Source organism: Delphinus delphis, chromosome 14, assembly GCF_949987515.2.
Source record: "Delphinus delphis chromosome 14, mDelDel1.2, whole genome shotgun sequence".
In the NCBI taxonomy this organism is placed as follows: domain Eukaryota; kingdom Metazoa; phylum Chordata; class Mammalia; order Artiodactyla; family Delphinidae; genus Delphinus; species Delphinus delphis.
In genome coordinates, this window is record NC_082696.1 from 73171452 (window position 1) to 73243540 (window position 72089).

Below are 72089 nucleotides of genomic sequence, written 5' to 3' on the forward strand. Positions count from 1 at the left end.
AAATCCAGTTTGATAAAGAAAAAAATAAAACGAATAAAAAGGCCAGAATATGAGGTGATTAGGAAAATGTAAGAAAAAGAAGACTGTGAAAAAAAATCAAATGCTACAGCAGTGTTCAAACTTTATTTGAAGGTTTAAATATAATAAATATAATAAGAAATGCAAAGGAGAAATTCAAGTTTTGTATGGTATTTATAGAAAATGGGCAAAAAATGTAATAATGTGGGATGCAAAAATTTAGAGAACAGGGAATGGAGAGCCAAAAAAATTATTAAGAAAAAAATAAGCAAAATTTTACAGTTTTAGCCCTTACATTTAAGTCTTTAATACATTTTCAGTTGATTTTTGTGTATGTTGTATGATAGAGGCCCAGTTTCATTCTTTTGCATGTGAATATCCAGTTCTCCCACATTTCTCCAGGGCAGACATACAAATGACCAACAGGTATAGGAAAAGATGCTTGACATTGCTAATCATGAGGGAATGCAAATCTAAATCACAGTGAGATATCACCTCACACCTGTTAGGATGGTAATTATCTAAAAACCAAAAAGATAACAAGTGTGGCAGCATATGGAGAAGTTGGAACAGTTGTACAATGTTGATGGGAATGTAAAATGGTGCACCACTATGGATAACACTATGGAAGATCCTCAAAAATTAAAAATAGAACCACCATATAATCTGGCAACCTTACTCCTGGATATATATCCAAAAGAATTAAAATATGGATCTCCAAGAGGTATCTGTTCTCCCCTGTTCACTGTAGCATTATTCACAATAACCTATATGTGGAAACACTCCAAAATCTATCAACAGATGAATCGATTAAGAAAATGTGGTGTATACATACAACGGAATATTATTCAACCTTAAAAAAAAAGAAGGAAATTCTACCATTTGCAACCATATGGATGTTCCTTGAAGACATTATGCTAAGCGAAATAAGTCAGGCACAGAACACTTACTGCGTGATTCCATCCATATGAGAAATCTAAAAGGGTTAAACTTATCAAAAAGTAGAATGATGGTCTCCAGAGGCTGGGAGGAGGGGGAAATGGGGATTTGATGTTCAGTACATTATACAAGGTGAATTATTTCTAGATATCTGCTGCAAAGCATAGATCCTATAGTTAATACAGTGCTGTGCATCTAAAAATTTAAGAGGATAGATCTCATGTTAAGTGTTTTTAACACACATATACACACAAAACAAAGGGACACAAGAAAACTTTTGGAGGTGATATGTTTATTACCTTGATTGTGGTGATGGTATCATGGGTGTGTATATATGTCCAAACTGTATAATATATGTGGAGTTTTTTTGTATATCAATTATACCTCAATAAAACCAAAAAAGTAAAAAATAAAGGCACCCCATAACCCTTAGCAAACATCATACTTAATGGTGAAATATTGAATACTTTCCCTTTGCTGTAGTGAAAAGATAAGAATGCTCACCTTTAGTACCTTTATTTAATATTTTATCAAAAACCCTACTGAGTTCAGTAAGTCAAGAAAAAGAAATGATAGTGTATGTATTGGAAAATAATTATTAAACACAAAAATATAGTATTATACATTATAATATACATTATACAGAGTGAAGCAGAATATACTGATAAAGTATTAGAATAAGAGACTTTTTAGCACGTTGCTGGTTACAAAACAAACATGACAGCTATTTTTGTTTCATGTCCAATTCCCATGTTTCTCTGCCTTCCTCTTTCTAGAAGGGAATAGCATTTCCCAGATTTCCTTGCTTTCCACTTCCAAATAGCTTTAGTCTACACAGGTATATAAGAAGACTGCAAGGCAGGAAGGAAAGGAAAAGGCAGGATATCCCCACTCACCTGCTTTAAACAGCATCAACAAAAGCAGTTACATTCCTTAACACCACCGCCGTTGGTCCATCAACTGCTGAACAACGCTGAGCTCCATAATCTCAGGTCTTGAAAGACAGACTCACTGTAGTTCCTGCTTCTGTGTGATGGACCTGCTCCTGAGCTCATCTTTTCCTTTTATCTTTATAGTCATAGAGGTGTGAGGGAATTCCTGCTACTGCTTGTTTTTGATTTCCTTGTTTCTGGGTTATTTCTATGTTCTTCCATTACACAGGTAAATAGCTTCTTATATTAAATTACCTCTGCTTGAAATACATGTGATGCTTTCCATTTTCTGACTAGATTCTGACTGATATAGTTTCTAGTATCAAGACTCTCAATATGAGATCGAAGTGTTCTGTTTTTTGAGTATTAATAACTTTGATAATATATTTTCTAGTACAAATGGGATACTGGTAATGTGTGATTTTATGAAATTATGATCTATAAATGCTTGGGTGAAGTGTTGGTTGCCTGCAAGGCTTAGGAGGCCAAGTAGTTGTTCTACTTGACAGTAGAGATATCATAATGACTACGAAGTCTGAGAAGTAAGATGACTACTTATGAAAGTGCTGGAGTGTACAGAAAAGGCACTGGATTTATAATGCTTACATTAAGGCAGTGTCAGCGGAAACCCCAGGCCTTCTGCATAACCTTAAAATAATCACTTTATTTTTTTTCTTGTTCAAGGTTCAGCAACTTATTTTCTATAAAGGGTCAGATAGTAAAAATTTCAGGACTTGTGGGACAGTCTATGTTACATAATCTTTTTCCTATTAACCCTGTAAACCATTCTCAGCATGGGCTCTGGGCTATACTTTTCAGTTTTCAGATTCCTGCTTTAGTAACCTCAGAGAATACGTGGTTTAGGATTATATCAAAAAATAAATATGCGTATTTCACAATCAAAACTCAAGTTGAAAACACAACCTAAACAAGTCATTTTTTTGTTTAATTTAGGACATTATTTGGAATGAGTGAGATTCTGATCTTTTTTATTGGATTGTTTTAGATAAGCTCTGATGAAACTTGAACCTCTAAATATTTCTAAGCTCCCTTTGCAGGCAGAAATAGCCTCTCTTCTCCTGTCTAAATAGATTAGTCTGGGACTTCCCTGGTGGTCCACTGGTTAAGAATCCATGCTCCCAGTGCAGGGGGCCTGGGTTTAATCCCTGGTCAGGGAACTAGATCCCACGTGCTGCAACTAAAGATCATGCATGCTGCAACTAAGACCCGGCACAGCCAAATAAATAAATATTTAAAATAATAAATAAATAGATTAGTCCTTCCATTCTTAAAGCTCCTGTGAGGCTTGCTTCACAAGGGGCATCCTATTCTTTTAATAATTCACCCAAATGCCCTTCATTACTCTCAAGTCCATAAGTAGGTAAATATCAATATGCCCAAGGAGGAAACCTACAAGAATCACCTCTATAAACAGATAGCTTACAAACCAAAGAATTGCAATATATTGCTAATATATATCAGCTGGAACATAGGGAGTATGTCTGGGATTGGATTTTAAGAATGTTACACCAGAGAGAATAAATTTATTAACATGGGTGTATTTAATCAAGATTCTTTTTTTTTTAACATCTTTCTTGGAGTATAATTGCTTTACAATGGTGTGTTAGTTTCTGCTTCACAACAAAATGAATCAGTTATATATATACATATGTTCCCATATCTCTTCCCGCTTGCCTCTCCCTCCCTCCCACCCTCCCTATCCCACCCCTCCAGGCGGTCACAAAGCACCAAGCTTATCTCCCTCTGGTATGCGGCTGCTTCCCACTAGCTATCTACCTTACCTTTGGAAGTGTATATATGTCCATGCCTCTCTCACACTTTGTCACAGCTTACCCTTCCCCCTCCCCATATCCTCAAGTCCATTCTCTAGCAGGTCTGTGTCTTTATTCCCGTCTTACCCCTAGGTTCTTCATGACATTTTTTTCCCTTAAATTCCATATATATGTGTTAGCATACAGTATTTGTTTTTCTCTTTCTGACTTACTTCACTCTGTATGACAGACTCTAGGTCCATCCACCTCACAACAAATAACTCAGTTTCGTTTCTTTTTATGACTAATATTCCATTGTATATACGTGCCACATCTTCTTTATCCATTCATCCGATGATGGGCACTTAGGTTGTTTCCATCTCCGGGCTATTGTAAATAGAGCTGCAATGAACATTTTGGTACATGACTCTTTTTGAATTTTGGTTTTCTCAGAGTATATGCCCAGTAGTCGGATTGCTGGGTCATATGGTAGTTCTATTTGTAGTTTTTTAAGGAACCTCCATACTGTTCTCCATCGTGGCTGAACCAATTCACATTCCCACCAGCAGTGCAAGAGTGTTTCCTTTTCTCCACACCCTCTCCAGCATTTATTGTTTCTAGATTTTTTGATGATGGCCATTCTGACTGGTGTGAGATGATATCTCATTGTAGTTTTGATTTGCATTTCTCTAATGATTAATAATGTTGAGCATTCTTTCATGTGTTAGTTGGCAGTCTGTATATCTTCTTTGGAGAAATGTCTATTTAGGTCTTCTGCCAATTTTTGGATTGGGTTGTTTGTTTTTTTGTTATTGAGCTGCATGAGCTGCTTGTAAACCTTGGAAATTAATCCTTTGTCAGTTGCTTCATTTGCAATTATTTTCTCCCATTCTGAGGGTTGTCATTTGGTCTTGTTTATGGTTTCCTTTGCTGTGCAAAAGCTTTGAACTTTCATTAGGTTCCATTTGTTTATTTTTGTTTTTATTTCCATTTCTCTAGGAGGTGGGTCAAAAAGGATCTTGCTGTGATTTACGTTATAGAGTGTTCTATGTTTTCCTCTAAGAGTTTGATAGTTTCTGGCCTTACATTTAGGACTTTAATCCATTATGAGCTTATTTTTGTGTATGGAGTTAGGGAGTGATCTAATCTCATACTTTTACATGTATCTGTCCAGTTTTCCCAGCACCACTTATTGAAGAGGCTGTCCTTTCTCCACTGTACATTCGTTTATCTCTGGGCTTTCTATCCTGTTCCATTGATCTATATTTCTGTTTTTGTGCCAGTACCATACTGTCTTGATTACTGTTATTTTGTAGTATTTTCTGAAGTCAGGGAGCCTGATTCCTCCAGCTCCGTTTTTCGTTCTCAAGATTGCTTGGCTATTCGGAGTCTTTGTGTTCCCATACAAATTGTGAATTTTTTTGTTCTAGTTCTGTGAAAAATGCCAGTGGTAATTTGATAGCGATTGCATTGACTCTGTAGATTGCTTTGGGTAGTACAGTCATTTTCACAATGTTGACTCTTCCAATCCAAGAACATGGTATATCTCTCCATCTATTTGGATCATCTTTAATTTCTTTCATCAGTGTCTTATAATTTTCTGCATACAGGTCTTTTGTCTCCTTAGGTAGGTTTATTCCTAGATATTTTATTCTTTTTGTTGCAATGGTAAATGGGAATGTTTTCTTGATTTCACTTTCAGATTTTTCATCATTAGTGTATAGGAATGCCAGAGATTTCTGTGCCTTAATTTTGTATCCTGCTACTTTACCAGATTCATTGATTAGCTCTAGTAGTTTTCTGGTAGCATCTTTAGGATTCTCTATGTATAGTATCATGTCATCTGCAAACAGTGACAGCTTAACTTCTTTGCTGATTTGGATTCCTTTTATTTCCTTTTCTTCTGATTGCTGTGGCTAAAACTTCCCAAACTATGTTGAATAAGAGTGGTGAGAGTGGGCAACCTTGTCTTGTTCCTGATCTTAGTGGAAATGCTTTCAGTTTTTCACCATTGAAGACGATGTTGGCTGTGGGCTTGACATATATGGCCTTTATTATGTTGAGGAAAGTTCTGTCTATGCCTACTTTCTGCAGGTTTTTATCATAAATGGGTGTTGAATTTTGTCAAAAGCTTTCTCTGCATCTATTGAGATGATCATATGGTTTTTCTCCTTCAATTTGTTAATATGGTTTATCACATTGATACATTTCCGTATATTGAAGAATCCTTGCATTCCTGGAATAAACCCCATTTCATCATGGAGTTGATACTTTTCATGTGCTGTTGGAATCTGTTTGCTAGTATTTTGTTGAAGATTTTTGCATCTATGTTCATCAGTGATATTGGCCTGTAGTCTTCTTTCTTTGTGACATCCTTGTCTGGTTTTGGTATCAAAGTGATGGTGGCCTCCTAGAATGAGTTTGGAAGTGTTCCTCCCTCTGCTATATTTTGGAAGTGTTTGAGAAGGATAGGTGTTAGCTCTTCTCTAAATGTTTGATAGAATTCGCCTGTGAAGCCATCTGGTCCTGGGCTTTTGTTTGTTGGAAGATTTTTAATCGCAGTTTCAATTTCAGTGCTTGTGATTGGTCTGTTCATATTTTCTATTTCTTCCTGATTCAGTCTTGGCAGGTTGTGCATTTCTAAGACTTTGTCCATTTCTTCCAGGTTGTCCATTTTATTGGCATAGAGTTGCTTGTAGTAATCTCTCATGATCTTTTGTATTTCTGCAGTGTCAGTTGTTAGTTCTCCTGTTTCATTTCTAATTCTATTGATTTGAGTCTTCTCCCTTTTTTTTCTTGATGAATCTGGCTAATGGTTTATCTATTTTGTTTATCTTCTCAAAGAACCAGCTTTTAGTTTTATTGATCTTTGGTATTGTTCATTTTTTTTTCATTTATTTCTTACTGATTTTTATGATTTCTTTCCTTCTGCTAACTTTGGGTTTTTTTTGTTCTTCTTTCTCTAATTGCTTTAGGTGTAAGGTTAGGTTGTTTATTCGAGATGTTTCCTGTTTCTTAAGGTAGGATTGTATTGTTATAAACTCCCCTCTTAGAACTGCTTTTGATGCATCCCATAGGTTTTGGGTCATCGTGTCTCCATTGTAATTTGTTTCTAGGTATTTTTTGATTTCCTCTTTGATTACTTCAGTGATCACTTCGTTATTAATTAGTGTATTGTTTAGCCTCCATGTGTTTGTATTTTTTACAGATCTTTTCCTGTAATTGATATCTAGTCTCATGGTGTTGTGGTAGGAAAAGATACTCGATACAATTTCAATTTTCTTAAATTTACCAAGGCTTGATTTGTGACCCAAGATATGACCTATCGTGGAGAATGTTCCATGAGCACATGAGAAAAATGTGTATTCTGTTGTTTTGGGGTGGAATGTCCTATAAATATCAATTAAGTCCATCTTGTTTAATGTATCATTTAAAGCTTGTGTTTCTTTCATTTTGGTTGATCTGTCCATTGGTGAAAGTGGGGTTTGAAAGTCCCCTACTATGAATGTGTTACTGTCCATTTCCCCTTTTATGACTGTTAGTATTTGCCTTATGTATTGAGGTGCTCCTATGTTGGGTGCATAAATATTTACAATTGTTATATCTTCTTCTTGGATTGATCCCTTGATCATTATGTAATGTCCTTCTTTGTCTCTTCTAATAGTCTTTATTTTAAAGTCTATTTTGTCTGATATGAGAATTGCTACTCCAGCTTTCTTTTTTTTCCATTTGCGTGAAAAATCTTTTTCCATCCCCTTACTTTCAGTCTGTATGTGTCCCTAGGTCTGAAGTGGGTCTCTTGTGGACAGCATATATATGAGTCTTGTTTTTGTATCCATTCAGCCTGTCTGTGTCTTTTGGTGGGAGCATTTAGTCCATTTACATTTAAGGTAATTACCGATATGTATGTTCCTATTACCATTTCTAAATTGTTTTGGGTTCGTTATTATAGGTCTTTTCCTTCTCTTGTGTTTCTTGGCTAGAGAAGTTCCTTTAGCATTTCTTGTAAAGCTGGTTTGGTGGTGCTGAACTGTCTCAGCTTTTACTTGTCTGTAAAGGTTTTAATTTCTCCATCAAATCTGAATGAGATCCTTGCTGGGTAGAGTAATCTTGGTTGCAGGTTTTTATCCTTCATCACTTTCAGTATGTCCTGCCAGTCCCTTCTGGTTTGCAGAGTTTCTGCTGAGAGATTAGCTGTTAACCTTATGGGGATTCCCTTGTGTGTTATTTGTTGTTTTCCCCTTGCTGCTTTTAATTTTTGACAGTTTGATTAGTATGTGTCTTGGCGTATTTCTCCTTGGATTTATCCTGTATGGGGCTCTCTGTGCTTCCTAGACTTGATTAACTATTTCCTTTTCCATATTAGGGAAGTTTTCAACTATAATCTCTTCAAATATTTTCTCAGTCCCTTTCTTTTCCTCTTCTTCTTCTGGAACCCCTATAATTCGAATGTTGGTGTGTTTCATGTTGTCCCAGAGGTCTCTGAGAGTGTCCTCAGTTCTTTTCATTCTTTCTTCTTTATTCTGGTCTGCAGTAGTTATTTCCACTATTTTATCTTCCAGGTCACTTATCCGTTCTTCTGTCTCAGTTATTCTGCTATTGATCCCATCTAGGGTATTTTTCATTTCATTTATTGTGTTGTTCATTATTGTTTGTTTCATCTTTAGTTCTTCTAGGTCCTTGTTAAATGTTTCTTTCATTTTGTCTATTCTATTTCCAAGATTTTGGATCATCTTTACTATCATTATTCTGAATTCTTTTTCAGGTAGACTGCCTATTTCCTCTTCATTTGTTAGGTCTGGTGGGTTTTTATCTTGCTCCTTCATCTGCTGTGTGTTTTTCTGTCTTCTCATTTTGCTTATCTTACTGTGTTTGGGGTCTCCTTTTTGCAGGCTGCAGGTTCGTAGTTCCCATTGTTTTTGGTGTCTGTCCCCAGTGGCTAAGGTTGGTTCAGTGGGTTGTGTAGGCTTCCTGGTGGAGGGGTCTAGTGCCTGTGTTCTGGTGGATGAGGCTGGATCTTGTCTCTCTTGTGGGCAGGTCCACGCCTGATGGTGTGTTTTGGGGTGTCTGTGGCCTTATTATGATTTTAGGCAGCCTCTCTGCTAATGGGTGGGGTTGTGTTCCTGTGTTGCTAGTTGTTTGGCATAGGGTGTCCAGCAGTGTAACTTGCTTGTCATTGAGTGAAGCTGGGTGCTGGTGTTGAGTTGGAGATCTCTGGGAGATTTTTGCCGTTTGATATTATACGGAGGTCTCTTGTGGACCAGTGTCCTGACGTTGGCTCTCCCACCTCAGAGGTACAGCAATGACTCCTGGCTGTAGCACCAAGAGCCTTTCATCCACACGGCTCAGAATAAAAGGGAGAAAAAGTAGAGAGAAAGGATTAGTAGAAGTAGGAAGAAAGAAAAGAAAGAAAGAAAGATAGGAAGGAAGAAAGATGGGAGGGAGGGATGTAGGGAGGAAGGAAGGAGAAAAAGAAAGAAGATACAGTAAAATAAAATAAAGATAAAATATTAAGAAGGAAAAAAAACAAAAAAAAAAAACGGATGGATAAAACCCTGGGATAAATGGTGGAAGCGAAGCTATACAGACAAAATCTCACACAGAAGCATACCCACACACAAAAAGAGGAAAAGGGGAAAAAATATATCTTGCACTCAAAGTCCACCTCCTCAATTTGGGATGATTGGTTGTCTATTCAGGTATTCCACAGATGCAGGTACATCAAGTTGATTGTGGAGCTTTAATCCGCTGCTTCTGCGGCTGCTGGGAGAGATTTCCCTTTCTCTTCTTTGTTCTCACAGCTCTTGGGGTTCAGTTTGGATTTGGCCCTGCCTTTGCGTGTAGGTCCCCGGAGGGCGTCTGTTCTTCCCTCAGACAGGACGGGGTTGAAGGAGCCACTGATTCGGGGGCTCTGGCTCACTCAGGCCGGGGGGGTGGGGAGGGGCACGGAGTGTGGGGCGAGCCCGTGTCAGCAGAGGCTGGCGTGACATTGCACCAGCCTGAGGCGCGCCATGCGTTCTCCCAGGGGAGTTGTCCCTGGATCCCGGGACCCTGGCAGTGGTGGGCTGCACAGGCTCCCCGGAAGGGGGGTGTGGATAGTGACCTGTGCTCGCACACAGGCTTCTTGGTGGCGGCAGCAGCAGCCTTAGTGTCTCATGCCCGTCTCTGGGGTCCGCGCTTTTAGCCGCGGCTCGCGCCCGTCTCTGGAGCTCCTTTAAGCAGCGTTCTTAATCCCCTCTCTTCGCGCACCAGGAAACAAAGAGGGAAGAAAAAGTCTCTTCCCTCTTCGCCAGGTCCAGACTTTTCCCCGGACTCCCTCCCGGCTAGCCGTGGCGCAGTAACCCCCTGCAGGCCGTGTTCACGCCGCCAACCCCAGTCCTGTCCCGGCGCTCCAACCGAAGCCCGAGCCTCAGCTCCCAGCCCCGCCCGCCCCAGCGGGGGAGCAGACAAGGTTCTTGGGCTGGTGAGTGCTGGTCGGCACCGATCCTCTGTGCGGGAATCTCTCCGCTTTGCCCTCCACACCCCCATTGCTGTGCTCTCCTCTGCGGCTTCGAAGCTCCCCCCCTCTGCCACCCGCAGTCTCCGGCCGCGAAGGGGCTTCCTAGTGTGTGGAACCCTTTCCTCCTTCACAGCTCCCTCCCACTGGTGCAGGTACCGTCCCTATCCTTTTGTCTCTGTTTATTCTTTTTTCTTTTGCCCTACCCAGGTACATGGGGGATTTCTTGCCTTTCGGGAGGTCTGAGGTCTTCTGCCAGCGTTCAGTAGGTGTTCTGTACGAGTTGTTCCAGGAGTCAATGTATTTCTGGTGTATCTGTGGGGAGGAAGGGGATCTCCGTGTCTTAGTCTTCTGCCATCTTCCCGGAAGTCCCCAAGATTCTTGATTTAATGTGTTACTGCAAACAGCTGTAAGTGACCCAGCAGGTTATTAGTTTGATTGACCGAATCATGGTTTTAATGATGACTTCAATTCAGTAAAATTTCAATGACAGAATTTCCCTGGCATAATTTGTAGGAAGCAATCAAGACAGAGATGCAAGTAGTGGACTGAGGTTAGTATGTAGAAATAGAACACCGTTTCCTTGACTCTAACCACCAGGAGGACCCAGTGGACACTCCACTCTTTAAACATTACAAAATTAATAACAAGAGAGACGGCATCCCTAAAATCTCCATGATGGCTGTCTCTTAGGCTAGGACTGATAGTGCTAAATGCTGCCTTTAAAATGAACTTCCTGAATTCAAAAGAGATGATGGAATTCTGGAGCAAGGAGTCCAGGTAAGAGTAAGTAGCCATGAGAAACAATGAGGTCACCAACACTGTGATAGGCATCATGGATAAGGTGGAGATAAGAGTATTTTGACGTAAAGGAATCTATGAGAGTGGTTTATGATTTACGGTGAGCCAAGGAATCAAACAGATGGTCAGTTTAGTAAAGTGCTACTTCATCTACAGGTGTGGTTTTATTGCCCTTTGCAGTACTGAGCTTCCCAGATATTGTGTTTTTTACAAGTTGACTTTTGTGGAAACCCTACATGGAGAAGATCTATCAGCACCATTTTTCGAGCAGCAATTGCTCACCTCATGTCTCTGTGTCACATTTTTGCAGTTCTCAAAATATTTCAAACTTTTCGTTATTATTATGTTTGTTATGGTGACCGGGTGACCTTTGATGTGACTACCATATTGTCATTGCTTTGGGGAAACATGAACTGCACCCTCATAAGATGGCTGTGAACTTAACTGATAAATATTGTGTGTATTCTGACTGCTCCACCAACCAGCCATTTCCCTCTCTCTCCCATCTCTCTCCCTCTCCTCAAGCCTCTCTATTCCCTGAGACACAGCAATATTGAAATTAGGCCAATTAATAGCCCTACAATGGTCTCTAAGTGTTCAAATGAAAGTAAGGGTTGTACAGCTCTCACTTTAACTAAAAAGATAGAAATAAATTAGCTTAGTGAGGAGGGCATGTACAAAGCTGAGATAGGGCAAAAACTAGGCTTCCTGTGCCAAACTGCCAAGTAAATGCAAAGGAAAAGTTCTTGAAGGAAATTAAAAGTGCTCGTCTGGTGAATACATGATAATAAGAAAGTGAAAGGGCCTTATTGCTGATAAGAAAGTTTCAGTGGTCTGGTTAGGAGATCAAACCAGCTACAACATTCTCTTATGCCAAAGCCTAACCCAGAGCAAGGTCCTAACTCTCTTCAATCCTATGAAAGCTGAGAGAGGTAAAGAAGCTGCAGAGAAAAGTTTGAAGTTAGCTGAGGTTGATTCATGAGGTTTAAGGAAAGAAGCTGTCTCCATAACATTAAGGCAGAAGTGCTGGTGTAGAAGCTGCAGCAAGTTATTCTGAAGATCCAGCTGCGATAGTTAATGAAGGTGGCTACTCTAAACAGTAGATTCCAATGCAGACAAAACCACCTTCTATTGGAAGAGCATGCCATCTAAGACTTTCATAGCCAAAGAGAAGTCAATGCCTGGCTTCGAAGTTTCAAAGGACAGGCTGACTCTCTTGTTAGGGGCTAATGCAGCTGGTGACTTGAAGTTGAAGCCAGTGCTGATTTACCATTCCCCACATCCCAGGGTCCTGAAGAGTTACGCTAAATCTACTCTGCCTGTTCTCAATAAATGGAGCAACAAAGTCTCAAAGAGAGTACATCTGTTGACAACATGGTTAACTGAATACTTTAAGCCCACTGTTGAGACATACTGCTTAGAAAAAAAGATTCCTCACAAAATATTACTACTCACTGACAATGCACCTGGTCAGCCAAGAGCTCTGATAGAGATGTACGATGAGATTCATGTTGTTTTCATGCCTGCTAACACAACATCCACTCTGCAGCCTGTAGATAAAGGAGACATTTTGACTCTCAAATTTTATTATTTACGAAATACATCCCATAAGGCTATAGCTGACATAGATAGTGGATCTGATGGATCTGGGCAAAGTCAATTGACAACTCTATGGAAAGGAGTCACCATTCTAGATGCCATGTGAAGCATATTAGTGATTCATGGGAAGAGGTCCCAATAACAACATTAAGAGGAGTTTGGAAGAAGTTGATACCAACCCTCATGGATGATTTTGGAGAAAATAACTGCAAATGTGGTGGAAATAGCTTTGCAACCACCTAGAGGGGTGGGGTAAGGAGAGTGGGAGGGAGATCCAAGAGGGAGGGGATATGGGGATATACATACACATAGAGCTGATTCACTTTGTTATACAGCAGAAACTAACACTACACTGTAAAGCAATTATAGTCCAATAAAGATGTTAAAAAAAAAGTGGAGCCTGAACATGTGACTGAGTTGCTGCAATCTCATGATAAAACTTGAACAGGTGAGAGGGTGCTTCTTATGGATGAGCACAGAAAGTGGTTTCTTGACATGGAATCTACTTCTGGTGAAGATACTACAAATATTTTTGAAATGAAAATAAAGGATTTAGAGTATTATGTATGTAACTTTGATAGAGTAGGGGCAGGGTTTGAGAGGACTGCTGCCATTTTGAAAGTTCTGTGAGTAAAATGCTATGAAAGGGCGTTGAAAGTGACAAAGATATCGTTAGTGAGAGGAAGGGTCAACTAATGTGGCAACTTCACTGTTGTCTTATTTTAAGAAACTGCCACAGCAACCCCAGCCTTCAGCAGCCACCGCCCTGATCATCAGTCAGCAGCCATCAGCACTGGCGCAAGACCCTCCACCAGCAAAAAGATTATGACTCACTAAAGGATCAGGTGATGGTTAGTATTTTAAAATTAAGGTATGTACATTGTCTTTTAGATATAATGCTATTGTACACTTCATAGACTACAGTAAAAAGTGTAAACGTAACTTTTATATGTACTGGGAAACTAAAAGAATTATGTCCCTCACTTTATTGTGGTATTCGCTTTATTGCATTGATCTGGATCTGAACCTGCGATATCTCCAAGGTATGCCTGTGTATAAACAAATATTCCCTAGGCATGGTGAGCAGTCAGCTTATTTGAACTGTCAACAGTCATGGCTTCTCACCCAATTAGCAGTCCCTTATAGAAGGGGAGTCTGATATCTTTGAGGAAGTACTCTGCAATAAGATTATAGTATTGTGGTAGGCAGAATAATGAACCCCCAAAGATGTCTTTGTCCTAATCCAGGAAAACTGTCACTATGTTAGAGTATATGGACTATGTTAGCTTATATGGCAAAATAGAATTAAGATTGATATGGAATTAAGATTTCCAGTCAATCAGCTGACATTTAAAAGGGTGATTTTTCTGCCTTATCCAGATTAATTCAATGTAACTAAAAGAGTCCTTAAATTGGAAGGGGAGGCTAAAAAGAGATCAGAGAGTCAAAGGGAAATGTTACAAGGAAGAATGGCCAGAGAGATGAAACGTTGCTGCCTTTGAAGATGGAGGAAGGGAGCCAGGAATGTGGGCAACCTCTAGAGCTGGAAAATGCAAGGAAATATTTTCTCTTAAAGGTGCTGTAAGGCCAACTGGCCCGAGGCAGGGGAACGCAATCAGACTCACAGGTTGCATCAGACCGAAACTCTCCGGACCACCCAGTTCCAGAAACTGACCTGGAGACTTTCTGGACCACCCACTTCCAGGAACTGACCTGGGGACTTTCCACCCGGCCCAGCCTTCCCGCCTTTCGAGGGGCAGGACTAACGGTCCCAAGACTGATGCAACCGGCACCAGATATTGCCACGATACCCGAAGAGACCACCAAATAAGGATTATCCTGCGCCCTCCCAGATTCACCACACCCCTTTCCCTTCTTCCCCTATAAAATCTTGGCCAAGCCTCGCCCGGGTGCGACTTCTCTGGCCCCTTTCTCTCGGACCAGTGAACCTCGCCCGGGAGCGCTCCCTAATAAAGCTCACTTGAAGCTTTCCTCTGTTTCGCGGTGCCGTTTGTTAAGATCCGACCTTACATTTGGTGCCGAAACCCGGGAGGGGTACCAAGCCCCGTGGGTTACCGCGCGGGCCGCTCCTCCCCTCCCCCAGGAGACAACCAGGGAACCTCTACTCATCCACCCGATCCGGAAGAAAACGGGGTAAGTCCCCCTCCCTTGTTCCCTCCGACCCCCAGAGTCCCGGCCCACCGGACTCCCTGTCCCTAATCGCGGCCGCGTCAGGGACTCCTCCGTTCTCTCTCCGGGCCTCGGGCAACTGTGGAGACGTCCCAATCGCCTGACCACCCTCTGACCTGCCGTGAATTGGAGACTGAGACCAGGGACGCGTCTCTCCCTCTCCATTCACTCAGGGACAGACTAGAGGTCATGGGAACCTCACAATCGAAACCAGATCCTAAGACGCCCCTGGGGTGTCTCCTAGCCAATTTTACAGCCCTCAGTTTCTCCCAAGATCTCCGTCGCCGACGGCTTATCCTCGAGACAATCAATCCAAATGGCCTCCTGAAGGGACTTTCGATTTTAACATCCTCCGTGATCTAGATAATTACTGCCGCAGGACGGGCAAATGGTCTGAGGTCCCCTATGTCCAGGTTTTTTGGTATTTGCGCTCTCGCCCCTCCCTTTACATCAATTGTTCTACCTCTCAAATCCTCCTTGCCAAACAAACATCTCTTCCTTCCAAAACCTCAATCCCCTTGGAGGATGATTCCTCCCCACTAACCGACCCACCCGAATCTCTCGCCTCTCCCCCCTCCAGAGCTCCTCTCCAACCTCCACCCTACCCTGAAGCGGTCCCTCCTCCTCCTGAACCCTGCTCCGGCCCCTCCAACCGCTCCCCCGCCTCCCTCAACGGTTTCTCCTCCCACGCCCCTTGCTTCGCCAATTAGTGCACATACACGCTCTCACGACTCCCAAGATCCAAATCTCCTCTGCCCTCTGAGGGAGGTAGCAGGAGCGGAAGGACTGGTCAGAGTCCCTGTCCCTTTCTCTCCCCAGGACCTCTCTCAAATTGAAAAACGATTAGGCTCCTTCTCTGCCGACTCCTCCCACTACATCAAAGAATTTCGCTACCTATCTCAAGCTTACGATCTAACCTGGCACGATATCTTTGTGGTTCTGTCCTCTACCTTAACCCCTGACGAAAGGGAAAGAATTCAAACGGCTGCCCGAAACCATGCAGATCAGGTTCACCTTACCAACAACTCCATGCCTGTCGGAGCGACTGCCGTACCTGGCACCGATCCAGGCTGGACTTATCTGGGTGGCCAAGATGGCCGCCGTAAACGCCACCTCATGATCCAATGCCTCCTGGCTGGCATGCAGGCTGCCGCTCATAAGGTAGTCAATTTTGAAAAACTAAAAGAGATAACCCAAGAACCTAACGAAAATCCAGCTATCTTTCTCAATCGCCTTACAGAGGCCTTAACTCTCTACACCCGGCTGGATCCTGACACCCCGGCAGGGGCAGCGGTCCTGGCCACCCATTTTATCACCCAATCAGCCACGGACGTCCGAAAGAAATTAAAACGGGCAGAAGACGGCCCTCAAACCCCTATTCGAGGTCTGGTAAAGATGGCCTTTAAACTCTACAATGGCCGTGAGGATTTGGCAGAATCCAGCCGACAGGCTCGGGTGCACCAGAAGGTGGCCCTCCAAACCCAAGCTCTTGTAGCCGCCCTAAGGCCGGCCACCTCCCATGGATCACAGCATCCACGAGGTCCGCAAAAGGCAACCCCACCGGGGGCCTGCTTCAAATGCGGAAAAGGCGGCCACTGGGCTCGCCAATGTCCCAATCCCCGACCTCCTTCTAAGCCCTGTCCCAGCTGCGGGCTAATGGGCCACTGGAAGAGTGACTGCCCTACGACTGGCCCTCCCTCAGCATCTCCACGCAGGGGGCAGGCCGACCCAACAGCATTACCACTCGAACTGCTGGGATTGGCTGACGACTGACGGTGCCCGGACTCGAAGACCCCCATCACCCTCGCCGAGCCCAGGGTAACACTACAGGTAGCAGGTAAGTCCATCTCATTTCTGGTGGACATGGGGGCTACCTATTCGGTCCTGCCTACTTATTCCAGGCCAGTTTCTCCTTCCCAGATCTCGGTCATGGGTATTGATGGCAAACCATCCTTCCCACTCCAGACCGGTCCACTCCCATGTCATATCGAAGGACTCCCTTTTACTCATTCCTTCTTAGTCATACCATGCTGCCCAGTTCCCTTGCTAGGCCGAGATGTCCTTTTCCACTTAGGAGCCTCCCTCCAGCTGGTTAGACTTGACCCTAAGGTCCCCTCCTCCCAACTCCTGCTTCCTCTTCTCGGCCTGTCTCTAGAACCCTCCCCCTCCTATCCCCCTCTTCCAATCACACCGAACCCAATCAATGCCCAAGTCTGGGATACTAGCAACACACCATTCCCCCGTCCTCATCTGCCTAAAGGACCCCTCCAAATTTCCATCAAGACCCCAATTTCCCATCTCTTAGACTCACCTTAGGGGCCTACAACCTATTATCACCAGACTCCTAAACCAGGGACTCCTTATCCCCACTGGCTCTCCCTGCAACACCCCCATCCTGCCTGTCCGCAAGTCCTCTGGGGATTATCACCTGGTCCAGGACCTCCGACTAATCAATGAGGCCATAATTCCTCTCCACCCAGTAGAACCAAACCCATACACCTTGCTCTCCCATATCCCCCCATCCACAGCCCACTTTACGGTTCTGGATCTCAAAGATGCCTTTTTCACTATCCCCCACATCCCGACTCCTATTTCCTCTTCGCCTTTACCTGGACGGATCTGGATACTCATACTTCCAGTCAGCTCACCTGGACAGTTCTTCCCCAGGGCTTCCACGACAGTCCTCACCTCTTCGGTCAGGCGCTGGCACGGGACCTCACTTCCTGCTCCCTTACCCCCAGCACACTCCTTCAATATGTAGATGACCTCCTCCTTTGTAGCCCATCTCTCAGCCTCTCAAGACAACACACTGCAGATCTCCTCAATTACCTTGGCTCTCGTGGTTATCGGGTCTCCCCAGCCAAGGCTCAGTTATCTGTATCTTCTGTAACCTACCTGGGGCTCCACCTTACCCCTACCACAAAAGGTCTAACAGCCGATCGCACCTGGATTATCCATGAACTCCAGCCTTCGGAAACAGCGGAACAAATTCTCTCCTTTCTGGGCCTCGTAGGATTTTTCCGACACTGGATCCCTAACTTTGCTCTCCTCGCTAAACCCTTATATCTAGCCGCTAAAGAAACCCCTCAAGGACCCCTCACCTCTTCCGCCATTCGACAGGCCTTTCTCACCCTCCGTAACGCTCTGATATCTTCTCCTTCCCTTTCTCTGCTCAACCCAAACGACCTTTTCACCTTCTTGTGGATGAACGGGCCGGAATAGCCACTGGACTCCTTGCCCAGCCTGTAGGGCCTTCCTACCGCCCCGTGGCTTACCTCTCCAACCAGCTAGACCCAACCATTCGGGGATGGCAACCATGCCTTCGGGCCCTAGCAGCGGCAGCCGAACTGACCAGACACTCAAACTGACTCTGGCCCACCCACTAAGCGTGTTTTCCTCCCACCGGCTGGTCGACCTCCTAGGTCACAAGTCTCTCTCCCTCCTGGGCCCCTCCCGCATCCAGGAGTTCCACCTACTGTTCAGTGAAAAGCCTGCTATCTCCCTCGACTCCCCCCCCCCCCCGCCCCAAACCCGGCCTCCCTCTTGCCTATCTCTGATACCGGGACCTCCCCTTCCCACTCCTGCCCCCAAGTCGTAGAGGCCCTCAGCCCGCCTAGGGAGGGACGCTTTGATACTCCACTGTTAAACCCGGACCGCACCCTCTTCGTAGATGGCAGCTCAATACTCGGCCCCGACGGACGCTGCCGGGCGGCCTATGCAGTAGTAACCATCTCAGCCATTATCGAGGCCAACCGCCTCCCAGAAGGGACAACCTCTCAAAGGGCTGAACTGATAGCACTCGGGCCCTCGACCACTCTAAGGGCCAAAGGGCCATCTTTCTCCCTATGGTCGCAGGCATTTCCCTAGCCTCCTCTCTCGTTGCTGCGGGCACTGGGGAAGGAGCCCTAACACACAGTGTCTCAACATCCCGTGACCTAGAACAGAAACTCCAGCTAGCCATCGAGGCTTCTGCCACCTCCATCACCTCCCTCCAGCGCCAGATCACCTCAGTAGCCCGAGTTGCCCTCCAAAATCGACGCGCCCTGGACCTTCTGACAGCCGACAAAGGAGGTACCTGCCTCTTCCTACAGGAAGAGCGCTGCTACTACATCAACGAGACAGCGGTCGTTGAGGACAATGTAGATGCTCTCCGGCGCTTAAACGAAGAACTCCAATGCAGGCAGCGACAGTCCACCTCCCCCAGTTCCCGATTGGTGGCGATCCACCCTCTATACCTGGCTGACACCAGTCCTAGGCCCCTTAATTCTCATCTGTATCTTGCTCATGTTTGCTCCCTGTTTTCTTAGGTTCCTTCGCAGGCGCATGGAGGAAGCCTCTCGGGTGGCCACAAACCAAATGCTCCTCGGCCCTTACACCTTGCTTCCTACAGAATCATCCACTGGTCTCCCCTAAGCCTCGGACCTCTGGTCGCCCGACTCCCCTTTCGACGCCTCCATTCAGCAATAAGTAGCCAGAGATCAGAACGCCGCCCCATTACACCAAAGATGTAGGGATGTAAGGCCAACTGGCCCGAGGCAGGGGAACGCAATCAGATTCACAGGTTGCATCAAACCAAAACTCTCCGGACCACCCAGTTCCAGAAACTGACCTGGGGACCTTCCACCCGGCCCAGCCTTCCCGCCTTTCGAGGGGCAGGACTAACGGTCCCAAGACTGATGCAACCGGCACCAGATATTGCCACGATACCCGAAGAGACCACCAAATAAGGAATACCCTGCGCCCTCCCAGATTCACCACACCCCTTTCCCTTCTTCCCCTATAAAATCTTGGCCAAGCCTCGCCCGGGTGCGACTTCTCTGGCCCCTTTCTCTCGGACCAGTGAACCTCGCCCGGGAGCGCTCCCTAATAAAGCTCACTTGAAGCTTTCCTCTGTTTCGCGGTGCCATTTGTTAAGATCCGACCTTACAGGTGCCAGAAAGGAACATAGCCTTACCTTGATTTCAGCCTAGTGGGAACTGTATCAGACTTCTAACCTATGGAAATACAAGATGATAAATTTGTGTTGTTTTAATGCCACTGAATTTTTGGTAATTTGTTACATCAACGAGAGAATACTAATACAAATATATACTGCAAATATTTCTGCAAGATGTTTCCAAGGGTCTGTGAAGCTATTTACATAGAATGACTACGAACTTGGAAGGAGTAGCAATCAGACTTTAGGGACACTGGCTCTGAATTAATGCAAATGTGGAGGAATAAAATAGTACTGTGGTCCATGTGGAAGTTAGGTCAATAATAAATGGACCTTCAGCCTGAGTCCATCTTGTGTTCGTCCTAGTTAATCAAGTAAAACATCCTGTGGTGTTCCCACATGTTAATTTTATATTTGCAGTTGAAATAGCTATACTCAGCAAATGGAAAAAAATCCATAAGCTGGTTTTCTGACTCATGGAATGAGGGCTAATATGGTAGAAAGACCAAGTGGACATCCCTAAATTTACTCCTTCTTACCAAAATACTAAACCAAGTGCAGTACCACATTTCTGAGTGAATTATAGAGATTACCTGAACCATCAGCAACTTGAAAGATGCAGGGGTGATGATTCACAGCCTATCCTTGTTTAAATTGCCTGTTTGGCCAATGCAAAAGCTGGATGGGTCTATGACTGGGTTATTGTTAATGTCATCAAAGAGTGATTCTCACTGCAGCTTTCCTCCAGATGTGTATCTTTACCGGAGCAAATCAACACAGCCAGTGACATGTGGCATGCAGCTATTAATGTGGCAAATAAACTTTTCTCCATTGGCAAGGCATATCTGAAGTAATTGGATTTTACCTGGCAGGGACATCAATACACCTTTATTGTCTTACCTCAGGGCCTGTCCACAGGGACTTGAACTAATATCCCAAAGAATATCATGTTGGTCCACAACACTGATGACATTATGATTGCACCTGTGAATAGGAAGTACCAGACACTAGCTGTCAAGATGTTTTATGTCAGAGGGTGGAAGATAAACTCCCTGAAAATTTAGTCTCTAGTATATCAGTGAAATTTCTAGAGATTCAGTGGTCCATGTTATCTATGGGTATCTAAAGAAAAAGCAGGTTGCTGCACCCTGTAATTTCTACCAGTTGTTGAAAAGTGCAACCTATGATGGACCTCTATACTTAGAAAGCAACATAAACCACATGTGGGTGTGGTGCTCTTACATTTTACTTAACACATAAGTCAGCTAGTTGTGAGTGGGACCCAGAGCACGACACTACTCTGCAGCAGATTCAAGCTGTGGTGCAATTAATTTTTCCACTTAAGCCTTGTAACACAGTAGAAGCAACAGTAGTCAAAGTATCTCTGGCAAATTAAGATGCTCTAATGGAGGCCCTAGTTGGCCCCAAGAGGAGAATCAGTATAAACATCAAAATTTTCAGATAAAAACGACTTTCTTGTGTGGATAACTATTCTCGTTGGAGAAGCAATTATTTTATTTCTACTCAACTCTGGTAGAGACTGAAAGCCTGACTAAAGGAAACAAAGTGACTATTATAAATCGGATTTTTGGGCTTCCCTGGTGGCGCAGTGGTTGAGAGTCCGCCTGACGATGCAAGGGACACGGGTTCGTGCCCTGGTCCAGGAAGATCCCACATGCTGCAGAGTGGCTGGGCCCGTGAGCCATGGCCACTGAGCCTGCACATCTGGAGCCTGTGCTCCGCAACGGGAGAGGCCACAACAGTGAGAGGCACATGTACCGCAAAAAAAAAAAAAAATTTATATATATATATATATATATATATATATATATATATATATATAAAAATTGGCTTTTTTATAACAAAGTAGGTACAGTATTAGTTGACACAACAAGCCATGAGTTTAAGAAGATGCAGTATCAGTATCTTTAAGTGGAAAGGACATATACAATATCATGTCTTAACAGATCAGAAAACACAAGTATGTTGCTTGAGCAGATAGATCAGTTTCTCCTGATCCCTACTTCTGTGTGTTGCCCACCCTTCCTCAGGCTCCAGTTATGGAATCATGTGAGGTTCCCTATAATCAGGTGACAGAGAAAGAAAAAATCAGCCTTGTTTTTACAGGTGGATTTGCATTATATGTGGGCAGTGGAACTAATGAGATACTACTGTATTACAGCCCATCTCATGGGTGACTCTGAAGAAAAGTGAAGAAAAATCCTTTCACTTTTTCATCTGCCTGTTGGTCATCTGTAAGTCTTCTTTGGAGAAGTGCCTATTTAGATCTTCTACCCATTTTCTGATTGGGTTGGGGTGTTTTTTGATACGGAGCAGTATGGACCGTTTGTATGTTCTGGAGATTAATCCCTTGTTGGTTGCATCATCTGTAAATATTTTCTCCCATTCTGTACATTGTCTTTTCATTTTGTTTATAGTTTCCTTTGCTGTGCAAAAGATTTTAAGTTTAATTAGGTCCCCTTTTTTTATCTTTGCTCTTATTTCCATTATTCTAGAAGACGGATCCAAAAAGATATTGCTATAATTTATGTCAAAGGGTGTTCTGCCTATGTTTTCCTCTAGGAGTTTTATAGTATCTGGTCTTACATTTAGGTCTTTAATACATTTTGAGTTTGTTTTTGTGCATGGTGTGACAGTTGTTCTAATTTCATTCTTTTACATGTAGCTGTCCAGTTTTCCCAGCACCACTTATTGAAGAGACTGTCTTTCATCCATTGTATATTCTCTTACCTCCTTTGTTGTAGATTAATTGACCATAGATGTGTGGGTTTATTTCTGGGCTTTCTATCCTGTTCCATCGATCTATATTTCTGTTTTTGTGACAGTACCATACTGTTTTGATGACTGTAGCTTTATAGTATAGTCTGAAGTCAGGGATCCTGATTCCTCAGCTCTGCTTTTCTTTCTCAAGATTGCTTTGGCTATTTAGGGTCTTTCATTGTTCCATAAAATATTTTAAATTATGTGTTCTAGTTCTGTGGAAAATGCCATTCATAATTTGATAGGGATTGCACTGAATCTGTAGATTGCCTTGGGTAGTATAGTCATTTTAGGGAAATGCAAATCAAAACTACAATGAGGTATCACTTCACACCGGTCAGAATGGCCATCATCAAAAAGTCTACAAATAATAAGTGCTGGAGAGGATGTGAAGAAAAAGGAAGACTCCTACACTGTTGGTGGGAATGTAAATTGATACAGCCACTATAGTGAACAGTATGGAGGTTCCTTGAAAACCTGAAAATAGAGCTATCATATGATCCTGCAATCTCACTCCTAGACATATATCTGGGGAAAACCATAATTCAAAAAGATACATGTACCCCAATGTTCACTGAAATGCTATTTACAATAGCGAAGACATGGAAGCAACCTAAATGTCCATCAACAGATGAATGGATAAAGAAGATGTGAGATATATTTACAATGGAGTATTATTCAGCCATAAAAAAGAATGAAATAATGCCATTTGCAGCAACATGGTTGGACCTGGAGATTATCATACTAAGTGAAGTAAGCCAAACATAGAAAGACAAACATCATATGGTATCACTTATATGTGGAACCTTAAAAAATGATACAAATGAACTTATTTACAAAAGAGAAAGCGATTCAGAGCTCTTTACTGAGCTCTGCCCACCAGAGCATCACCCAGCTCTACCCAACACCAGTCCCTCCCATCAGGAAACTTGCACAAGCCTCTTAGAGAGCCTCATCCACCAGAGGGCAGACAGCAGAAGCAAGAACTAGAATCCTGCAGCCTGTGGAACAAAAACCACATTCACAGAAAGATAGACAAGATGAAAACGCAGAGGACTATGTGCCAGATGAAGGAACAAGATACAACCCCAGGAAACCAACTAAATGAAGTGGAGATAGGCAACCTTCCAGAAAAAGAATTCAGAATAATGATAGTGAAGATGAGCCAGGACCTAGGAAAAAGAATGGAGGCAAAGATCAAGAAGATGCAAGAAATGTTTAACAAAGACTTAGAAGAATTAAAGAACAAACAAACAGAGATGAACAATACAATAACTGAAATGAAAACTACACTAGAAGGAAACAATAGCAGAAGAACTGAGACAGAAGAACGGATAACTGACCTGGAAGAAAGAATGGTGGAATTCACTGCTGCAGAACAGAATAAAGAGAAAAGAATGAAAAGAAATGAAGACATCCTAAGAGACCTCTGGGACAACATTAAACACAACACATTCACATTATAGGGGTCCCAGAAGGAGAAGAGACAGAGAAAGGACCAGAGAAAATATCTGAAGAGATTATAATCGAAAATTTCCATAACATGGGAAAGGAAATAGCCACCGAAGTCCAGGAAGCGCAGAGAGTCCCATACAGGACAAACCCAAGGAGAAACACGCCGAGATACATAGTAATCAAATTGGCAAAAAATAAGACAAAGAAAAATTATTGAAAGCAGCAAGGGAAAAATGACAACATATAAGGGAACTCCCATAAGGTTAACAGCTGATTTCTCAGCAGAAACTCTACAAGCCAGAAGGGAGTGGCATGATATACTTAAAGTGATGAAAGGGAAGAAACTACAACCAAGATTGCTCTACCCAGCAAGGATCTCATTCAGATTCGATGGAGAAATCAAAAGATTTACAGACAAGCAAAAGCTAAGAGAATTCAGCACCACCTAAACTACAACAAATGCTAAAGGAAATTCTCTAAGTGAGAAACACAAGAGAAGAAAAGGACCTACAAAAACAAAACCAAAACAATTAAGAAAATGGTCATAGGAGCATACATACCAATAATTACCTTAAACATGAATGGATTAAATGCTCCAACCAAAAGACACAGGCTCACAGAATGGATATAAAAACAAAACTCATATATATGATGTCTACAAGAGACCCACTTCAGACCTAGGGACACATAGAGACTGAAAGTGAGGGGATGAGAAACATATTCCATGCAAATGGAAATCAAAAGAAAGCCGCAGTAGCAATACTCATATCAGATAAAATAGACTTTAAAGAATGTTACAAGAGACAAGGAAGCACACTACATAATGATCAAGGGATCAATCCAAGAAGAAGATACAAAAATTATAAATATATATGCATCTAACATAGGAAAAAATACATAAGGCAACTGCTAACAGCTATAAAAGAGGAAACAGTAACACAACAATAGTGGGGGACTTTAATCCTCACTTACACCAATTGACAGATTATCCAAACAGAAAATTGATTAGGAAACACAAGCTTTAAATGAAACAATAGACCAGATAGATTTAATTGATATTTATAGCACATTCCATCCAAAAACAGAAGATTAAACTTTCTTCTCAAGTGCACATGGAACATTCTCCAGGATAGATCACATCTTGGGTCACAAATCAAGCCTCAGTAAATTTAAGAAAATTGAAATCATATCAAGCATCCTTTCTGATCACAATGCTATGAGATTAGAAATGAATTACAGGGGGAAAAACGTAAAAAACACGAACACATATGTTACTAAATAACCAAGAGATCACTGAAGAAATTAAAGAGGAAATCAAAAAATACCTAGAGACAAATGACAATGAAAACACGACAGTCCAAAACCTATGGGATGCAGCAAAAGCAGTTCTAAGAGGGAAGTTTATAGCTATACAAGCCTACCTCAGGAAGCAAGAAAAACCTCAAATAAACAATCTAACCTTACATCTAAAGGAACTAGAGAAGGAAGAACAAACAAAACCCAAAGTTAGCCGAAGGAAAGAAATCATAAAGATCAGAGCAGAAATAAATTAAATACAAACAAAGAAAACAATAGCAAAGATCAATAAAACTAAAAGCTGGTTATTTGAGAAGATATAACTGATAAACCATTAACCAGACTCACCAAGAAAAAGAGGGAGAGGACTCAAATCAATAAATTTAGAAATGAAAAAGAAGTTGCAACAGACACCGCAGAAATACAAAGCATACTAACAGATTTCTACAAGCAAATCTATGCCAATAAAATGGACAACCTGGAAGAAATGGACAAATTCTTAGAAAGGTATAACCTTCCAAGACTGACGCAGGAAGAAATAGAATATATGAACAGACCAATCACAAGTAATGAAATTGAAACTGTGATTAAAAATCTCCCAACAAACAAAAGTCCAGGACCAGATGGCTTCACATATGAATTCCATCAAACATTTAGAGAAGAGCTAACACCCATCCTTCTCAAACTCTTCCAAAAAATTGCAGAGGAAGGAACACTCCAAAACCCATTCTATGAGGCCACCATCTCCCTGATACCAAAACCAGACAAAGATACTACAAAGAAGAAAATTACAGACCAATATCACTGAGGAATATAGATGCAAAAATCCTCAACAAAATACTAGCAAACAGAATCCAACAACATATTAAAAGGATCATACACCATGATTAAGTGGGATTTATCCCAGAGATTCATGGATTCTTCAATAAATGCAAATCAATCAATGTGATACACCATATTAACAAATTGAAGAATAAAAATCATATGATCATCTCAGTAGATACAGAAAAGGATTTTGACAAAATTCAACACTGATATATGATAAAAACACTCCAGAAAGTGGGCATAGAGGGAACCTACCTCACCATAATAAAGGCCATATACGACAAACCCACAGCAAACATCATTCTCAATGGTGAAAAACGGAAAGCATTTCCTCTAAGATCAGGAACAAGACAAGGATGTCCACTCTCAACTCTATTATTCAATATAGTTTTGGAAGTCCTAGCCACGGCAATCACAGAAGAAAAAGAAATACAAGGAATACAAATTGGAAAAGAATATGTAAAACTGTCACTTTGCAGATGACATGATACTATACATAGAGAATCCTAAAGATGCTACTGGAAAACTACTAGAGTTAATGAATTTGGTAAAGTTGCAAGATAAAAAATTAATGCACAGAATTCTCTTGCATTCCTATATACTAATGATAAAAAATCTGAAAGAGAAATTAAGGAAACACTTCCATTTACCATTGCAACAAAAAGAATAAAATACCTAGGAATAAACCTACCTAGGGAGACAAAAGACCTGTAAGCAGAAAACTATGACACTGATGAAACTAATTAAAGATGATACCAACAGACAGAGAGATATACAATGTTCTTAGGTTGGAAGAATCAATATTGTGAAAATGACTATACAAAATCTACAAAAATACAAAAATCTACAGATTCAATACAATCCCTATCAAATTACCTATGGCATTTTTTACAGAACTAGAACAAAAAATCTTAAAGTTTCTATGGAGACACAGAAGACCCTGAATAGTCAAAGCAGTCTTGAGAGAAAAAAGTGGAGCTGGAGGAATCAGACTCCCTGACTTCAGACTATACTACAAAGCTACAGTCATCAAGACAATATGGTACTGGCACAAAAACAGAAATATAGATCACTGGAACAAGATAGAAAGCCCAGAGACAAACCCATGCGCCTATAGTCAACTAATCTATGACAAAGGAGGCAAGGATATACAATGGAGAAAAGATAGTCTCTTCAATAAGTGGTGCTGGGAAAACTGGACAGCTCCATGTAAAAGAATGAAATTAGAACCCTCCCTAACACCATACACAAAAATAAACTCAAAATGGATTAGAGACCTAAATGTGAGCCCAGACACTATAAAACTCCTAGAGGAAAACAGGAAAAACACTCTTTGACATAAATCACAGCAAGATCTCTTTTGATCCACCTCCTAGAGTAATGGAAATAAAAACAAAAATAAACAAATGGGACCTAATGAAACTTAGAAGCTTTTGCACAGCAAAGGAAACCATAAAAAAAAAAAAAAAGAGAACCCTCAGAATGGGAGAAAATATTTGCAAACAAATCAATGGACAAAGGATTGATCTTCAAAATATATTAACAGTTCATGCAGCTCAATATTAAAAAAACAACGCAATCCAAAAATGGGCAGAGGACCTAAATAGACATTTCTCCGAAGAAGACATACAAATGGCCAAGAAGCACATGAAAAGCTGCTCAACATCACTAATTATTAGAGAAATGCAAGTCAAAACTACAATGAGGTATCACCTCATACCAGGTAGAATGGGCATCATCAGGAAATCTACAAACAACAAGTGCTGGAGAGGGTGTGGAGAAAAGGGAACCTTCTTGCACTGTTGGTGGGAATGTAAGTTGATACAGCCACTATGGAGAACAGTGTGGAGGTTCCTTAAAAAACTAAAAATAGAACTAGCATACGATCCAGCAATCCTACTACTGGGCATATACGCAGAGAAAACCCTAATTCAAAAAGGCACATGCACCCCCGTGTTCATTGCAACACTATTTACAATAGTCAGGTCATGGAAGCAACCTAAATGCCCATCGACAGACAACTCGATAAAGATGTGGTACATATATACAATGGCATATTACTCAGCCATAAAAAGGAACGAAATTGGGTCATTTGTAGAGATGTGAATGGACCTAGAGACTGTCATACAGAGTGACGTAAGTCAGAAAGAGAAAAACAAATATCGTATATTAACGCGTATATGTGAACCTAGAAACTTGGTACAGATGAACTGGTTTACAGGGCAGAAATTGAGACACAGATGCAGAGAACAAACGTATGGACACCAAGGGGGGAAAGCGGCAGGGGGACGGGGGTGGTGTGATCAATTGGGCGATTGTGATTGACATGTGTACACTGATGTGTATAAAATTGTTGACTAATAAGAACCTGCTGTATAAAACACTAAATAAAATAAAATTCATAAATTTTAAAAATTAAAAAAAAAATAAAACGTCCTACCAGGAAAAAAACAAAAACAAAAACACTTGTGATTCAGTAATGACCACACTGGGGCATTAAGCCTTCCTGTTAAATTTTTTAGGAAAATCAAGTCATCTTAATTTGGGTTTCTCATGATTGTGTTCATTTTTACCTAATAGTTATTTTAAACACTTTTTCTAATAATTAGAATAAGATGTTTAACATACATTGGTAGATTTGTGCTTTGCTTGAGGTTTTCTATTTCCAAATGTATTTTAAATATCAAATATTTTATTTCACTGATATGTTTTTAATTTTGTGAACTCTACTTTTTTAAAAACAAAATATACTCATATTGGTATTTCAGTATTAGGCAAAATAATGACCAAAAAACTGGCATTGGTCTTCCCTGGTGGCTCAGTGGTTAAGAATCTGCCTGCCAATGCAGGGGACACGGGTTTGAGCCCTGGTCTGGGAAGATCCCACATGCCGCGGAGCAACTAAGCCCGTGAGCCACAACTACTGAAGCCCTTGTGCCTAGAGCCCACGATCCGCAACAAGAGAAGCCACCACAATGAGATGCCTGCGCCCAGCAACGAAGAGTAGCCCCCGCTCACCGCAACTAGAGAAAGGCCACACACAGCAACATGGACCCAACACAGACAAAAATAAATAAATTAAATAAATATTTTTTTTAAAAAAAGCATTATAAAGATATGAATATGATCATAAATTTTGAAAACCCAGGTTAACTATTTTAAAATCTGCATATTGTCTACATTTGTTTCTTGAAACTCTCACCAGAAGTATTGCAAATTCATTTATTTTCAAAGCAACATCAAAATAGACCACACATGTAATGGATGAGCTTGGATGGGAGAATTTATATATTGGCTATATGGACTTGAAAATCAAATCAGTGTGCGATGTTAGACACAATCAAAAGTGGGCAACTTGATATATATTCCATGTGGTATGAAACAGAGCAGCTATTTGAAGATGAAGGAAAACGATTCAACTAAGAAATAAACAGTGATGAAATGATCAGCTGAGCAACAAAGGGAAGTTCTTAAGTTCTAGCAACTATTCAAGATCTTAAAGCCTTATGAAACCAGAAAAACAAGCTTCCTTCTAAGACATACAATGTAATGCATTAATTACTACTACTACTTATTATTATTTCTTACTCTGAAAAGAATAATTTTAATTTTGTGGGTGAAAAAATGATAAATAAGGATGAAATATAATAAGACAGAACTAGAACATAACTTTTTGCAATCTGCAGCCAAATGTGCTAATATAATTTGAAAAATACAAAGGGTTTCAAGTCAGAGTGAGAACGTATCTAGCTTGGTGTCAGGAGAGGCTTCTTACTGAAAGTAGCATTTTTGGTCAGCCTATGTCTGGTTGATGTTATTAAACCAAAGTGTAACCTGACACCAATGAAAATTTGAATTCAGAATTATCAGCGAAATCAATAAACAATAAATAAGTGTTGCAATCCTCAATTTTTAAAGCTATGAGTTATTTTAAGAAAAATAAAACTATCAAGTACTCTCAGGTTAGTTGAAATTTCAAAATTAGTCGAATACTATGTCAACAAAAGAAACCAAAGCAAATATGCATTTGCAAATCCCCCTTCCAAGGATTCCAATACACCCCCTTCCAATTTCTGTTTCCTAGTTTCATTCCTTCTCATTTAGAATCACAATATGGTATACGAGTTCACGATAAATAGTCTGTGACTATTATCTACCCACCAAATATTTATTGAGCAGTTACTATTTGTAAGGCAATATGAAATTAAGGAAGGAGTCATACTCAATACATATATATATATGTATATATATACTCACATCTATGAAAAAGAAAGATATAGAGATATGAGTATAATGAGTAGAAGTAAGTATGGAATAGTGAATGAAGATGGTATTTTCAAATGGAGTGTTATGAAGACTTTGAGGATGTAGTGATATTTGAACTGAACCTTGAAGTGTGGATATGATTTGGTGTACAGAACTGGGGAGATGTAGCTGGAAAGACATCTCTGAAAACTTTCTGAGAAAGAACAGAAATGTCAATCACATCCAGGTACCTTAATAGGGAACTCCATGGAGGCAGTTGCTGGAACATAAACTGTGGGAAGAATAAGGAGAATTATTTTTGGAAAATAATATTTGAGCCAAATTATAAGGCAAGGGAAGGAAGAGCACAGGATGACAGAGATTGCAAGACAAGGCATGAAGGAATGCCCTGTTCATCCCATTTCTTAGAGCCCAGTTACTAAAAGGACCTCGTTTTGATAGTTTTCTCCCCCAACTCTGCTTTTATCACCATATGAAGGCCTCCAAACCTTGTAAGCCTCTAGGTTTTGATGGGAAATCATTGCTGTTTCCTTGCCATTTTCTAGTAGAACCGCTGAATTTCAGAGCTGAAAGATGTCTCATCTGTCAATTAGGTGAGTCTCCCATTTTTATATGAGAACACTGAGGCTCGGAGAAATTGAGTACCTCATTCAGAATCACACAGGTAACTATTGTCAACTCTCTAATGAAAATCCGAGTCTCTACCTTGCCAGTTGAGTGTGCTTATGAATCTATGTGTGCCTTGCCTGTAGCCTGCCCCATTCTGCATCCAGAGTTATCAAGGGACCTATGAAGAGGCAAACAGAAACAGTGTTTGGAAGGGTGACGCCAATGGAGAAAGTCATTTTAAATACAACACTAAGGATGCAGCTGACACACAGATATTAATTTTAAGGCTGATAGCTTCTACCCACCTGATGGTGTTGATACAAACATTGATAAGTCATCTCCATTGATAAGCTCATGTTTTTGGAAGAGGAGTTATGGAGGCATATACATTAAGTTTATGAGGCAGCTATGCTTCAACAATCCCTTTGCCTTCCCCAATCGTTCCTTAACAAAACCAGGGACAGAGCAGCCATCCGTATCAAGCCTGCACCACTCAGAATCAGACACTCTATCTGCAAAGGATCCACAGACTCGCCAGCTCCAATGACACGAGTTATAGCTAAGAACAGAACACTATAAGCTTCAATTATATCCAATAAAGAAAAAGTCTATTTATAGAGACTCAAACAATGGTTGGATCTAATGCAAACTTAATGGTCTCTGTATTTGCCAGGATTATTTGGCTTTTTGTATTCTGCCAGTTCCAGGCTAAACATAGTGTAGTACATGGGTAACTCCCTCTGTATCTGAACAGAGAGGCAGACAGGCTGCCAGAGCACCACATGTAAAAGACCTAATTGAGGGGGAGGGGATGGGTTGGTCATCTGCTCCTAGAGGCTTCTGTACTTAATGAGAGTGCAAACCTACTACATTACTACACAGCTGACTCAGTGAGACTTGTGGTCCACATCGTCTACAGAAGCTACTCAGAATTCACAAAGGTGGAGTGTTAACTGAAAGAGGACTCTATGGAGAGAACCCCGAATTAGCTACTACCAGCCAATGAATGACCTCTTTTGACTCAGTCTCCCTTGTCCCAAACTGAGCGTACTTTTTGCCAGACTATAAAAGACCCAGGACATACCAAAGTACTTCAGAATCTGACTGCTTTAATTCTGGTTTTCTGCCATTTCTGAGCTTTTTTCTGTGTGATGCAGGGGAAATTACTCAGCTTAATTTGCTCTTCTGTAAAAAGGAGCTGCAAGGAAGCATCTTGGTATAAACATTACATGTAAAACATCTAGCAAAACCCCTCGTACATGGTAGACACTCAGGAAATTTTAGTACATTGTAGCTCCTTTATCATTCGGGATTTTATTGCAGCATGGATCCTAGGCTCTTAAATATTATTTGGTCTTCCTTTCACATAATCTATATATAATTAATTAGAATAAATCATAAATCCAGAAATGATGATAAAACATCATCTTAGTTTATTTCCTTCTCTCTAGGAGGTAGACATTATTCAATTACTGGAATTAGATCTACCTTCCCAGTTATTACAATTTGTTACTTTATAGTTCAAGAGAAAGTGAATGAGTCCAGATATTGAGAAAGAAAAATAAAGCCACATGTGGAACTGTGACACTAAATTATTCAAGTTCATAGATTCATTTAATCCACTCTTTTAAATTGAGAGAATTGGAATTAAGTAATTAAGAGGCCACAGCTCCTGTCTTTAGAAAGTTAAAATTTAGCAGGGGAAGCAGAAAGCTAAACAAACTGTGTGTGTGTGTGTGTGTGTGTGTGTGTGTGTGAGAGAGAGAGAGAGAGAGAGAGAGAGAGAGAGAGAGAGGGAGAGAGAGTAAACAGAACGGTGTATACAGTTTTATGAAAACACTCAAGATGGAGCAAGTTCCTGTTCAGACACCACTTCTTCAAACCACCCTTGTTAGTATACTATTTTTTAAAGGACTTTCCCTGATAGAATGTTACTATAGCACCTTCAAATAAACTGTTCTCACCCAAATTCAACTATTTCTGTTTTATAAAATCTCAAGTTATTCTTATCCGGGGAACTCAGTGAACAATGAAAGAACATAGTTGCGAGTACGTCAAAAATATACTGGGTTAACTGCATACAGATTACTAAGCAATTAACATAGGAATATTAACAGTTTAGTAGCTTTGTCTTATACAACAAAGGCATTCTTGTTAACAGTCTTTTCAGGGTCCCTGATAGATTTCATGTAATTTCATCTAATTGAATTGATCAGTGCTTCTTCGATTCTCTGAGCCACTAGGAGGCCTCACAATGACTGAAAGACTTGGCTGGCTCACCTTTCTGGAATCACGTTGATGATTACAGAGGCTGCTGGTCAGAAGTGGCCACACCCTCCACCTCACTCCAAAGTTATTTAAGGGTTTCTAGGGCTCCTGTAAGCCCTCGAAGTGGTCTATTTGTCTATTCCCTGAAGGAAGGATTGTTTTTCCAGTAAAACCTAAGCAAGTCTTTTAGAAAACTGTCCTCCCAGGAAGCTCAGTTAACTGTTTGTCATTGGTCCTATTTACCACTTCAAAACTTCCTAAACTCTGCCCAGAAACTGGCAGCCTTAAGTTGTGTTTCACAACAATATACTGATGGTTGGAATTAGAAATCTTCAAATGTTTACTTGCCCACTAAGGATGGACTACAGACTCTGAAATACAGAAGGTCCTTATTACCTGAGGGTCATTTGCAGTGGGAAAAACTATATAAATTATTTAAGATAGGGATAAATTAATACATTTTTTAAAAAATCAAGGGACGTTATCTTAAAAATGAAACTAAATTAAGATGCTGTTTGATTTTTTATTCATTAACTTCAAAATGTAATTGAAATTCTACTTAATTCTTACAATGGAGGAAAAATATTTTTAAATCAATCACATGTTATATGAAAGCTCTGAATGACAACTTTCTTCAGGTTATATTTCATCTTTACAACAGATATTTTAGATCTTCATCCGTTTCCCTGAGGGCTTCTGTTAGTCATTTGAAAATCAAATCATGCTCTTTAGAAGCATCAATCTTATCATTACCCTTGTTATTTTTTCTTAACCAGTATTAAGCAGTCTAAACATGCTAATTCTAATGTCAGTGATTTGCCTGTGGTTTGATCAAGTCTCCAATACAGTATTGGAAAATTAGCATTTTCGTCTTAACTGATGTTCATTCTCTGTGCCTTGTATTATTTAGTGTTAACGATATCAAAGATCAGTAGGATGAGAAGTAGAGCAGAGTGTTACTTAGTTATCAGTTGGGGACTTAATTTTATAAAGGGTTGATCCGTTTGTAAATATGTTCTTATTATGATGCCCTCTACCTCCTTAATTATAACTTTTCTAAATCATAGGACACAGATAATGAATATTTAGATAATGTGGACCCTTATATTTTCTTTTCATTGTTCTTAGTAACTGTCAGCCCAGCTTGTTGTCCATGATTAATTCAGGGGATTGTCTACATGTCACCATGCAAAAACAAAAGTTACTTGATTGCTCAAATTCTTCTTAAGGGAGTAGGCCAGCAGTGAGGAATTGTCACGCCATTTAGTGATCCTCCCAGTTCCAATCCAAGGCATGATAATGTTGCAATTGTTTCGGTAGTGGAGGTGTCCAGTTCAAATCTCATGACTCCGAGGGGAAACTATGAAGAATTGTTACCAAATGCCTGGTTCATCCTGGTAGAAATGTAATCAGAGTGGAAGTGGAAGTGCCTGCTTGGCACAGTCCTAGTCCAAGGATCAGCAGTTGCATCAGAGAGAAGTCTGACGATCTAAGAATCCAGAGCTCTGGATCCTGGCCCTAGCTCTTCCTCTAACTATGAGTAGAACTTCATAAAAGCCTCTGTGACCCCCATTAGTTCAGTTTCTGTATCTGCCAAATTGGATAATAATTTGTTTCCTCCTAATCCTTGTAATAGGCTGAATAATGAGCCCCTGACGATGTCCATGTCCTAAATTTCCTAGAACCTGTGAATATGTCACCTTACATGTTCAAAGGGATGTTTCTGATGTGACTAAGGATTGGGGGATGGGAATATTATCCTAGATTATCTAACTGGGTCCAATGTAATCACAAGGGTCCTTACAAGAGGGAGGCAGGGGGATCAGAGTGAGTAGCAGAAAAGGTCACCATGGAAGCAAGAGGTTGGAGTGATGTGAAGAAGGGGTCATGAGGCAAGGGGAGCAGGCAGCCTCTAGAAACTGAAAAAGGTAAGGGAATGGATTCTCCCCTGAAGCTTCCCAATGGAACACACCCCCACTGACATCTTGATTCTATACTTCTGACTCCCAGAACTGTGAAAAAATAGATTTATGTTGCTTTAAGCCCTCAACTTTTTGGCGATTTTCACAGCAGCAATAGGAAATTAATACAATGTGTAAATGACTAGGAAAATCAACAGAGCAGTAAGTTTGAGATCCCTCAGGAAAAGTCAAAAGAAGCATTTCAAAGCAAGATGACATGGTAGGTCATACTCTGTCCATAGATAATTAGTAAAAAATTCCACGAATTATAAACGCGTATGAACCAGGATTGGGTCGTTCCTTGGTTTTTACATGCTTTAAGTACAATTAGACGTACAATTAGACGTGGCATGAAGGCCTCAGCTTTCTTGATTACGTCACAAGGGTCTCCAGGTGTAGTCTACCTTATCACTCCCATGACCTTCAATCATCCACTATGCTGTCCATCTAACCTCATACCTTTCCCCCTTTTTGCTCTTCTCCTCCCACACCTCTTCTTGCTTTCTGAAAATGTGACCGCTGCACTTTGTCAGAAAACAAAACACTGAAAAGCACCTGAAACTGTAACATCTTCAGGGCAATTTTCTCAGCATATAAGCAGCTAGTCCCTTGTTTAGGAAGAAAGAATGGGGTGAGAGCAAGGGATAGCTTGAAACACACCATAAATATTCAGACTCTAACTTGGAAGTCCACAAAGGAAATGCATCTCTCACGTTATTAATATCCTGGTCATCACTTTTTGCCTCCAAATAAACTTGTTCTAAAGCCAATCAGTCCAATGTTCGAAACTTCAAATGTGACATAGAAATATTTACAAGGACGGGAGTTATTACTTCGAGTATTATGTATAGTCCCTAGGTTTATTAAGTGTGATATTGTGATTTATAATGAGAAATATATACTTGGTCTTCTTCCCCTTCCTGGCACAGACGTCCTAAAACCATTGGAATTTCCTAATTGTTGAGAGCAACGAAGGTGTCTTTTGTTATGTTAATGAGGTGACTTTTGGAAAGCTTTCCAAGGTAACCTAAGGAGGGAGTTGTTTGCCAGTAAAGCCAACCTTGTGATTAGAGGATTGAAACTTTCAATCTCACTCCTCACCTTCGACCTCCAGGGAGTGGAGTGAGGAAGAAGATTGAGTTCAATCATCAAAGACCAATGATTTTTTTTTTTTTTTTTTTTTGCGGTACACGGGCCTCTCACTGTTGTGGCCTCTCCCGTTGTGGAGCACAGGCTCTGGACGCGCAGGCTCAGCGGCCATGGCTCACGGGGCCAGCCGCTCCGCGACATGTGGGATCTTCCCAGACCGGGGCACGAACCCGTGTCCCCTGCATCGGCAGACGAATTCTCAACCACTGCGCCACCAGGGAAGCCCAAAGACCAATGATTTAATCAATCATGCCTATGTAATGAAGCCTCCATAAAAGCCCAAAAGGACAGGGATCAGAGAGCTTCCAGGTTCAAAAAAGCATGCCCAGAGAGGACACGGACTGCCCAAGTCCCTCCCCACATACCTCGCCCTATGTACCTCTTCATCTGGCTATTCATCTGTATACTTTATAATGTCTTTAATAAAGTGGTAAATGTGTTTCCCTGAGTTCTGTGAGCAATTCCAGCAAATAATCAAATCCAAGAGGGAGGAGGTTATAGGAACCTCCAATTTGTAGTCAAGTTAGACAGAATTTGTGGGTAACCTGGGGATTACTTGTGATTGGCATCTGTAGTATAGTCTCCTGGGACTGAGCACTTAACTTGAGGGATCTGACGCTATCTCCAAGTAGACAGTGTCAGAATTGAGTTAAATTGCAGGACACCCACCTGGTGTCCCAGATTTGCTTGGTGTGGGGGAAAAAACACCCATCTGGTGTCACAAGTGTTGTTAGTTCTATTTCTCTAGAGAACACTGACAAATACAATGGCTAAGCTAGAGTCCTTTAACAGGAAAAGAAGCAAATCATAACATAATATTCTAATATTCCCAGGTTCTGCACCACTTTCAGAGCAATCTCAGATGTCTTTAAGATATCACCAATGATATTAGGAAAGAAAAGTTCACAAAACTAAAACGTCTGATCTGCTGCTTCACCTCTGTACCCCATCCCAGTGTGGTATTTTGAGATCCAATCTGTAAAATCCAACTCTGGAAGACTACAAGACTTAGAATGATTCTAAATTATTTTCTGAGGTAGCATTCTTTGATATTACAAGTATTACCCTACAACAGTATTCACATACCTCACCCCTCTCAATGGGCAGCACTAAATTGCCTGACTGCAGCAAGTAAATTGAGATAGTAAAAAGAATTTAAGACTCCAGCAGCCTCATTTTTCTTAGAAAATCTTTGCCAATGGTTTCTCATATATATCATTAATATTTACTTTATGAACATCTAAAAAGCATGAAACTGAAAGTATCTTGATAGTCCCTAGACTTACTTAACTTTCTCATTAGTATAACAAGAAAAAGTAAACTATGTGTTTTCTCATTACAAAAATAACTACCATTTTCATACTGAAGTCTGTTCCCTCTTCTGGCTGTTACCTGGGTTAGGTTACCTGATATGTATGGGTTCCAAAGAAACTTTTCTGCTTTCTCCTGGAATATTGGCCCCTGTGCTACCTTTGGGATGTTTTGTTCTTTTGTTTTTCATTCCTGAGGCAAGGAATGATGTTTATTCCTTCATGTCTCAGTTTGGTTCTTGCCATGTAAGTGCTCTAATCCAATACCAAGGCATTAAAAACTTCCAGCAGTTACTTAGCAAAACAAACCCTGCTTTTTCATTAAAATCCATTATGATCACAGCTAGAAAAAATGATTCAGGGCGACTCTGATATGCTTACCTCAAAACATGATTGTTTCAGTTAATATACTGACTAAAATTTGAATGTATGAACAATACAGTTTCCAGGAAATCATCTGTGAAACGTACATGCTGCTTGTGTCGTTTATATAGTTTAAACAACCAAAAAGAATAAGGTAATTTTGTTCCAAATGTCAAAGGACTGTCCCAAAAGTTCTTATCTGTAAATATTGTTGTTTTCTTGCTTACCCATTTACTAAAACTTATGGGTATGAACGATAGAATTTTCTGGAGAACTTCATGATAAAGCAAAAGCTGCTGTGTAATTTAAACCAACAAATAATAGTACACAATGACTTTGCTCTAAATCCAAGTCAATATTCTTGAATAGGAAAAATTAAGAAAGTAAAAACAGAAGAGGTGTAAGAACTCGGGTCTGCCCTCCGTTCATCAAATATGAAGATTGGGCATTAGGAAGTGGAAAATTTTGAGCACGTTAATAGGTAAAAATGTATGATAGTGTTTAAAAAGATGATACAATTGTAAGGTTTTTTTCCTCACTTAATATAAGCATAACCAAAAGAATTAGGTACGGTGATTATCCCCATTTTATAGATGATGCAGCTGAGGTGGTGAAGTTCTCAAGGATACAGAGCTAGTGAGTATCAAGGCCAGGATCTGACTTAGTCATTCTGTCCTCAGAGCCTTGCTCTAGATAGGGTTTACACAATTCAATAACGTACAAATATAGGAAAAGGTGAAAACAAGTGTTTTTTTACTCAAATTCAGATGCCTAATAGGTTTCTTATTTTCTTAAAACAAAATGAGACAAAAAAAATTAACTTCTAGGCTTCCAAGTCATAAATGTTACCATATCACCTATTAGATTACAAATACTTAACAACACCCCCTGGTCAATGGCTCAACAAATTGGACTATTCCTGCAATCCATCTGCTTAGCAGGTGGCATAACTTTCACTGTTAAAGGACCTTTGTGGTTCAAGGCAGGTACAACAGGGTAGGAATAGCAACAAGGTGGATGTCATCTTTAAGTAAAATGGACAACTTCTTAAAAGAGATGCATGGGTAGTTAATGGCAGGAGTTTTGCAGAACCAGAACGCTCTCTGAAAGTATCACGTAATATTAACTTTTCTCAGCCGTCTGACCTCCACTGTCCCCTGTAAGACATGTGGATATTCCTATTGTTGAGCCCTCTGTCTTTATTGCTGATTAATTTATTTCCAGAATCTACAGCAGTCTTTATTTCATAATGAAATGATGTTTTGTTGTTACCTCAGTAAATAAACTACTTCGGCTAGAGTGGAAAATAAGAATCCCATGTTAAATGTAGAATATAGAATTCCATGCTCAAGTAAACCATGTTAGAGTAAAAAATTCTGTTCATTGGAAAAGAATTCTGTATGGAATAAATATGAATTAGCCTGAGTTATATTCTTCATATCTTAATTATTTTATTACACCCTTGCTTAACTATGCTGAAAACACTCATTGTATCTCACCCTTGCGTAAGACTTAGAAATAATGAATTTTTTAGAAATACCATGGCAGCAACTGTCATTTCTTACAATTTTTAAAAAGTCTTTTCTCTTAAAAGGGCTGAACCACAAACTCAATTCCTTAAGATGAGAAACACCTTCACTCCAAATAATGAAATGTGGTGACAGTGATGAGAAAGAGATGACAAAGAATATTTAAAGTGGAAATGAGTTGTACACCTGAAACTAACACAACATTGTTAATCCACTCTACTCCAATATAAAATAAAGTTGTTTTTAAATAATAAAAACAAAGTCACTGAAAAAATAAATAAAGTGAAAATGAAATGCTTACCTCTTTATCTACGGCCTGCAATGTTTTGGGTTTTTTTGTAGTTTGAATGTTTAATAACAATCTAGATACTCACTAGAGAGTAATCCATCTGAGAGCCTGACCATTCATTCTTCTATGACTTCAGCACAGAGCACCAAGTCTGAAACACAAAAGTTTCTCAGTAAATATTTATTAAATTAAAAGAAAGACAACTGTTTTTCTCTCAAACATAGGGTATCACTCAAATTCACTGACAAAGTATGTAAATTGTACCCAAATGGAAAGTGAGATCATAGGATCACAGAATTTTAGAAATGCAAGGAAGTTCATGAGGTTTCTTTCTTGGTGCCTAAGAAAATTCTAGGCTGTAGGAGAAAAGTACACACTAAGAGAAGAATCCAGTTCTCAAGCTGCTGTGTTTTTTCTCCTAGTTATGTGCATTTTTCTGATATTTTAAAATTCAGTTTCCTTTTCATTCACATTGGAATGCCCATCCAGTCTGCTTGCTAGATGCCTCTTAGGTGAGCTCTTATCAAAGCTCAGCACAGAAGTATCATCTATTGGATCAGACCCCTTTCTGTTCCTCCTTTACACTTAAATTAAAAATTCAGTGTGTCTCAACTGTAAGAAAATTATAGCTCAATTGCAAAGAATAATGCCAATTTCAGAGAGAAATGTCTAATATCACAGTAGAAACAAATATTGTAGAGCTTTTAAAATAGACAACTAGGACTTCCCTGGTAGCGCAGTGGTTAAGAATCCACCTGCCAATGCAGGGGACACGGGTTCGAGCCCTGGTCCAGGAAGATCCCACATGCCACGGAGCAACTAAGCTCGTGCACCACAACTACTGAGCCTGCGCTCTAAAGCCTGCAAGCCGCAACTACTGAGCCCGCATGCCACAGCTACTGAAGCCCACACGCTTAGAGTCCGTGCTGTACAACAAGAAAAGCCACTGTAATGAGAAGCCTGCACACTGCAAGTAAGAGTAACCCCCGCTAGCCACAACTAGAGAAAGCCCGCAAGCAGCAATGAAGACCCAATGCAGCCGAAAATTAAATAAATACATTTATTAAAAAAGTAAAATAGAGAACTGTAGAACACATCCAGAGAGCTTACCTAAATCAAAGATATACCATGGTTATCTTTAAATGTAATGGTTTAACTGAAAGATGTTAAGAGGTCAGTCAAGGACCTACAGCAAATAAATCAACCCTTCTGCCTGTTATTATATCAATAGTTTCATTCCTGTGGATTTGTATAGCTTTAAAATGCAAACATACTTGAGACAGGTCATATCTGCAAACACCCTATCATTTAAAACCTTATCAGGGGGACTTCCCTGGTGGTCCAATGGTAAAGAATCCGCCTTCCAATGCAGGGGATGCAGGATTGATCCCTGATCAGGGAACTAAGATCCCACAGACCGCGGGGCAACTAAGCCCGTACACCAAAACTACTGAGCCCACGTGCCTAAACTAGAGAGCCTGGGTGCCGCAAACTATAGAGCCCATGCGCCCTGGAGCCTGCACACCACAATTAGAGAGAGAAAACCCACATGCTACAACTAGAAAGAAGCCTGCACGCTGCAACAAAAGATCCCGTGTGCCTCAACGAAGATCACATGTACCGCAACTAAGACCCAATGCAGCCAAAAATAATAAATAAATTAATTCATTAAAAATAAAAACAAACAAACAACCTTATCAGGATTACTAATCACTTGACAGCAAGTCTGAGAATCAAAGCAGGTACCCCAGGATGTAAAGGAAAGATAGCTTCAGACGTAATTTAAGTACATCAAAGATAAAATGTATATCAACTGGATTTGAGCTCTTTCTCTTCAGAGTCCATAAACGTTTTGTACAATTTTATGGGACTTATGTATATTGAAGTTACATGACTGTTTTATTCTTCCCTTTAGCGTGTGTCCTCTGTGTGGGTAGGAAAAGCTTCTATTTGTTTCCTCAGTTCCTATTCAGTGCTTTGCATGAAGCCAATGCTCATTTTTATGTTTGTATATTAAATTCTGCTTTGAGCCATCATTACATTTGGTAACTACACTCTTTGGTCATATTTAGAATAAAAAAGAAGCAAGCGATAGTCCATAGACATGGGCTAATTAATTGCAGAAGCACTAATACTCTAAAACAGATCAGCTGTAATGTATAGCGGCATCCATTTTGTTGATTTTCTATCTCCAGATACAATTAAAAAGAAAAAGACAATTAAACCTGGCATGTTTTTGTGTGCTGCCATGTTGACCTATGAAGCTCCATTCTTTCACCAGCAACCTTTGCAAACCACTAGTTACTGTTTTATTAATATGTCCAAATCTGATTTAACAGAACTCCGAGCCATTCTAGCACATCAGGCACAAAAAGTCCCTTTGATCTTCTTGCCACTTTTAAGAAACATCTGCATCTTTGTAAAGACCTGGTGGGAAGAGCCAGAAGTTTGAGAACAGATACAGCCACATGTAAGAAGATAGAAAGAATTGTTAGAGGAACCAACCCTTCTTGTTAGAGTCCCAGAGACCTGAATGGAAGGCTGGCAGCATCTAGGGCTATAAATGTAGAGTCGTTTCCAAGAGTTGGACTTCAGAGGTGACCCATTCCATCATTCTATTGAATAAAACAGCCTGATATCATTGTCAAAGAAGGACAAAGTAGTAAGATTGGTTTTAAGGTTATCCAAACATTTGCTTCACAATAAGGAAATTACAACCAAAAAAGTTCCTACTTGGACTTTGCCCTTTTCTAATTTTTTAAGATAAAATTTAAACCTTTCTTTGTCAAAATTTCTCTGTTGTGTTTTATTCCATCTGGGTTTCATTTCAGGGAAAAAAGAATAGTCTCCATAAATATCCAACATATATCTCTGTGCATAGGGTACAAAATGGTCAACTACTGCATCTGTATCCTCTACAAGATTCTGATCTCACCAAGTGCTTAGATACCCTTTATATATTCCCCAGCTCCAGTCACGTGTTTGAACTGAACTGAACTTTTTTGTGTTCCAGATAAATGCTGGAGTGTGCCATGTAAAATAATGTTCAAACACTTCTTTTGCACTGAGTGTTGCAAATGACAAGATGAAGATTCTGGGACTAGCTCAGATGTGTTGGATAAGAGAGATCCCCGAGGGCTAGTTCCAAGACCTGGGAAGGGTTAGCCCTTACCTCCCATTCTGCCGCGAGTCTGAGGTTTCCTTTCCCATGCAGGTGGAAATGGAGAACTGAATGAAAGAAAAAGCAAAGTAGCAGATGATAGCAGAAGTTTTCCATCATAGCCTCATCCAGTTCTCTAGCACATGTTGCAGATTGAGTATTCTGTGAAGCCCAAGAGGCATGAACTGAACAGGAGGTTGAGCCAAAACTCCTCATGGTTTATTGAAAACATTTCCAGGGCTTGGAAATGTATCCTAATAGGAATTCCTATCATTTCTGGCAAAGCCAGGCAAACTAGTATGTTCTGAGAACCCAGTGGCCTTCCCTCTCCCCTTTTAGCAAGAAAGACAAAGTAGTCCAGAGGTACATATTTGAAAATAAGTTGCTTTCAGAATTTAAACAAGAGGATTCAAAGTCTTATGTCCTGGAGTATTCTGAATTTTCACTTTTATAGGTATACATATACATATTTATGTAGTTAATACGGCACAGGCTGGGAAGCAAAAAAAATCTAGATTCTAAACTATGATCCCCTTCTCACGGAAGGCTACTAAATGAGCTCTGAGGTGTCTCCAAATTGTAAATTATGCTGTTCTTTCATTTTATTTTTATCAAATTTTTTGAAGTATGTTTTAGGAATGGTAAACTGCATACATATGAAGTGTACCATTAAATGAATTTTGACAGATGCACACATCCATGAAACCACCAATACACTAAAAAAGCAGAATATTTCCATGACCCCCAAAAGACTCCTGGTGCCCCTTTGTAGTCAAGCCCTTTCTCTACCTTCAACCCAGCCAACCATTGATCTGTTTTCTGTCAGTATGAAGGAGTTTGTATTTATGGAAATGGAATTATGTAGTAAGTACTCTTTTATGTCTGGCCTTGTTCACTCAGCATAATGATCTTGAGACTTAACCATGTGATTGCATGCACCAGTAATTTCTTCATTCTTATTGTTTTATTTTTCTAACCACATATCTGCTGATGGACAGTTGGGTTATTTCTAGTTTGGAGCTATTTTAAATAAAGCTGCTATGGACATGCATATACAAGTCTTTGTGTGTTTCTCCTGGGTAAGTACTTAAGAGTGGAATGGATGGGTCATATGTTAATTGTATATTTAAAATTTCTAAAAAGTACAAATTTGTTTTCCAAGCTGGTTATCTAATTTTATATTTCCATCATGAGTAATTTTATATTCCACATTGTCACCAACACTTAGTATGGTTAGTCTTTTCAATTTCATCCATTCTATTTGTGTATGTAGCTCTGTCTCATTTTTTTTTTTTTTTTTTTGCGGTACGCGGGCCTCTCACTGTTGTGGCCGCTCCCGTTGTGGAGCACAGGCTCCGGACGCGCAGGCTCAGCGGCCATGGCTCACGGGCCTAGCCACTCGGCGGCATGTGGGATCTTCCTGGACCGGGGCACGAACCCATGCCCCCTGCATCGGCAGGTGGATTCTCAACCACTGCGCCACCAGGGAAGCCCTCGGTCTCATTTTTATCTGGATTTTCCTGATGACTAATGTTAAGCATCTTATCATGCACTTAGGACCATTACTTTATCTTCTTCTGTGAGGCGTCAATGAAGTTATTTTTATATTTAGAAGTTTGTTTCTGTTTTCACTGTTGAGTTGTAAAAGTTATTTATGTATTTTGGTTACAAGTCTTTTGGCAGATACACATATTACAAATATTTTCCCCAATCTTTGGCGTGGTTTATTTTCTTAACCATGTCTTTTGAAGAGAAAAACAGGATGTAATAATAAAGCTAAATTTAATGTGTTTTTGTCTGGTTTACACTTTTTGCTCCCCCAAATTGCAAAGATTTTCTCCTTTTTTCTTTAGAAGTTTATTATTTAACTTTTAATTTTGTGATAATATTAGACAGTCAGAAAAGTTTCCCAAAGACCTTCACAGAGCCTCCCTTAATTTTAACATTTTTTATATTCATACAATTGTCAAAACTAAGATGATAAGACTGGGAAAATGCTGATAACTAAACTGGAGGCTTTATTTGCATTTAACCAGTTTTTACACTAATGTCATTTTTCTCTTTTTAATTGAAGAATAGTTAGCTTACAATAGTATATTTGTTTTACTTATACAACACAGTGATTCAAAATTTTTATATACTCCCTTTAAAGCTATGATCCCTGTGCTGTACTATACATCCTTGTAGCTTATTTTATGCATAGTATTTTGTACCTCTTAATCCCCTACCCCTATCTTGCCCCTCCCCCATTCACTCTCTTCACTGGTAACCACTAGCTTATTCTCTGTATCTGTGAGTCTGTATCTGTTTTGCTATATTCATTTATTTTTTAGATTCTACATATAAGTAATAACAAGCTGTATTTATCTGTCTCTGACTTATTTCACTAAGCATAATGGTTATTATGCTTAGTCCATCTCCATTAGTGCAATGGCAAAATTTTATTATTTTTTATGGCTGAATAGTATTCCATTGTGTGTGTTGTGTATGCATGTGTATATATATATACCAAGTCATCTTTATCCATTTGTCTGTTGATGGACACTTAGGTTGTTTCTGTATCTTGGCTATTGTAAACAATGCTGCTGTGGACACTAGGGTGCATATATCTTTTTAAATTAGTGTTTTAATATTTTCTGGATATATGCCCAAAAGTGGAATTACTGGGTCATATGATAGCTCTATTTTCAGTTATTTGAGGAACCTCCATACTGTTTTTCATAGTAACTGCACCAATTTATATTTCCACCAACAGTGTACAAGGGTTCCCTTTTCTCCACATCCTCTCCAGCATCTGTTATATGTGGTCTTTTTGATGATAGCTCTTCTGACAGGTATGCAGTGATAGCTTATTGCGGTTTTGATTTGCATTCCCTTGATGATTAGTGATGTTCAGTATCTTTTCATGTGCTTGTTGGTCATCTGTATGTCTTCTTTGGAAAAAGGTCTGTTCAGGTCTTCTGCCCATCTTTTAATCAGGTTGTTTTTTTTTGATATTGAATTTTATGAGCCATTTATATATTTCGTATATGAACCCCTTATTGTCATATCATTTGCAAATATTTTCTCCCAATCAATAGGTCATTTTTTCATTTTGTTGAAGGTTTTTTTTTCTGTGCAAAAGTTTTAAATTTAATTTGGCCCCATTTGTTTGGTTTTGCTTTTATTTCCTTTGCTTTAGGAGACAAAAAACATATTGCTATGATTTATGTCCAAAAGTGTTCTGCCTATGTTTTCTTCTAGGAGTTTTGTGGTTTCATGTCCTACATTTAGGTCTATTCCATTTTCAGTTTGTTTCTGGATATGGTGATAGAGAATGTTCTAATTTTATTCTTTTACATGTAGCTATACAGATTTCCCAGCACCACTTATTGAAGAGACTGTCTTTTCTCCATTGTATATTCTTGCCTTCTTTGTTGTAGATTAATTGACCATAAGTGTGTGAGTTTATTTCTGGTATCACTTGCTTTCAGCTTGAAGAACTGCCTTTCTTAAAGTGCAGATCTGCTGACAATTTTTTGTTGCTATAATTTTTTGGTTTTGTTTGCTTTTTTTAACCCAAAATGCCTTTATTTCACCTTCTTTCTTAAAGCATATTTTTACTGTAGTAGAATTTTGGCTTAACAAATTTTTTTCCTTTCCATACTTCAGAGATTTGATCCATGGTCTTCTGATCTTCATTGTATCTGGTGTGAAAACTACAATCTTTCAAATCATTTCTTTTTCCTAACTGCTTTCAGTATTCTCTCTTTCTCTTTGATTTACAAACAGATTCATTCAGATGTGGCTAGGCATGTCACTTGTACTTATTCTACTTGTGGTTCACTAAACTTCTTGAAGATGTAAAATTAAGTCTTTCACCAAATTTGGTATGTTTTTGACCCTTATTCTTAAAATGTTTTTAGTAAACAGTTAAATTGATTAGAATCCAACTGCAAATTCTGTTTCACCTGCAGTGGGTGGTATTGCAGATCTCAGTTCTGTCCTTTTATCCTTAGGGGCAGCTAACCTTGACTTTGCTCCATGTATGCTTGGTCCCAGGGTCAATCAGAGATTTGGGTAGAGTGTATATACAATTTAGAATTCCTCTTCTTTGGCTTTTTCCTCTTCGGGACTTCTTCCCCACACTCTAGAGGCCATGGTTGTCCTGTTCTCTGTCCTCTGCTTCTTTAGCTGCCCTTCACTACTTTGTACCTGACGCTCTGGCTAGCCTCAAGCTCAGGTCATCAAAATAGGAAGCTCAGCCCATGACAGCCCTTTCTTCCAAATTTCAACTCACCTCTAATACACGTCTGCTCTTATTCACTTTCCAAGAGTCATTAAGTAAGACTGCGTGTTGGTATGTCTGTGTGCATGTGTATGTATATGTGTTTTCTCTAGAGTATATAGTTGTTATCTGATGAAGCATCAATCTATTGTGACCTTTTCTACCATACTAAAGACACAAATGCCCCAAATTCTATTATTTAATATAGCAATAAATGTGTGTGTGCTTTTGCCTAACTAAACTGTTGCAAATGCTACTTATTACTCCCCTTTATTCATTTTCCCATAATGTTAATATTTCATTTAAACCAGGTGTTGTTTTAATTGCTGGTATGTAGAGTATTCACAGCTGAGCACCTTTTTTGCTGTTCTCAAATAACTCACAAAAAAGAGTAGGTAGAATTTTTAACAAGTTTGAGAAAAGGAAATTGGGACTCCAAAGATTAGAAGATCACGAAAGATCACACGTGCTATGGATTCATGTGTGTGGAGAGAAAAAACTGTCCATTTTGAGAGCAGAAACAACCTAAAGAAACCTTAGGAAATGCAAGCATTTCCTATGAAAGACTGGAGTTAGATCACTTAGGTGACTTTCAAAGATTGCATAAATAGTTAATGACTCAATCAGAATGTCTTCGCAGTCTCAAGGATCAAACTAGTAGGAAAGTGGGCATAAAAAACCCAATGTCTGTTCTATAGAAAGAAGGACTTCCAGCAAAAGTGCCACATAAAAATGACAGACTAAAGAATTGTACTTTTTCTATATTAATTTAGAGGCATTTAAGCAGAGACTGAACTTGTCAGGGAAGCTGTATATTAAGCATTTGATGGGTAATTGAACTAGATAACCATTGAGGTTCCTTCCAGACCACAGCATTCACAACTTGACAATTCAGTGACCATTATCATTGCACCTAAAAGTGCCATTTTTAAAATTCTGACTCTATTACCTTGACACATTTGTATTTGTATGTCCTAAGGAAATAATTTTTTGAATTGAGGGATTAATGTTCTTAGCATGTGGTGCTTGCAGAGCTATTGATGCTGCCTAAGAAAATATTTTAGAATTCCTGTCTATAGCAGACATAAATTTCACGTAATGAAATCATTTTCATAAAGTTGTCATTTACTCTTCTTTGCAAAGAAATTAAAGTTACGTTCTTATTATGGTTAAAGTCAACTCTTATATTAAACAATCAGAATTTTCTTATAAATCAGACACACAGACATACTAATGTATATAGAAACAGAGATACGTGGATTAAAATTTTCCTTGGAAGAAGATTTCTTTGAATTAATATAAATGTAATTTGAATTTTAAATTTTAAATCAAAGAGAAAGTGTGAAAATTGTAACTTTTTTGTATTGTTCTATAATTCAGCTTAATGTACTCATGAGCCACTCCCTTTTTTCCAGTAGGACAATTGTTCTCAAAGTGTGGTTGAAGGACCCCTAGAAGTTCCCAAGACAATTTCAAGGGTTCTGCTAAGCCAAACTACTTCCATGCTATATAATATGGAGATATTTTTGCCCTTTTACTTTCCCTCATGAATAAGTGTGCAGTACATCTTTCCAGAAACTACATGTTATGCAGGACATGTGTTTTTACTGCTAATGGAATATGTGCTTGTGCGGAATATTCCTATGTTTTCTGAAATCTATAGCATATAAATATTTGAATTTTCATAAATTAATTTTTAATTAGTACTTACACTATTCTATTACTATCGCTGGTTATACTTCTTTTTATGGAAGTCATAACATGGATGTAGTTTTGTGCTGCACCACGAGGCATGCGGGATCTTAGTTCCCTGACCAGGGATGGAACCTGCGCCCCCTGCAGTGGAAGCGCAGAAACTTAACCACTGGACTGCCAGGGAAGTCTTGATTATACTTCTTTTAATCTTTGTAAACTCATTATCATCCAATAAATTTTACTCTGAAATTCTCCTTTTAGCTACATGGAAACACAAAAAGAAGTAGAAGTTGTCTAGATTTGTATAATTTTAAATTTTAAAAAAGTTCTAATCTTTTAATTATCTAAAGATAATATTTTTAGTAATAATATTACTATTTTAGAATATAATCATTTATTTTCAAATAGAGGAAATATATATTTGAGGAATGATTATTGGCTTAAAAAAAGAAGACTCATTTTCTCAACCCATAGATGCACCATCTACAACTAAAAATGCTGAGAAAAATTAAACTCTCATATTAGAGGGTCATTTGACTAATGGAAGAGAGAAATCTTCTCTAAGGAACCTGGTGAAACTGTAACCAAGAAACAAAACTGTGACAAAATGCTACTTTCCTCACCTTATAAATGCTAATAATTTTTTTATTGTGTCGTTTGAAACAGAATATTTTAAAACAGTTTTGTAGTGCCAGTTAAGTTGCAATGTTATTTTGAGACCAAGCATTCAAAAGTTTAAAAAATAAATAATTAAATATTTAAAACATAGTTGGGCTAAAGTCTTTAGCAGACAAAACTATTTCTTACAGTTTTTCAAACTAGACTTGGAGAAGCCACTGAAATATCTTACAGGGAATGTTATCATATTCCATTGGCTAGAGAAGAACACAAAATAGCTAGGGTCCACTTTGGACCACTGACGTTGCTCAATGCTTGCTGATGAAAAATAAAGGCATTCACATCAGTGCCAATTTGCGGTATTAGAGTATCTTGTCAAATTAAAATTTTCCTTGAAAACATGGAGATGAGATAATATCTCATCTGCACAACTGTACTTTTTCCTTACAAATGGATGAATCTACAGACATGGCTGGACTTGCTCATTTGCTTGTATTCATCTGTTATGGATACTAAATAAGCAACCGGGAAGAGCTTGTTTTATGTGAATTTTTGGCAACAAGCACAACTGGCACTGAAATATTCAAAATATTGAGTAATATTTTTTAATTACATCACTTTTTGGGCCCCATGGAAGAAATGTGTTGACTTTTGCAATGATGGTACAGAAGTAACTATGGGTAAAACTGCTGGTACCTTAGCACCAATCAAGGTAGTGGTACCTAACTGTACTACTGGCCATTGTATTCTTCACTGATGGGTGTTTGTAAGTAAAAAAAATAACAATAAGGTCAATGTTAATTAGGAATATTTGGTTTCTTGGCTCTTCCTGAGCACCTAGGATAATGGAATCTGGTGCTTGCTTTCTCCCTTGGAACATTCAGGGGACACTTGAGGGATTTCATTTGAGAGTGGTTTTAAGTTGGGAAGGAGAAGGATTCAGGAATGAGGGAGCATGTTGCTATCTTTCCAGAATTCCTCTTCGTAGTTAATTGGTAAAAATATGAATGACTAAATCCATTAACCTTTTCCTGGATGGCTAATTTATTAAAAAATTTAACACAGAAATGCTTCGTTTTTCTTCACAAGTATAGTTCTAGGTTTGCAGATTTCCTTTCTGCTCTTGTTTGTTTGTTATTTTATTGATTCTTAAATTTATTTACAGTCAAAAACTCTCTCACTATTATAAGACCCATAAGGATGGAGTTGATGTTTATGTTCTATTTGTTACTCTAGTGCCTAGAATAATGACAGGTACATAGTGGTTACTCAACAGATAATTGCAAAATGAATTATTTTTATATTCAGTTTAAATTGTCTGAATTTTGTGAGATTTTTTTGTGAACTATGCTTCCAATAAATCATCCTTACGAACAGCAACAACAAAAAAGTCTATCCAATTATATTTACCATTATTTACAAAACAAACTAACAAACAAAATTTCCTTTTTGTGCATAGCAGGAATCTTTTAAAGCTTTTTTTTCTGTTTTATTATTTCTTTTCTGACTTGAAATTTATTGCATTTAATTTGTGATATCTCATTGTTTTTTCTCTCCAAATTGCTCTTTGATTTTTGCTTATTTACATCTTCCAGATTTATTTAATAATAAATACATGTTCTTAAATATGGCTCTATCTAATGGGTTAAAATCATGTAAATCCCTGTTTATAGGATACATGAATAAACCAAAGACATTAAAAATCAGAAATGTTACCATACTTGTCATTCACTGACATTTTCTGGTGGCCAATGCTGTGTTCCTTTCTGCTCAGGATGTTAAAACTAGATCCAGCCTCACCCTGATTAGTCCTACACAACTGCGAGTCACCAGGGACCTAATTAAAAGCCCTTTCCCTTTTAGTTAAAACTTTGAAGAGTCTCTTTCCCAGTTCGAGGTTAATTGTACTTGTCTTCACATTCATATCTTTCTCACCCTAGTACATCCACAGGAACATCAGACAACAGTTAATCTGCTCCCTATTGCGTCTGACTATCCACCTTACTCACCTTCTGGCTGTCTTCCTGATTCTTAGCTCTTAATAGAATCTCCTGATGGGTTTGAAGACTGGTTTAGAATCACTTTGTTGATGAAAATAGTTCCTCTCCTTGTCTTATGTCAACCGACTCTTCCTGCTTTGTTTTATATACAACCCCTGATCCACAGTTTGGAGAACTACAAATAGGCTAACATACACCTGTGCTTACACAATCATACAAATACTGAATGATAGGGCACACAATCACCAAGATCAAACGTGAGCACTCAGGTCGGTGTTCTTGTATAGTGATGCCAGTTCAGACCACACTGGAGAGGGCTAATTTGGCTGGCAATGCTCTTAAAGGGCACAGGTGATTTTGCCCTTCCACATTCACAACATAGCACATCATGCTGCATCAATATGGCTACACTGGCTGATGTAACTTCCTATGTAGTTGTTTATTTTTTTTTACTATCATCATCATCATCACCACCATCAGCATCACTATTTACAACTATATCTATTTGCTACTTCTTGGCATTATAAACACAGCATGAATTTCATTGTCTCATTAAATCAAAGGTGTTCTAGAATATTGAATGTACCTATATTTGCCAAATCCAATATTATTTTCCAAGCCACCAAATTCGTTTCCATTTTAAAGAAGAGAATTCTGATGTTCAGAAAAATAATTTTTCCCTAATGGCACACTGTATGTCATTGATGGAGCTGGTAATAAAACCCTAGTTGTCTGAATCTCCAACTCTGTGCTCAACTGAAATTGCATTCTTCACTCAAAGCTAAAGGAGAAAATAAAAGTTACACGCTGATTCCACAGGATATGTTGTGCTAAACTAATGTCACCCATTTCATTCCTTGCAACCCAAGCATACTTCAAGTACTATTTACTAAATGACCTGTGAAGGTCATTTCATGCAACAGTACAATGTTTGAAGTTTCTGAATTATCCATATTTTGAAATATTAACAAAATATGTTTTGTGAGCCTTCTACCCCCTCATAAAGTTAACAGACCACTTACCTACACTAGTCTCCTAATAAGGTTATGGTTGTACTAAATAGTGAAGAAGGTTTTTTAAAAAGCTCCCTACCATTTGCCAAGCAAGAAATACCATTATAATTTAACATATACTATCTCATTGAAACGCCTTAAAAACCAGCAAGATAGGTATTCTTATTATTACTTTACTAGACATAAAGATAAAGCTTCGAGCATTCAATTCATGTAATTAATTAACAGAACCAAGTTTCAAATTCCATTCTTCAGATCAACATCTCCTACACTGAAAATAAGGCATTATTTTAAAACCTCTCAATTTCAAATCTAATAATAAATATGAAACTGAATTTAAGAAAGAGAAACTACTAGACTCAGCCTCTCCCTGCCGGCCCCGCCATCACTGCTGCAGTCACGACTGCTGATGGGGTGGACGAACGTTTGCCTCTGCTCTCCGCATCCCATTCAAGAAATGTCACTCCCATGTCCCCACCATACTTACAAGAAAGCAGCCCCAGAGCAGAACTCCCACCTCCATACACAGCCATCGCCAGCCCAGACGCCAGTGGTATTCCAGTAATAAAGTGCCATGTGTGCCAATCTCTCATCAGTTTGGATGGCGAGCTTCACCAGCTTGTGGTTAGGTGCACGGTTTGCAATGATGCTAGGCCAGTCGAAAATCCCCCAACAAGGAAGAAGTATGTTAGATGCCCTCGTAATTGTCTCCTCATTTATAAGGACACATCATGGCAAATAGGATGTCCAAGACCCACCTGTAGACACGTAATTAACCTTGGCCTAGTAATGCTTATTTCTGCAGAACAGCCAGCTCAACCTGCATTGCCAGTCCAACCAGAAGGTACAAGGATCACGTGTGGGCACTGTGGAAACATGTTCTTGTGGATGGAACTGAGGTTCAACACTGGCAAAATGCCCACACTGCAAAAAACTTTCCTCAGTGGGTAGTGCACTTCCTCGAAGGCGCTGCTGCGCGTATATCGCCACTGGAATGATATGTATTTTCACTGGAGTTGGATTAACTGTTGGCACCCAAGACTTTGCAAGGCGATTTCATGCAACCTATGTTTCTTGGGCAGTTGCTTATCTCTTAGCTTTGATCTGCCTTATCTGGGCTTGTTATTGGGGGGCCATAAGAGTGAGTTATCCAGAACTTGGTTTTGCATAAGCTTGTTTATGATTTGGTCATGCAGGTGAGAGTATCTAGCAGTTCTCAATAAGCTACTCTGGACATCTTTAAATCATTTACCTAATGGATTTTTTTTTTTTTTGGGTGTGTTGGGTCTTCGTTTCTGTGCGAGGGCTTTCTCTAGTTGCGGCCAGCGGGGGTCACTCTTCATCGCCGTGCGCGGGCCTCTCACTATCGTGGCCTCTCTTGTTGCGGAGCACATGCTCCAGACGCGCAGGCTCAGTAGTCATGGCTCATGGGCCTAGTTGCTCCGCGGCATGTGGGATCCTCCCAGACTAGGGCTCGAACCTGTGTCCCCTGCATTAGCAGGCAGATTCTCAACCGCTGTGCCACCAGGAAAGCCCAACCTAGTGGATTTCACTCTGGTTTATATATGAAGTTTTAAGACTTTGGGAGTCTTTTATGAACAAATGCTCATTGTACTACATTATACGCAAATAGTTTGTTTTGCTGCTAAGTTTTCAAGCTCCAAATAATAAAACTTGGTCTTCATATTCTTTCACATCTCTTAAAAAAAAAGAAAAGAAAAGAAAGAGAAACTACTTATCATCATCAATATCTTCTATTTGATCCAGAATACTTTACTAGAGACACAATAAAGCATGTTTAACCTGCAGTCCACATGCTAAACAGGTATGCTCTTTATTATCACAATAAAAAGGGACATATATTTTATTATCTAAGAGTATCCTGGACTTCCCTAGTGGCACACTGGTTAAGAATCCGCCTGCCAATGCAGGGGATGCGGGTTTGAGCTCTGGTCCGCGAAGATCCCACATGCCGTGGAGCAGCTAAGCCTGTGCGCCACAGCTACTGAGCCTGCGCTCTAGAGCCCGTGCTCCACAACAAGAGAAGCCACTGCAATGAGAAGTCCATGCACTGCAACGAAGAGTAGCCCCCGCTCGCCGCAACCGGAGAAAGCCCCCATGCATCAATGAAGACCCAATGCAGCCAAAAATTGATTAATTAATTTTTTAAAAAGAGAATCCTAACCACTTTGAAATGAATGTTCTTTAAAATTTTTACCTTATTTTAATAGACTAAATATTTAACTACCATAAAATAAAAGATGCCATATGAATCACCATATAAAATAGATGTTAAACTAGGCAGAGAATTACCTCAGCTTATTACATTTCTTTGGTTAAATATTCATGAAAACAGTCATTATCTATAGAAACCATCATAAAAAAGGTTAAGAGTAACACATCTATTGAAATATTTAAAAGTACTTCAAAAAGCTTTTATGCTAAGGAATCAGAAATCTTAAGAATAGAGAGGAAACATTAAATAAAACTCAAAACTAGATAAACCCATAGTGATTATGGTTATTCCATACAGGGCTTGGTCTTTCATTCTTTCTTATAAAAGATTTTTTATAATAACATGGAAGATGTGCATATATATATATATATATATATATATCTGAAATGTATGTAGATATATATGAAATATATATGTATCTGAAATGAATGGTTAAAATATTAAATGACAAAATTGAGATTCAGGAGTACTCTAACACATGATGGTTTCAAACAGTATAACAAAATAAGAATAAAGGTAAAGTCCTGATTTGGGAGCAAAAGAAACTGTGTATGGATAACATGGGGTAGACCTGGCTTGACAGCAGTTTAAGTGAAAAGATTCAGATTTGTCCTCATTGGTATTGACATATACACACTACAATATATAAAACAGATAACTAATAAGCTTTCACATATGGAGTGGGGCACAATAGCTAGTTGGCATCCCCTAGAATTACAGAAGTAGACAAAAGTCTCATATTCTCCCTGAACAGACTTTTCTGGGTCCTAATCTAATCTAAAAAGAATGAAATTAATAAATCATCTTTCTGACCTTGTATTTCACCATGTCATCTAAGTCACTTTTTAGTTAACCACCAACTCAGAAAATATAATCATCCACAGTAGTAGAGGGTTAAGAGTGAAAACCTGGATTCTGAAGCCAAACTGCCTGGGTTCACAACCCAGCTCCGCCACCTGTTAGTTATGTCCCCTGGGCAAGTTGCTTAGCTACTCTGTGACATAGTTCTATTTAAAATGTAGGTAATAATATTACATATATCATAGAGCTATTGTGAGAATCAAAGAAATTATTAAATGTTTGAACGCTGCCTGACACACAGTAGATGCTCTATGTGTGTTTGCTGTTATTACTATCATCCTACCCTTTAAGTTATCTGAAAATAGAAAAATTGAGTAGATTAGCATGAATTTATAACTAACTCATAGCCTTCTCTTCTCTTTGCATCTCTTCTCAGCAAAGATATACTTTAGGAGTATTATAACAGAATATAAATGTTAAACTAAAATTAATTTTACCTTTTTCTTTTAGCATTTTAAAGAATCATTCTGCTCATTTTGATGAAAAGAGAATATTTTTCCAGCAGTGGGTAAAAATAAATTTCCTCTTTTCCAAGAAGAAAAGATTAGACAATCGTGGTTTACAAGAACTAGTTCCTATCTTTTCAAGAAAAGGAAAAAGAGTTTTCTTTAGTTAATGGTGTAGAGTCCAGTTATCATGGGTCACTGAGGTTCTACCTGATAGACCACCAAATGCTTCTGTGTGGGTAAATAAAATAGGGATTTGATGTGCATCTTAAAATTGGTAGAGGCTGGGAGGTTGGAGAGCCTTGTGTGGACAAGAGAAGTAGAAGATTGGAGAGAAAGAGTATGGAAAACTCAGGAAGTTAATCCAAGAGTCCTTTCTGGGAAGGATGAATCAAGTGGGAAGGAGAAAGGACACTACAAGGATATTACTTCACTGTCCATGAGACATTTTGGAAGAGGTTATTTGACAGCTAATCTGTCTTTGTATAAATTATATGGGAAGTTTTAGTAGTGGCCTTTAGAATGTGAAACACCTATTTCCTCCTTCTTCAATCAAAAGTAGCCTGATTGACCCTTGGAGAAGTTTACTTCTCCCAACAGTATAGTGGCAATGCTGTTGAAGTGGTCCTGAACAGGCTTAATCCAATCAATTCATCTCATCACCATGGCCTTGATATTCAATTTAAGGGTGAACCTATAACACAGTTCAAGTAAGGGAGACCACAGGGAAGTAGCCATTTTCTTCCTCTGCATGAATTGCTGAGATAATGTGAGATACAGAACTGCACTCTACATAAAAGAAAATCCTGGGGCCACCATGTAGAACTGAAAATGAATACTGGTGCCATGGAAGATGGAGCAAAAAGACAAGGAAAAAAATTAGATGACTAGTGGCTTATTCACTGTGCCAAGTCACATTAGCATCCTTTATCTGGACTGCTGAGTTATAAAGTCAATAAATTCATTTGCGGTTGTTGATTATACCAGTTCATGTTGAGGTTTGTTATTTGCAATTAAAATAGTCCTAACCAATACAGATTTCACATCTATGTAATAGGTTTGCACCACTTGACTAACAAGTGTTTAGGCATGTAAGAATTTTGTTTTTTTGTGAACCATGAATCCAGTTAGCTGACACCTCTGCTGAAGTATGTCACAAGTGTTCAACCTACTCCTCTCCAGCAACCCCACAAGAATGTTAGTGAAGTTGAATGAAGCATGCTTGATTAACCAACACTGGGCTAGGAGAAATGAGAAACATTACTAGAAAACATTTTTTCAGTCATTTGTAAGCATTGTAATTTCTACCCTAATAGTCATAGCAAAAACATAACTGCTCTGGCTGTATATACTCATTTAAAAATAGCACTTCACAAGTCACACACACACACACACACACACACACACACACACACACACACACAGAAGCACATTAAACTATTCTACTGTGTTAAAAGAAAGTCATAGAAGTGACATATACTCCAATGACCATCCACAAATCTTAGTCAGACACGGCCATATCAGTCTTTCTCCTGTACTACTTGGAATAGGAATCACTTTTTGTTTCCCAGCATGATAGGAAAAATTGGTGTCAGCAGCAAAATTCCATCTGTTTGGCCACGTGAGGGCTATTAGCTTGCTCACAAGATAACCTCTCCCAAAGGACTCAATTTCATGTTCTAAAATACGAATTTGAAATTCATTATTTAATATTTAAAATAATTCAGGATACCAAAAATGGTTTCCTAAAATGCTAAATTGTTATAGTAGTTAGTATACGAGCCTCGGTAGATACATATATTCTTTCCTTCTTAACAGTTTAGTATATTGAAAGAATATATTAAACCACCTCGTGACATTCAGGACGATATTTGCATACCATAACAAAAAAACCAAATCTCCAGTCTTTAAAGAGTTTTAGGACTTTTAAAAGACTATAAAAGAGTGAAAATAGAAGATTATAGTCAACACCTAATTTACATTTTTTCATATCACACAGGACTTTCCACAGTCTAAATTGTGTGTGTTGTTGTTGTCATTGCTTTTGTTGTTTTCTTATTCATTGTTATTTCTTCTTCTAGTCTATAAACTACTAAAGGGCCGGGAAGAATCTGTTAGGTTGACAAATAGGAGGTTCTCAATATCTATTTGTTGAATGTATAGATGAATAAATTAATGAATCACTAAATGAATGGATAGGTGAACAAGGGTCATCCTATATTCTGTATTGATCTAACAATAAAGGCAAATGCTTCAGTGACATTAGTGTGTTCATATCCTTGTTGCGTTATCTCCATTTATTTACTGGATAAATATTTATCGAGCACCTACTCTGTCCAACAGAATAATGATGTGCAGACCACCACACACAGCAGCATGGTCGTTGGCAACTCATGCTCTTCTGAGAGAAAATCAGGCTTCAGAACTACCTATAAATGAGTTTAAGGGTTGTGTTAAAAACAAACAAGGCTGAGTCTTCTGGTTTGCCTGGGTCTGAGATGGTTCCTGTGACTTGGGTTTTTAATACTAACTCTGGGAAAGTCCTGTCAAAAGAAAAATGCATCAAATGGAGTTAAACAATCAAAGAACCCTTGTTCAAGACTATTGCAACAGGAGAGAGAAATTGAACTCAACTCCGCTGAAACAAAGGTGAGAGGGTTTTTAAGCTGTAGGGAGAGTTAGTGGAAAAGTACTGGGGAATATTAGGGAGTCACTAACTAATAGGGTTAGGCCATTTGTGTTTGTTAATTGTTGTTTATTGAAGTTAGGCTCCTACCTCACACAGAAACAGGGAGATAGCATGATATCTTTCGTGATGATTATATATCAAATAGATGATTCCCAGATCCCCTGGAAAGACATTCCTGGGTTGTGAAACTGTCAAGGGGCTGTGAGAAGATTTACATCTCAAAGGGACAGAAAACAATTTACAACTCTAAGTTTCCTAAAGTAAATGCTCTAAGAAAAGGGAGGTCAGGGGCCAAGAATTAGGAAAAAGGCATCCTAAAGTTCAGTCAAGCTGAGGAGAATGTTAAGACCCTCATGATCAGTCTCAAGCAAACTGAGAGAGGTGATCACCTGCTGGGTGTTAGGTGTTGCACAGAACTTCACTACAACTTTTCTACAGCTGAAATTTGGAATAATCACATTTAGCAAATCCTCATGTAAATCTATGAGTTCATCAGCTTTCACAGGCTTACCAAAAAAGTGATCTTTTTCTCTTGGAAGATGCAATAATGATTTTTGTTTCCATGAAATAGTTTTTAGAAACACATATTTTTGGAGCTTTTGTTGGATTGTACGAAAATGAAGACTTCATATTCAGTGAAAAGCTTTAAACAAATCACCAAAAAAGCATTCAAAGAATGAATCTCTATTCCATGGTGCTTCTGCTGTACGAGAACCCTCAGAATATCCCATAAAAGGCTTTAATTTATTGTCACAAACTCCACTAACTCATCTTAAGCCTCATGATTATTTTAGATACTGAGTAAAATCAATGACTTGAGATTTGCTTTTTTTGAAAGCTTGAATTATAAGAATTCTGTCACATTGTCAACTCTGATCATTTAAATCCTGATGATAAGTTCATGATAATTTGTATGTGGCTTGAAACAGAAGATCTGTTGAAAGGAGTATTTTTGCTGTAGTGAAAAATAAATCTTACAGGTTTCTAAGTTAAGGTTTTATGTAATAATACACTGTATTGTTGAACTTTATTGTTCATTTCCTATATTTTTAGTTTTTAGGAAAGTTCTGAGCCCATATGGTGAAGGTGTTAAGTTCTAGAAATGCACTGAACCAAACACAGTACTAGAGACAAAAAGGAAACCCTTTTCCAATGTCTGGGGCCAATTCATTGTTGGCTCGGGCCAAAAGAGTGAAATGAGAAAGGGCCTAGATATTTTTGTAAAGAACTAAATAATAAATTATCGACGTCAAAATGAGGTCAACGACCTTCAATGTTTATCTTATTAAAAGAAAGACCATTACTTCATCTGTAGCCTAACACATCAATTTTCTTCAGACAGTAAAAGAATGAATTGGTAATTCCAGGAGGGTTTCTATTTTCCTGCTAATTCCAGGAATTCTGCTTCTCTGTGATGTGTGTGTGTGTGAGTGTGTGTGTGTGTTTGTGACAGTAACACTTCTGAGAAATTATCGAGACTAAATAAAATTAGGAAAAGGTCATAACTTACGTGTGTTATATTGGGATTTGAGAGAAAATTAGAAACCTGAGTATAGATAATAAATAAAAAAATATTTGGGTAAGAATACATCTAAATTGTGAATCAACTTTGGTAAATCTTTACAAAAGGAAATGTCATGTTGCAGGTCAAGACTCAAATGAACAGCTTGTGGTTTTTGTGTGTGTGTGTGTGTGTGCGGTACGTGGGCCTCTCACTGTTGCACCCTCTCCGGTTGCGGAGCACAGGCTCCGGACGCGCAGGCTCAGCGGCCACGGCTCACGGGCCCAGCCGCTCCGTGGCATGTGGGATCTTCCCGGACCGGGGCACGAACCCGCGTCCCCTGCATCGGCAGGCGCACTCTCAACCACTGCGCCACCAGGGAAGCCCAAACAGCTTGTTTTTAAAAATTATGCATTATTTAACTCATTCAAAAAATATTTACTGACCATCTTCTAAATGACCAAGCATTAAGATAGGTATTATATGGATAGGAATGGTCTCCGAGGAAGTAATCGTTAATAAATAGACTCACACATGTATAATTACTCCAATACAATAGAAGCTTAGTTTTCAATCTTGTAACATGGGACCAAGTGGGTTTGTCAGCAGAACAGCCCTCTTCCATGCCATCTTTCTGAACTAAATGAAAAGACGCTCTGCAATCTTCAATATATGGCTTCTAGCGGGCTGAAATGGGGAAAAAACAGCGGTAGCAAGGTGAGGGAGAAGCCCAGGGACATTTAACAGGCCTGGCTTGGAAGTGAGCCAAATCTCATTTATTCACCTTGCATTGAATAGACCTGGTCACAGGATCCCAGCTAGATGCAAGAAAACCTGGGAAATTCTATCTTGTGCTTCCCATATACACTTCATAACATAAAAAAGGTAACGTGTTTTTGGTGGACCGTTAATGACATTTCTTCACAATCTACCTCTCTCACCATCAGATATGACTCTACACCCCATCCCTAAGTAGACAACTCAAAATCCAACCCACTTGCTGCATACAGTACAAAGTCCAGGATATATAGGTGCTGCACTGTCTTCTTCATCATTTCCAGAGGTGGATTCTCATAATTTAATGATCCACATACCAAAAGGCCAATTATGTGCATTTTCCAACGTCACATGCCTATTTTACAAAGTGGAGCAAGGACAGCAATAAAAGCTACCATTCAGAATGTTGAAGGATACAAGATATACAGCAGCCACTCATCTGTAACAGTCATAGCATCCAAACTGCCAATTATCATGGAAGTCTCTACCCTGGCATGAGGGAAAGTCCTTCATTGACCTAAATACTATTATCTGAAAGAAACTGTAGTTATCCTCCAAAACCACATATAAGGGGGTTTTCGGGGACTATGTCCTCCTTGAGAGCAATATAGATTTCACAACTCCCTACTTGTTACATATATAAATTAGACAGTTAAGAAGTTGCTCTAAGTCTTGACTATTCAAAGACTCCTTTAGTGAAGGCTCACATTTCTTTGGAAACACCAGCTTTCAAAAACAGTAAGCTTCTGATTTACTTGCCTTCAGTCAGCACCAGGTGCCAGTAACTACAACTTAAATTTTCTCCTACACGTAATTTTCAAGTTTGATTTATTCCCTTGCCTCCATGCCCCTATGTCTCTCTCCGTAACAGCTACCTTGAGACCATATGAAGTGACAAACTTGAGGGGAAGGGAAGAATTTTTAATTTAAACCTTTCAAAGCTGAGTTTCTCTGTTTACTGAGGACGCTGATGAACCTTTGTTACTTACGTTCTTTTTAAGTCTCGTTTCCTATGGTTTAAGTTTCAAAACTCTTCACCCTTTTCTTTCTGCTTTTTGTTTCTGCCCCTGAATCAGTAAATTCTTGACCAAGATCATTGTTCTTATGTAATATCTTCCTAAATACAGTAAATAACAAGCTACCCAAGCTAGTAACATTCTGCTCTCCAGCCTCTTCTAGGGCCACAAACATTGAAGGCAATACTTCTCCTTATTAGTAAGGTTAGACTAACTGCCATAAAAATTAGAAATTAAAATGTAAACTGTATAAATACAATAGAAGGTTACTTTTATTCATGTAAAAGTATTGGGCAGGTGAACAGGTTAACGGGATTGTGCTTGTCCACACAATTGTTCAAGAACCCTTTGTGACGGAGCTGCTGACATTGTCAACATGTTGCTTTCAAGGGCAACTGAGAGTCACTCTAATTCAAACCATACAAAAGTTCAGAGAAAATAGAGGAGCACAGGAAAGGATTTTAGTGCTGAACCTTGCCATACCACATGGCATGTCCACTCATGTTCCCTTGGCCAGAACTAGTCACGTGGCTCTACCTAGCTGCAAGGGAGATGGGATATGCACTGCTTTCCTTTGAAAACTCTGTTTTGGAAGGGGGAACACATTTTTTGGTTGGTGGATAATTAGTCAAATCTGCTACAATTTGTGATTTGATAGGTGAGAAGCAGAAGACATCTTGGGGTGGGTTGGCCTGATTCTCATTTGAAGGGACATTTCAGGCGAAACAAATTGATAGAAGACGCCTTCAAGTGGAAAGATCTTGTTCTGAGGTTGTTTTCAATATCTCAGAGTAGGCCACTATGATGAAAGGATGATGAGGAAAGTAGAAAAGATGGTGCTAGAGAGGCAGACTGGAGACAAATCAAGCAAGGAGAGTTAACAAATTTGAATTGTGTTCTAAATGCGATAATTTAGAATGTATTTTAAGTAAAAGAAGAAATTATTTAATATTTTAAAGACCATATCAGCATTAAAAAAAAACCTCTGCTTGCGGTATGGAGAATGGGGGTAGGAGTAATGGTAGAAGGTAGTAATCTTGATAAGACACTAAGGGGTGTGAAGAAGAATTAGAGAAGGATCTGGTACCAGATGTATCATTAACTAGGCCCAATGGGCCATTAACTAGGCCCAATATGGATCACTTGGACAGTCATACCTCTGGGAGATGTGAGAAACTGCTATCTAAAAACACAGGATGCTTACTGACCTAAATGAAAATCCTGGAAGCAAGGATCTCATTTGGACAAAGACAATAACTTGTATGTTCTCTTATTCTTTCCACATATACACAAAGTATTTCTTCCCTTTGATTATCCTCTGTTTCTTCATGTTAAAGATCTGCTCCCTAATTATTGAAACATTTTATGATGAAAATGTATACGTATATTTTTCTTAACGGAACTTCCCTACACAGGGATTAGAGATCTCATGGAGAGTGGAGGGAAACAAATATTTTCATGTTTCTGTATGATTGGGGCATTCAGAAAAAAGAAAACTGCAAGCTGGATTGAAGGATAAGTCTTGAAAGGTAAAAGATGACTGAAAAGTGAGAGATCTCAGGGAGATTTAAAGGGTTTACCTCCTTGGTGTTTGTTTACATTTCAAAGGATGAAACCCAGAGATGTCCTTTTACTTTCTGAAGGACTTTAAACCATTAGGGAACAAAGATTTCTCTCCCTCTTTCAGGAACAGAGGAGTACTCTGTAGCCTATATAAACTCCCACATACATAGTTTTGGGCTTCCTCTCCTATAGTACAAACAAATCCTTGGCGTGTATGTTGTGATTTTGCCCCTGATTGTATTATTCTGAAGAGGGAATAATAGAACATGGAGAACTAATACAGTTATTGCTATAAGTGATAATACTCTGTCTCTGACCCAGAACCTTGGCATTGGCTTTCAGGTTCATGTAAATAAATATACATATTAAAAATGTATCAGATTAATCAAAGGCGATCCTTTCAAAGAATCTGTACCACAGACTGATGGAAAATCACTGAAGGAGAAATAAACATGGGAGAATGGCATGCATCTCTATGAATAGCATCCATGGGAATAAAGCTCAGAACAAACTGAGTCTTGTAAAAAACAATACGGACAATACAAAAGGATTCGTAGACAGTCCTTAAGCAAGCTCAGCAGCGAAGGGGAAAAGGCTGCAATATTAAGAAAAGACAGAAAGCAGTCTACTAGTAAGAAAAATAACTTTTCTTCACTAAAACAAATTATAGTAAACCAAATTCATTCACTGCTTGATTAGGGTAATAAAACAGATATAATGGAATTTATTTAGGCAAGCCATTTTGACTGCTAGTTACAATACCATTATAGAATGTTTTAAATAGGCTAGAATTAATAGAGTTATTGGACGAATGTGTGTCAGATTCTAAAACTTTGCATTGCATTAATGATTAATAGTGTCTTGTAGATTAGGAGAATGTTAGCCACTGGTCTGTCACAAGATGTAATCCTGTTTTGCATTTTAATCAGACTTGGCTAAAAGGTATATGCACTTTTTTGAACAAAAGAATTATAATTCAAAATTATCTTAGCTAGGTAAGCCAAAAAGTAGAAAATTAAATGTAACTGGTAAGTTCTCACTTGGTTTCAGAAAGCTAGCTACAAACTGGGGAACCCAGAATTAACAGAAGTTTAATTTGAACCTATCTTTGGAATTAGCACCCAACATTTGTCATGAAATCTAGATTCTGAGCTAAATGACTGTGCCAGGAGTTTCGGTTCCAACATCATCGCTTAGTAGCCAACAAGAGTGTAACCTGAGAATAGCAGCCAGGCTGTGGCCAAACCCCAAAGCTAAGTAATGGGACCCAGTTGAGAACTAACGGCTTTTAGTTCAGAATGCAGAACACTGGGTAGGGGGTCTCATCTACATAAAGCAATATTATATTGACATTATATACTGACAAAATATTATATTAACATATAAAAAATATTATATTGACATTGGCATGTGTGTGGGGAAAACATAAAAACGAAACACAAAAATCGAATAATGTTATTAGTTAATTATATTAATTGAATATTTACAAAAATAGCATAAATGAGAAAAAATCATAGTGACAAACATTTCAAATCCATTATTTTAATTGTTTGAATTAATTTAAAAAATTAGAAGTACAGTAAGTCCCCTACATATGAACCTTCAAGTTGCGAATTTTCAAAGATGCGAATGTGTGTTCGCGTATCCAATCACTCAAGTTAGGTCATGTGTCTGGCGTACATTGTCATGTGTGTGCATCCTCTACAAAAGTAGAAATGTCCTCTTTATTTTCTGTGTTTGTTTTTTATGTATTATGTGTGTGAAATGTGTTATAAATCTATTACAGTGCAGTACTATATAGCCGATTGTGTTAGTTGGGTACCTCGGCTAACTTTGTTAGACTTACAAACAAATTGGACTTACGAATGTGCTCTCAGAACTGAACTAGTTCTTACGTACGGGACTTACTTACTGCCTTACAGACAACCAGATTTTGCTATGGGAGAAAATTCTAGACGTTAAAACATCTAGATGTTAGTAACACAGAGGCAATTTGGGAGTAATAAGAGAAAAACATTTTCAACTCTGAAAAGAATTTCCTTATATAATAGAGTGCCAAGTCCCTGAAAAGTGTTCAAGCTAAGGCTGGAAAGTCATGTAACTAGAGATGGGATTGCTCTGAGATAACCTCCAAGACCTTGTCCAAATAAAATTCATTATTCTATTAAATCAGGTAAGCCTATGTGGAGAAGAGGTCAGGAAGATAGAAATATCCAAATATTATGAAAATACCTAGCAAAATCTGCGAAGGATAACGTTAGAGTAGAATCTGGAAATCATGTCTCTGGGAAGATTTTCAGGAATGCAGGAAACAATGGATCCTAAATAAATCTTGTAAGAAAAGCACTGGAGCTTGAAAAATAAAAAGTATTTGAAAAGAAAGTAAAATTCCAACTTTAGTGCTTTCCCAGCATTACTGTAGTTTCATGGGTTGAAATTTTCAAATTATTAATATACTTAAAACACTGTATATTAATATATCACTGTGAATATCACAAAATACATGCAAATGAAACAGACTGTGCACATATGTATGTATGAATATATATATGGAATATTATATATATATTATATATGGAATATTCCTCTGCCATGAGAAAGTAAGAAATTCTGCCATGTGTGACAACATGAATGGACCTTGGGGCATTATGCTAAGTGAAATAAGCCAGGCATAGGAAGAAAAATATTGCATGGTATCACTTATATATGGTGTTTTTTAAAAACTCAAACTTATAGAAACAGAGAGTAGAAAAGTGGCCGCCAGGGGGTAGGGCGTGGGGAAATAAGGAGAGGTTGGTAAAAGGGTACAAACTTTCAGCTATAAGGTGAATAAGGTCTGAGGATCTAATGTATAATGTGGTGAGTGTAGTTGATAACACCGTATTGTACAACTGAAGTGTGCTAAGAAAGTAGACCTTAAAGGTTCTCATCAAAAAACCAGAAAGAGGGCTTCCCTGGTGGCGCAGTGGTTGAGAGTCTGCCTGCCGATGTAGGGGACACGGGTTCGTTCCCCAGTCCGGGAGGATCCCACGTACCGCGGAGCGGCTGGGCCCGTGAGCCATGGCCGCTGAGCCTGTGCGTCCGGAGCCTGTGCTCCGCAACGGGAGAGGCCACAGCAATGAGAGGCCCGCGTACCGCAAAAAAAAAAAAAAAAAAGATGGAAGGAATCCTTTTACAATGTATACATATATCAAATTACCACACTTTAAATATCTTAATATTTAAATACCTTACAATTTTATCAATTTTATATGTCAATTATCCCTCAATAAAGCTGAAGTTAAAAAGGAGGCAACAAAAAAAAGGAAAACGGTGGGCTAGAAACCTGGGTATAGTGATCTATCAGCAAATGGGTGGTTACTGAAGCCATAGGAGTGGGCAAGATTGTCTAGAACAATATAAAGACTGAGAAGAGAAGACCTGGAGCAGATCCCTGCCTCACTCCAACAATTTAAGACACAGGCAGAGGAAATATTGCCTGGAAAAGAGGTCAAGAATAAATGACAAGATATTGTCAGAGAATATGAGGATAGAGGTGTTTGTGGTTGAAAATTTTAAGTGATTTGCTTAAAGGTCCTGTATTAGTTTTCTAGGGCTACCATAACAAAATGCCACAGGCTACGTGGCTTCAACAATAGAAGTGTATTTTCTCACAGTTCTGGAGGCTGGTTGTTCAAGTTCAAGGTGTGGCAGGTTGTTTTCTCCTGATATCTCCCTCTCCTTTTCTCACAGTTGGCTGCCTTGTCGCTGTATCTTCACAAGGTCTTTCTTTTATGCATGATCAATCCTGGTGTCTCTGCTTCTTCCTATCAGGACACAAGTCATATTACGTTAGAGCCCCATCTTTATGACTTTTTTTAACCTTAATTAACTCTTTAAAGACCCCACCTCCAAACACAGTTACATTGGGGGTTAGGGCTTCAACATATGAATTTGTGAGGGGCCCAGTCTAGTATACCACAGGTCCACAGGTGGGAAATAATGACCTTGGGGTTCACCTGACTATTCACCCCATCCTGTTATTCTTTCTGTTATAGCACACTATTTCCCTGTGTGATATCTGAATTGGAATTTATTACTAACTCCATCTAGAAAACTGTAAGCTCTCTGTGTAACTTGTTCTATTTATGCTTATACCTAAGAGTAATTACCATAGCATCCAATAAATTGATGTATTAAAGGATATATATGAAGAAAAATCTCTGTCCATCCATTCAACGTAAGTTAGCCTTTCAATTAGTTATGAATGGCCCTTGCTAATTATCTTCACTGCAGTGCACACCTTTTATAAACTGTAAATGGATATAACCTAGGGGTCTCTTAGGAGGAATAAAGTCAAAGTGTTTAAGAGGAGAAAAGTCAAATACTAAAAACACAGCTGGCAAAAAAAGAGGAGAGAAGATATATCTGCAGATATCATCTCTACTTTATCCATTCTCCTCTCCTTTATTCAGTTTCTCAGTCCCTCTATTTCACAGAAAAGCAATGCTGGAGATTATAGGAGAAAGGGTAAGCTAACCTATAAAGGACTGATGGCAGGAAAGGGAGGAGTGGTCCCACTGTGACATGCTACAGACTGTAAACAGAAAGCATCTACAATTGACACCTTGGGGCACAGAGACGGATAGCAAAACTAAAGTAGTAAAGATGTCTTTCAGTTTCCTTAGTGCAAATTTCCTTTTTGATTAGCTCTCCCATTTCTTACGTCCTCCATTCCCTTTCAACAATCACTTTGATCAAAAATGGGAAGAAAGGAGCTGAATTCCTTGATGGAGGAAAGAGGTTAGGCGAAGATTTCTAATGCAGATGGAGATGGAGGCCAAGGATATCAAGGATGCAGTCAGTGTTTCAGATAATAATAGAAAGCCACGTGTAAAGAGCAGCCAGGAAATGACTTGATGGGTTACAGTGTTAAACAGTCATTTTCTTATTAAGAAACATGGTCTTTACTAGCCACCAGAAAAGCTCCTCGCAATTTTTGCCTGCTGGAATGTAAGATACACATTTCATTTGTCTCTGTTCCTGAAATCCGTGGCTTGAAACTTGGAGAGCAGAAAGGTCATTAGATTTAGCTGGCCTAAAATAATACTCCATGAACCAATTTCGATTGTCAAGTAGAAGGATTGGCTTGGGATCTAAAAACCTGTAATTCTTTGGAATGAGTTAATTGACATCTTTTAAAATGTTAAATTTATTTGCACCGTTTAGGAAAATGTGTAGTCTCCATGAGCTCAGGATTGTGTTTTAAGAGAAAGATTTTATTTTAAGCCTGACGTTGAATGTTAAAAGACGTTTTGTATTATTTGATAATTTTGATAGATTTATCAGACATTATCCCTCATCCATTACTTCTGTCAAGGCATGAGATTTTAATATTTGATTCACCAAGCAAAATTTTCACAAAAGGAATTGTTGAAACTTTAAAATTTACGAACCCCAATGCTGAGACATTCCTACCTTCTTATTTCCAGCATTTTCCTGGATATGTACGGCTATAACGCCTCCATTTTACCTGTCAACTGATGAGATCAGAATTTGTTTCAAAATTCTAAATTAAGAGAACTGTTGGAAGGAAGGAAAATATTATTTTATCTATGGATCGTTAATGATGTTCAGGACAGTTCTTTTTCATACATGATCTCTTATATGTATTTGTAATATGTGTCTCTGAGGTGTGTACAAGGGATGGCCCTGGCGAGGAGCTCTGTGTTTATTTAAAGGATGCTCAGTTGATCTTAGGTCTTCCAGACTCCCCACATTTCAAATGCAGTGGCCATGCTTTCTACTTAATAGAAAGTATTTTCAATAATTTGTAGATAATCCATGGAGTCTTGATGTAAATATTTCTGTCAGACAGACTTGGGGCAAGGAAGACAGGGAATTTTTGACTTCTTAGAGCACTTGGCTGAAGGTCATGATTTGTTTAAATGCTGTGGATCTTGCCTATTGTAGGACAATTCACCGCAGCAGGGAGTTTGATATTTCTCAGGGCAGGATGTACTCATAGATGTACATATGAATTCTGAGCATAACCAGAAAATCATATGTATTATATAATATATATGTATTTGTTGTTATTGTTTTGTTTGCTTGCTTTTTTAAAATTTCTATTTATTTATTTATTTTTTTACATCTTTATTGGAGTATAATTGCTTTACAATGGTGTATTAGTTTCTGCTTCATAACAAAGTGTATTAGTTTCTGCTTCATAACAAAGTGAATCAGTTGTACATATACATACGTTTGCTTGTTTTTAAGATATTTGTTTTACTCCTCTGCTCAGGGAAAGACCTAAAGACATCTGTTCTCAAGCTTGACTGGCTGTTAGGATTACCTGGAGAGTCCTTAGAAATTCTGATGCCTGAGATCCACTCCCAGAGATTCTGATAAAATTGGATTAAAATAATGGTATTTTTAAGCTCCCCAGGTATTTCTAACGTGCACCTGAGGTTGAGAGCCATTGCCTTTGGCCACGGTGCAGAGTCAGACTCTTAGGGCCCATGGCAATGCCTATTTCTTGAATTTTGATTTTAGACTCAGAGTTGCCTGAGTTTAAGTCCATGCTCAGCTGCCTACTATCTAGGAAGGGCCTTATTAGTTTGTAAGGCTCAGATTACTTTATGTTAAATATGGAAAATAATAGTAGCTACCTCATGGGACTGTTGGAAAGATTAAATGAGATGCTGCAATTTAAAATTGTTAACTAAGGGCTTGGCACAGAGTAAGACCTGAATATATACTAGCATTACTCCTGCTACTACTGCCGCTGTTATGCTTTTCTGAACACTAACCACAGTATTCAGACATTTCCAGTGGAGAGACGGCCATGGGGGGTGGATTTTTGCAGACTCCTTCTCACAGAGGAAAGGCCAGGCTTCCACCCAAATCCTCAACCTGTCCTCTCCTCTTGCTAGCACATTTGATGAAAACCTCTTTCACACAGAACACAAATATTTTTGAATTGTTCTCTTAGGTTAATGTTGCTTAGTAAAATGTAAGCCATGGTTCTTTACTTTGCACTATGTATTTTCAGTATGTTTGTCTATATTAGACTGAAATCTTGAAGTCAGGGTCCAAGTCCAATTCTTCTTCATGTTTACATAATATCTAGCCCAATTTTTTACACCAGGTATTCACTCAAGACAAATAAGTGGTTAAATGAATCAACAAGTTATCAACCTAACAACCCAGGCAGATCACATCTTGCTTCACTGACTTTTAGTCTCCGGAAAAGCATCACAGAATGAAAAGTTTTCGTAGCTACTATCATGCTATCTTGTGATTCTTCATTCCTTGTCAGCTGAAAGCTTGGTGACAGTATGAGCTCTGTCTGTTACTCTCTTCCCTAGGAGAATTTCTCTTACTCAGTAGATACTTGCAACAGGATTGCATGAATTTACGAATAAATACTTGAGGTATAAGCCCTTCCTCCTCTGCGTGGACAGTTTTCACACTCCAGACAATTCCTTTCTGCATTGCATAAATCAGTGTATCTGTACATGGTGTCACTGTTTCAGAAGTATGTGTGTGCATATGTTTGTATGTGTGTATGCTTTCTTTCCTAAATTAGATTATATCTTCCTCAAGGGAGGGGGCTTAAGTCTGACCCCCTTCACATCCTCCGGGCTACTTAGCCAAGGTCTGGACATGCGCTGAATGATGATTAATAAAAATGTTTATTGATTGCTCTCTTCCCAAGCAGCAAAGGCAAGAAAGTTGTTATTGTTATCTTTTCCATTTTCCACTTCAGTTTTGTTTTATAGGGAAGCGTAAGAAGTCCCCTTCCATGGGGAAATCTTATAGCAAATTAAATCCTCATTTCTGTGGGCCCATGTGTGTGATGAGAGCTGCCTGGAGGAGAAGGAAAACCCAGCCTGCCTCCAGGCTCTGTCCCGCTCTATGGCTCAGAGACCTCAGCAAGGAAGTAAACAGGGTCTAAATGAATTCTGCAGATGATACTAAAATGGGAAATGTTGGAATAATAACATGGGCCCTAGCAAGGAAAATAAAATAAGGTTCATCTTGGAAAAAAGAACTAACACATCGAGGGGAGAAATAATTCGAAACACAGATTCAGCAGGAGGGACAAACTTGGAAAGGAACGCATATGGCAGGCTCTCCTTACACGGTCCAAAGTCAGGGTTGACATTTCAGTGCACTCACCCACCTTCCTCCCCTTCATCACCGAAAGGGTGACACTTTTCTGTGCTTCCAATAAAATTTGGGGCTGAAATTTTCATATCCCAAGTTGAACCCTTTTGACGTAGGCAGGCAAATGTAACTAGAAAATTTCAGACATAAGTAATGAAATGGACAAAGGAAAAATTCAAGTATTTATTCGTAATGATAGTTTCTCAGAGCAGAACAAGAAGAGATCATCAGAACAGAAACCATGGGGCAAAACACACTCTACAAAGTAAAATATTTATATTCATATCCCATTACAACTTCCACCACATTTAT

General features: G+C 39.1%; 1 protein-coding gene across 1 annotated transcript; it reads left to right on the forward strand.

Annotated features, from left to right (window-relative positions):
- Nucleotides 1-18592: 18592 nt before the first annotated feature.
- LOC132437174 (type 2 phosphatidylinositol 4,5-bisphosphate 4-phosphatase-like) lies at nt 18593-53814 on the forward strand. The gene is given in 5 exon segments (XM_060030446.1): nt 18593-18961; nt 19055-19254; nt 42124-42254; nt 52935-53445; nt 53447-53814. Coding segments are annotated over 5 exon segments (1473 nt in total). The 3' UTR covers nt 53709-53814.
- The last annotated feature ends 18275 nt before the right edge of the window (nt 53815-72089 follow it).